Below are 72,089 nucleotides of genomic sequence, written 5' to 3'. Positions count from 1 at the left end.
TATTTAATATTTCTTGGTTACACTAAAGATCTGTCTATTTCAGTTGCTGAGAAATTATGAACTTATGCACACATTTCCATCCAAGGTTCCAAGGCTGTATGTATCTCACTGATACATCATTCCCCCAAAGTTTCACATGTTAGTGTTAACATTTTACATTAGTATAAACAAGGGCAGATAGGTGTTTTAAATTGTGAATGGGTGTGGAATTTAATTTTTTGATACATAATGATACATATGCAGTAAAGTTTTTAATGTAGAAATATTTCTGTGATAAAAAATTCTTTTTGGTAGTGAAATTTATTCTTTTAATATTTAATTTGTGATTTTTGCACCTATGTTTGTAAGATTGGCCTGTAATTTTTCTTCTGTTACTGTCCTTGTTGGATTTTAGCTTCAAGGGTATGGTAGGTAGTCTCATAAACTAGCACAATTTATCAACATGTTTTAGCAACTTTTTTTTTTCCACCATTGCTTCTTATATCCCCGTTTCCTTCTTGGTTCATTTTTATTTTGTTTTGTTTTTGTTTTTAAAAATTCATTCCCTATGTGTTTTTTTTAGATTTTTTTTAAACATAAATTTATTTATTTTAACTGGAGGTTAATTACTTTACAATACTGTATTGGTTTTGCCATACATCAACATGAATCCGCTACAGGTATACACGTGTTCCCCATCCTGAAACCCCCTCCCTCCTCCCTCCTCATACCATCCCTCTGGGTCGTCCCAGTGCACCAGCCCCAAGCATCCAGTATCATGCATCAAACCTGGATTGGCATTCGTTTCATATATGATATTATAAATGTTTCAATGCCATTCTCCAAATTATCCCACCCTCTCCCTCTCCCACAGAGTCCAAAAGACTGTTCTATACATCTGTGTCTCTTTTGCTGTCTCGCATACAGGGTTATCGTTACCATCTTTCTAAATTCCATATATATGCATTAGTATACTGCATTGGTGTTTTTCTTTCTGGCTTACTTCACTTTGTATAATAGGCTACAGTTTCATCCACCTCATTAGAACAACAAGGACAGTAACAGAAGAAGAAAAATTACAGACCAATCTTATTCACAAACATAGGTGCAAAAATCCCAAATAAATATAAAAATAATTAAATTTCACTAACAAAAAGAATTTTTATCACAGGAGTATTTTTACATTAAAAACTTTACTGCATATGTATCAATATGTATCAAAAAATTTAATTCCACACCCATTCACAATTTAAAACACCTGTCATTGTTCATATTAATGTAAAATGTTAACACTAACGTGTGAAACTTTGGGGGAATGATGTATCAGCGAGATACATACAGCCTTGGAACCTTGGATGGAAATGTGTGCATAAGTTCATAATTTCTCAGCAACTGAAATAGACAGGTCTTTAGTGTAACCAAGGATTATTAAGCGTGATAATGGTTTTGTATTGAAGTTTTCCATAGTAAAACATTTTTAAAATTACCTGAAACATTTGTAAAATATTTAGATTTCTGGCCCCATCCCAGAGATTCTAACTTAGCAGATCTGATGTGGGAATCCAAGAAAATGCAGCATTAATCTCTTCTATCCTCGCCTGTTCTCACCCCCTAAGATTCCCCTCTCCATGCAGTTGTTCTTCGGACCACACTCGGAGAAACACTCTAATAGAATATCTGTTTCATTTCAAATGATACTTTGAAATGGAGATGTTCTTCGTTAAGGACACTTAATTTGTTATTAGACATTTTGCTTTGATTTCAAAATAACATCCCTGGAGGGAACACTACTGCTCTCTAAAGATGACTGTTAGTTATAGCTCCCTCCCAATGCTCCAGAGCTAATTAAATTTCCAAGAAATTTGTCAATGGACACATTCAGAGTGCATCCTATCCACTGTCCACACTTAGGGTTTGAGGAAAACACAGGGGTTTTGGCTATATTAATTACATTCTGTGCATTCCTGAAATGTGTATAACTTCCTCTTGAGCACTCTTCACATTCTGTCCCCTGCCTTCACTCTTACATACTACTTTTTTCAATTCCCTTCCACAGGGAAAATCCCATGCCCCAAATCCAAAGCAGGGATCTACCTAGAGAGTCTGGGAACACATATTTTTATAAAAGAGGAGGACCCATTAGGATATACCTTCTCCTATTTTTCAACTCTGCTTTAAAGTCTTCAGCAGATAAAGTCTTCAGAAGATTCAGTTCAGTTCAGTTCAGTTCAGTTGCTCAGTCATGTCCAACTCTTTGCGACCCGATAAATTGCAGCATGCCAGGCCTCCCTGTCCATCACCAACTCCCGGAGTTCACCCAAACTCATGTCCATCGAGTCGGTGATGCCATCCAGCCATCTCATCCTCTGTCGTCCCCTTCTCCTCCTGCCCCCAATCCCTCCCAGCTCAGGGTCTTTTCCAGTAAGTCAACTCTTAGCATGAGGTGGCCAAAGTATTGGAGTTTCAGCTTTAGCATCAGTCCTTCCAAAGAACACCCAGGGCTGATCTCCTTCAGAACGGACTGGTTGGATCTCCTTCTAGTCCAAGGGACTCTGAAGAGTCTTCTACAACACCATAGTTCAAAAGCATCAATTCTTTGGCGCTCAGCTTTCTTCACAGTCCAACTCCCACAACCATACATGACCACAGGAAAAACCATAGCCTTGACTAGACGGACCTTTGTTGGCAAAGTAATGTCTCTGCTTTGGAATATGCTACCTAGGTTGGTCATAACTTTCCTTCCAAGGAGTAAGCGTCTTTTAATTTCATGGCTGCAATCACCATTTGCAGTGATTTTGGAGCCCCCCAAAATAAAGTCTGACACTCTTTCCCCATCTATTTGCCATGAAGTAATGGGATCAGATGCCATGATCTTAGTTTTCTGGATGTTGAACTTTAAGCCAACATTTTCACTCTCTTCTTTCACTTTCATCAAGAGGCTTTTTACTTCCGCTTCACTTTCTGCCATAAGGGTGGTGTCATCTGCATATCTGAGGTTATTGATATTTCTCCCGGCAATCTAGATTCCAGCTTGTGTTTCTTCCAGTCCAGCGTTTCTCATGATGTACTCTGCATATAAGTTAAATAAGCAGGGTGACAATATACAGCCTTGACGTACTCCTTTTCCTATTTGGAACCAGTCTGTTGTTCCATGTCCAGTTCTAACTGTTGCTTCCTGACCTGCATATAGGTTTCTCAAGAGGCAGGTCAGGTGGTCTGGTACTCCCATCTCTCAGAATTTTCCACAGTTTATTGTGATCCACACAGTCAAAGGCTTTGGTATAGTCAATAAAGCAGAAATAGATGTTTTTCTGGAACTCTCTTGCTTTTTCCATGATCCAGCGGATCCTGGCAATTTGAACTCTGGTTCCTCTGCCTTTTCTAAAACCAGCTTGAACATCAGGGAGTTCACAGTTCATGTACTGCTGAAGCCTGGCTTGGAGAATATTGAGCATTACTTTACTAGCGTGTGAGATGAGTGCAATTGTGCGGTAATTTGAGCATTCTTTGGCATTGCCTTTCTTTGGGATTGGAATGAAAACTGACCTTTTCCAGTCCTGTGGCCTCTGCTGAGTTTTCCAAATTTGCTGGCATATTGAGTGTAGCACTTTCACAGCATCATCTTTCAGGATTTGAAATAGCTCAACTGGATTCTATCACCTCCACTAGTTTTGTTCATAGGGATGCTTTCTAAGGCCCACTTGACTTCACAGTCCAGGATGTCTGGCTCTAGATGAGTGATCACACCATCGTGATTATCTGGGTCGTGAAGGTCTTTTTGGTACAGTTCTTCTGTGTATTCTTGCCACCTCTTCTTAATATCTTCTGCTTCTGTTAGGCCCATACCATTTCTGTCCTTTATCAAGCCCATCTCTGCATGAAATGTTCCTTGGTATCTCTAATTTTCTTGAAGAGATCTCTAGTCTTTCCCATTCTGTTGTTTTCCTCTATTTCTTTGCATTGATTGCTGAAGAAGGATTTCTTGTCTCTACTTGCTATTCTTTGGAACTCTGCATTCAGATGCTTTCCTTTTCTCCTTTGCGTTTCGCTTCTCTTCTTTTCACAGCTATTTGTAAGGCCTCCTCAGACAGCCATTTTGCTTTTTTGCATTTATTTTCCTTGGGGATGTTAGAGTTAGGTCTTCTTAAATATCTTCCATATCTCTACTAACATTATTTTCAGTCTTTCCTATAGCTTCTTGAACACATGGAATACAGTTATAGCAACTGTTTTAATATTTTTACCTACAATTATATCTTCTGTGTAATTCTTGATTTGTTCCTATTGACTGTTTTTTCTCCTCATTATGGGTCATGTTCCTCCTTCTTTGCATGATTTGTAAATAAATGGCTCCTCTGTTCTGTTTCCATACCCTGCTCACACTGACTGATGCTAACCTTGGTCTAGCCATAAAACACTTAACCTCTTAATCTAAACGTGATGCTCTTATTAATTCTAATCTTGTCTTTCAAAAGTGACCCATTTCATTCTCATGTCTCACTATTTGCATCAGAAGAAGAAAGATTTTTCTTGTGCCTCTGAAGAGTATTTGCAATTAAAATACTACTCTTAAATCTACATTTTTGGTAACTTGCCAGATATCATTTCATTAACAAATATGAGTGCATTGATTCCTTAATTTTGAACTTCTTACTAAAGGAAGAGAGTATGGAAAAATGTAAACTATTTCTAGAATATGATAAGTAAACCTTTCAAATCAACATACTCTTTCAGAGCCTTCTTTTTTTTTTTCCTAAAAGAGCAGTTAATCAACCCTAGAACATTTTTAAAAAGAGTTTAATAGTAGAAGCTCCAAGTTACCCTATATTTCATCCACTACATTTAACACCAGAGTGGTCAGATTCCAGCAAGCCTGAGGAGGAAAGATAAGCCATGACAGCTTAGCAGGTAAGAAAAACACAAACTTCATATTGAGACTTCTTTGGGTGGACTTCTTGGGGACTGTTTGTTCTTTAATGCCTGACTGACTCAGCTTCAGGAAGAAAAAGGGTTGTCAATAGTTCAGAGTTACCCCATAGGAAGCACAAGAACATCTGACAAATGTTCTTCCAACCTTGAAGACCAGCTGTTCTCTTCTTAGATGTTTTCCAGTCAAAGTGAATTTCTAAATCCCTTTAAAGAGCAGCAGCTTTTCTACAAGGGAGAAAACTGGTACCAGCTTCGAGAAAGGAAAAAGTTGAAATCTTATAGAATCTAATACATCAGGAGAAAGAATATGGTCTGCATTTTGAAGTGTTTTGTCTCCAGGCCTTCCCCTATTCACTTAGAAATTTTACTCCATCCGAATCTCCCCTCCAAAGCAGATGTCTGTGAAAAAGAAGAGGAAGAGCACAAAGACATTTTCCCAATGGTAATTCCCAGATGTAAGCTGCTCAGAGTGACAAAGTGCAGACCTGCTGTCAGCGCGGGCGGCTGCGACCAGCGCACTAAGCGCGGCCGAGAGGAGCTACGCTGCGTCAGAGGCCAGGGGCAGCGGCCGGGAGGAGCAACCCCACGGTCCAAGGAGTGGTGGCTGCACGGGGGCAGGAGTACCTAGAGGAGCTATCCCACGTTGAAGGTCAGGAAGGGCGGCTGTGAGGAGATACCCTTCGTCCAAGGTAAGGAGCAGCGGCTGCGCTTTGCTGGAGCAGCTGTGAAGAGATACCCCACGCCCAAGGTAAGAGAAACCCAAGTAAGATGGTAGGTGTTGCCAGAGGGCATCAGAGGGCAGACACATTGAAACCATACTCACAGAAAAGTAATCAATCTAATCACACTAGGACCACAGCCTTACCTAACTCAGTGAAACTAAGCCATGCCTGCGGGGCAACCCAAGATGGGCGGATGATGGTGGAGAGGTCTGACAGAATGTGGTCCACTGGAGAAGGGAATGGCAAACCACTTCAGTATTCTTGCCTTGAGAACCCCATGAACAGTATGAAAAGGCAAAATGATAGGATAATGAAAGAGGAACTCCCCAGGTCAGTAGGTGATCAACATGCTACTGGAGATCAGTGGAGAAATAACTCCAGAAGGAATGAAGGGATGGAGCCAAGCAAAAACAATACCCAGCTGTGGATGTGACTGGTGATAAAAGCAAGGTCCGATACTGTAAAGAGCAATATTGCATAGGAACCTGAAATGTCAGATCCATGAATCAAGGCAAATTGGAAGTGGTTAAACAAGAGATGACAAGAGTAAACGGCAACATTCTAGGAATCAGCAAACTAAAATGGACTGGAATGGGTGAATTTAACTCAGATGACCATTATATCTCCTACTGTTGGCAGGAATCCCTCAGAAGAAATGGAGTGGCCATCATGGTCAACAAGAGTCTGAAATGCAGTACTTGGATGCAATCTCAAAAACGACAGAATGATCTCTGTTCGTCTCCAAGGCAAACCATTCAATATCACAGTTATCCAAGTCTATGCCCTAACCAGTAATGCTGAAGAAGCTGAAGTTGAATGGTTCTATGAAGACCTACAAGACCTTTTAGAACTAACACCCAAAAAAGATGTCCTTTTCATTATAAGGGACTGGAATGCAAAAGTAGGGAGCCAAGAAACACCTGGAGTAACAGGCAAATTTGGCCTTGGAATGTGGAATGAAGCAGGGCAAAGACTAATAGAGTTTTGCCAAGAAAATGCACTGGTCATAGCAAACACCCTCTTCCAACAACACAAGAGAAGACTCTACACATGGACATCACCAGATGGTCAACACCAAAATCAGATTGATTATATTCTTTTCAGCCAAAGATGGAGAAGCTCTATACAGTCAACAAAAACAAGACCAGGAGCTGACTGTGGCTCAGATCATGAACTCCTTATTACCAAATTCAGACTCAAATTGAAGAAAGCAGGGAAAACCGCTATACCATTCAGGTATGACTGAAATCAAATCCCTTATGATTATACAGTGGAAGTGAGAAATAGATTTAAGGACCTAGATCTGATAGAGTGCCTGATGAACTGTGGAATGAGGTTCATGACATAGTACAGAAGACAGGGATCAAGACCATCCCCATGGAAAAGAAATGCAAAAAAGCAAAATGGCTGTCTGGGGAGGCCTTACAAATAGCTGTGAAAAGAAGATGTGAAAAACAAAGGAGAAAAGGAAATATATAAGCATCTGTATGCAGACTTCCAAAAAATAGCAAGAAGAGATAAGAAAGCCTTCTTCAGTGATCAATGCAAAGAAATAGAAGAAAAGAACAGAATAAGAAAGACTAGAGATCTCTTCAAGAAAATTAGAGATACCAAGGGAACATTTCATGCAAAGATGGGCTCGATAAAGGACAGAAATGGTATGGACCTAACAGAAGCAGAAGATATTAAGAAGAGGTGGCAAGAATACACAGAAGAACTGTACAAAAAAGACCTTCATGACCCAGATAATCACGATGATGTGATCACTCATGTAGAGCCAGACATCCTGGAATGTGAAGTCAGTGGGCCTTAGAAAGCATCCTTATGAACAAAGCTGGTGGAAGTGATGGAATCCAGTTGAGCTATTTCAAATCCTGAAAGATGATGCTGTGAAAGTGCTGCACTCAATATGCCAGCAAATTTGGAAAACTCAGCAGAGGCCACAGGACTGGCAAAGGTCAGTTTTCATTCCAATCTCAAAGAAAGGCAATGCCAAAGAATGCTCAAACTACTGCACAATTGCACTCATCTCACAAACTAATAAATTAATGCTCAAAATTCTCCAAGCCAGGCTTCAGCAACACGTGAACTGTGAACTTCCAGATGTTCAAGCTGGTTTTAGAAAAGGCAGAGGAACCAGATATCAAATTGCCAGCATCCGCTGGATCATGGAAAAAGCAAGAGAGTTCCAGAAAAACATCTATTTCTGCTTTATTGACTATGCCAAAGCCTTTGACTGTGTGGATCACAATAAACTGTGGAAAATTCTGAGAGATGGAAATACCAGACCACCTGACCTGCCTCTTGAGAAACCTATATGCAGGTCAGGAAGCAACAGTTAGAACTAGACATGGAACAACAGACTGGTTCCAAATAGGAAAAGGAGTACGTCAAGGCTGTATATTGTCACCCTGCTTATTTAACTTATATGCAGAGTACACCATGAGAAATGCTGGACTGGAAGAAACACAAGCTGGAATCAAGATTGCCGGGAGAAATATCAATAACCTCAGATACGCAGATGACACCACCCTTATGGCAGAAAGTGAAGAGGAACTAAAGAGCCTCTTGATGAAAGTGAAAGTGGAAAGTGAAAATGTTGGCTTAAAGCTCAACATTCAGAAAATGAAAATCATGGCACCTGGTCCCATCACTTCATGGGAAATAGATGGGGAAACAGTGGAAAAAGTGTCAGACTTTATTTTGGGGGGCTCCAAAATCACTGCAAATGGTGATTGCAGCCATGAAATTAAAAGACGCTTACTCCTTGGAAGAAATGTTATGACCAACCTAGACAGCATATTGAAAAGCAGAGACATTACTTTGCCGATTAAGGTCTGTCTAGTCAAGGCTATGGTTTTTCCTGTGGTCATGTATGGATGTGAGAGTTGGACTGTGAAGAAGGCTGAGCCCCGAAGAACTGATGCTTTTGAAATGTGATGTTGGAGAAGACTCTTAAGAGTGCCTTGGACTGCAAGGAGATCCAACCAGTTCATTCTGAAAGGGATCAGCCCTGGGATTTCTTTGGAAGGACTGATGCTAAATCTGAAACTCCAGTACTTTGGCCACCTCATGAGAAGAGTTGACTCATTGGAAAAGACTCTGATGCTGGGAGGGATTGGGGGTAGGAGTAGAAGGGGACGACAGAGGATGAGATGGTTGGATGGCATCACGGACTCGATGGCCGTGAGTCTGAGTGAACTCCGGGAGTTGGTGATGGACAGGGAGGCCTGGCGTGCTGCGATTCATGGGGTCGCAAAGAGTCGGACACGACTGAGCGACTGAACTGAACTGAACTGCTGTCGGTTCGAGAACAATCATGCTCTGAATACTCTTGACACATGTTTTTATGCAGTTTTAGCAAAAGAATCCTACATTAGGAACAGGTGACATAATTCCATTCTTTCTACTACTACCCTCTAGTAGTAGAACCACCTCATTCTCCCTGTCGTACATGATTTGTGTATGGGTTGTGGCTGATTCCAGTCTAAGGTTAAGATAATCAAAATACAACTGAGTTTTAGGTTACTGTCCTAACTTGTAGTTTATCCTAATATTTGAACAGAGTGACTATAAGAACAATAATATATATATAGCTCTGTGCTTCCTGTGATATGAAGGGGCCTTTCTAGAAATAGTTGTAAAGAAGAATTGAAAAGGGACTAAGTATGGTGAAAACCAACTGGAGAAGGAAATGGGAACCCACTCTGGTATTCCTGCCTGGAGAATTCCGTGGATAGAGGAGCCTGGCAGGTTGTGGTCCATGGGGTAGCAAAGAGTTGGACACCACTGAATGATTAATACGTGATAAGAACATATGTGACAAGTTGTATGACAGGGAAGCAAAAAGGCTAGTTTGGACATGTTTTCAGGCAGATTTTGAGGTGGCACCTTAGTATTTCAGGTTCAAGAGGATCTTAAAAGTTCATTTTAAACTCAGATGTTAGGTATACCAAAGGAACGTGGTTTGCGGAAGTACAACTTATACCATGACTAGAAGAGTTGTATGTGGGAGTCCTGGTATGGGCTGAAAGGAGACAGGAAGTTGTTTGGAAATAATCATACAAGCACGATGTGTTGTAAACCCATACCAAACTGAAATAATATGACTGTGTTCATAATTAATTGTCTATAGGTTCAACAATACAATGGAGCTTCCCTGGTGGCTCAGATGGTAAAGAATCTGCCTGTAATGCAACAGACCCAGGTTTGATTTCTGGGTAGGGAAGATCCCCTAGAGAAGGAAATGGCTACCCATTCCAGTATTCTTGCCTGGAGAATTCCATGGACAGGGGAGCCTGGTGGGCTAGAGTCCGTGGGGTCACAAAGAGTTGGACACAACTGAGTGAAAATTTCAATACCACTTCTTATAAAGAAAAAGGACTAATTTCAATATGGTTCTTTCAAAACTCTTCTTGCTATTGCCTAGGTAATTTAGGAGGCAAAGAGATACTGTCATAGATTGTCAGTTAAGAAGGATTATAGTTTGTACATGTCATTAAATGTTAATTAAAATAGCAGAGAGAGGAAAGGGCATGTGAAGACGGAGAAGGGAGAGCTTTTCCTGGGCTTTCTTCTCAGAGGAGTGACTGGAAGGGGCCTGAAGGAGGGATTCAATCTAGAGAAAGCAGAAAGGGCCAACAGATACAGAGAAGACTATGAGGACACATGGTCCTCTAACTTCAGTGGTTAGGTTCCAGTTTGGTCTGCCTGGGAAGAAGATGAATATGGAGCTTTATGGCTTGTCTTTATGATTTCTGACATTTCTTTTGCCTCTGATCTCACTATTAGGGGGAAAAAAACGTGTAAAGTTACAAAAACTGGCTAAAATGCAAATATTAGAAGAAACAGCCTCAAGTGTATGTCGTTAGTAAATTCATCAACCTTCTCCAGTTTTGTTAAGGAAGGCTGGGCATGAAGACAGTTGGCAGTTCTTTAGAATTTGAATTTTAAAAAGGGGATAGAAAAAGTGAATGCCTTCTCATTGTCTATAAACTGTTTAAAACTCATTAGCCTGGTATGCAAGGCCCTCCGTGAACTGGTTTTAACCTCTCCAACGTTATTTCTCTCTACTGCTGCTGCTGCTGCTGCTAAGTCGCTTCAGTCGTGTCCGACTCTGTGCGACCCCATAGACGGAAGCCCACCAGGCTTCCCCCGTCCCTGGGATTCTCCAGGCAAGAACACTGGAATGGGTTGCCATTTCCTTCTCCAATGCATGAAAGTGAAAAGTGAAAGGGAAGTTGCTCAGTCGTGTCCGACTCTTAGCGACCCCATGGACTGCAGCCTACCCGGCTCCTTCATCCATGGGATATTCTAGGCAAGAGTACTGGAGTGGGATGCCATTGCCTTCTCCGATTTCTCTCTACTACCTTACACTATACTGATGATGAGTAACTTTTGATCCACTAGCTTCCCAATCTAGTTTCAAATATAGTTTTTCAGCTTGAAGGGTCTGAGGAACTTATTTAAACTGCTGTAAGGAAAATGTGCCTGTTTTATTCTGGCTTATTATATTTCTTTGATTGAATCGTTACCATCCCTTTGTGAAAAAGTGGGCTCCACAAGGGCAGGGACCGTATCTATCTTGCTCACTGTGTATCTTGGGTGCCGAGCACAGTTCCTGACATATAATAAACATTCAATAAATATTTATTGAATGAATAAAAGAATGGCTTAACGGACTGGAAGACTGTTGGATTGGAATGGCCAAACAGTGAGTAGGAGACAGGAGCAGAAGTATTCTAGACTGAACAAGAACAAAGGTTGAGGTAATCTTAAAGATCACACTTTCTGACCCTTAAGGGTAAATGAGTTTTATGGGCTTTTTGTTTTTATTTTACAGAACAAATGGTCAGAGCTAAGAAAGGGGCAGAATTAGAACAGTGCTCAGAGGAAGATTAATATGGCAGTAACCTGAAGAATGGATTAAGTTGGATGAGGCTGGAGTCAAGGAACTGAGCAGAAGAGCCTGGGCATAGTCAGTGACCATGAGAATGGATCAGAGGCAACTCATTGGCTCATTGGAGAGACACTGCAGATGTGTAATCTACTGTTCCTGGCAAGTGACAGAAGAGTCAAAGGTGGCTCCAAGTTGCCTGGCCTGGGAAATTGTCATAGGGATAGTGAGGAAGAGGAGGAATAGCAATAACAGAAATAGGGAACATAGGAACCACACAGGTCACCAGATCACCAGGGAAATTCACATAATTTTAAAAAAAAAACTATGGTGGAATGTCAAGAAGAATCAACACCTAATTTTTAAGTAGTCCATCTATAATGATATAATAAATAAAGCTTACACTAGATCCCTAGGTTAGATTCTCCCCCATCCCCTGAATCGCTTGTCCTCACCAGGGACAGAATTAGCTATGATCTCATGAGTTTCAACTGTTAGCAGTTATTTTAGCCTTGACCATACCCAAGGCTTCCCTGGTGGCTCAGAGTTTAAAGCATCTGCCTCCAATGCGGGAGACCTGGGTTCGATCCCTGGGTCGGGAAGATCCCCTGGAGAAGGAAATGGTAACCCACTCCAGTATTCTTGCCTGGAGAATCCCATGGACGGAGGAGCCTGGTGGGCTACAGTCCATGGGGTCACAAAGAGTCGGACACGACTGAGCAACTTCACTTCATACCCAAGGCACAACTTAGTAAGTGTCTGTGGTCCCTATTAACTATAAGGACAGGAGAAATCAGTCAGTTCAGCTCAGTCATGTCCGACTCTTCTCCCACAAGCCAAGAAAAGAAGTCTCAGAAGAAATCAAACCTGTGGATCACTTAATCTTGGACCTTTAGCCTCCGGAATTTTGAGAAAATAAGTTTCTGTTGTTTAGCTCCCAAGTTATGGTACTTTTGTTTAGCAGGTCTGAAAAATTAATATAACTTCCCAATGCCTACAACATAAAATGTAACTTCTTAGTGTGGCATTTTAGGTCCTTCATGACCCAACTCCTGCTTCTGCAGTATTATTTCTGGCTATGCCCTATCTTTGACCATACACTCTAGAACATTAAATGTTTCTTATCTATATATCTTTGCCTAAAGTGGTCTAGTCTCTTTCTCATTTTATCCTCTAAAACTTAGTTCCTTAAGAGAGATAGGGAAACAGTTTTCTGAGTGATATCCTTTATCTACAGTGAGGAGTCAACTTACTCCTCTTTGTCAAAGCCTCAGGCTGACAGCTCCCTTGTTTAATTTCAAAGTTAAGAAAAGACTGGCATATGGATCTTAAGACACTGAAAACATGATTCATGAGTTTCAGCTGTCTCCACTGTGTCTTTCTCTTCTAGCCTCCATTTTCTCTTTATCAGGTTCTTTGGATTCCCATGCGTGTGTGCTAAGTTGCTTCAGTCGTGTCCGACTCTTAGCGACCCCATGGACTCTAGCCTACCAGGCTCCTCTGTCCATGGGATTTTCCAGACAAGAGTACTGGAGTGGGTTGCCATGCTCTCCTCTCTTTGGTTTCCCAGTTCTATCTAAATGTGGGTATTCCTGTCAGGCATAGGTAATTCCTAGAGGAGGTAGGAATTCTCTTTCTCTTTCACCCATCTCCATTTTCTTTAATGCATTGTTATTCTCTCCTGCCACAGAAAGCCTTCCTTTGTGCCACCAGGGAAGAAAGATGTGGCAGCTTCAAGCTTATATAGTCCCATTTTAGCAAGCCAAATGCAAAACAAAGAAACAAACAGACAACTTTCTTCTTGGAAAAGGCTCTAACTAATCTTCAGTCATATGCCTGATCCTTGGACCAATTATTATTGCAGGGGAACGAGGTACCGGGACTGCCCCAACCTGAAACAAATTCTCCAAGATGCTCTCCCTTCACTACCAGCAACATACACAGATACTTTGGCTAAAGGTGGTGGGGTGATAGGGTCTTTCTAGAAAATTTATTAGCTACAACACATGTCAAAGTGAGTACTGATAAAGACTTATACACAAATGTTTATAGCCCCTTTATAATAGCCAGAAGACCTTCCCTGTTAGCTCAGACAGTAAAAAAAACTGCCTGTAATGTGGAACACCTGGATTCGATCCTTGGAAGATTGCCTGGAGACAGGAAAGGCTACCCACTCCAGTATTCTGGCCTGGAGACTTCCATGGAAGAGTTGGTAGGCTACAGTCCCTGGGTTCGCAAAGAGTGGGACATGACCGAGAGAGTTTCACTTTCGATAGCCATAAACTGAAAATGACCCTATGTCCTCCAACAAATAATTAGACGAACAAAGTATATAAATCTAACACAATCTCAGCAATAAATAAATAAAAAAGAACTACTGCTAAACCCAACAACGTGGGTGGACTTCAAAAATATTCTGAGCAAAAAAAAGTATATATAGACACAAGAATATATATTATATAATTCTATTTAATTAAAACTTTGAAAAAGCTATATCTAATTTATGTTGACAGAAATCTATAGTGGTTGCCTAGGTGTGTGTATTGGGGATTTGGGGTAGTTGACTGAGAAAGGGCACAAGGGAATTTTCTAAGATAATGATAACATTCTATGGATTGAGTGATAGTAGTTATATAAATATATAAATCTGTTGAGTCACCAAGGTGTATGCTTAAAATAGGTGCATTTTATTCTATATAAATTATGCCTTGATAAAGGTGATATCAAAAATACATATAAAAATGAGTGAAGTGCTGTGATAATAATCAAAATACTGATTTTTCAGGATAAAACCAAAGATCCTTGGAGCCCAATTCTTCTTTAGTCAGATGTCTAACTACCCATGGGCTTTCCTGATAGCTCAGTTGGTAAAGAATCTACCTACAATGTGGGAGACCTGGGTTCTATTCCCGGGCTGGGAAGATCCCCTGGAGAAGGGAAAGGCTACCCATTCCAGTATTCCAGCCTGGAGAATTCCATGGACTGTAGTCCATGGAGTTGCAAAGAGTTGGACACAACTGAGTGACTTTCACTTTCACTTTTTCACTAACTACTCATGTAGGCCTGTCTTTCACTGGACCACTCTCAATTGTAGTACTCCCCAAATTCCAATCTGTTTTTCCCACTCTGTGTCTTAAGGTGTGCTATCCCTCAGCTGATGGTAGCATAGCAGGTAAATAAATGGCTCTTCTTTTAGGACTCAGGTCAAGCATCATGTGGGCTGACCTTCTATTGCACTTTAGGCTGCAAATACTAAGCCTTCCTTTTCTCAGTACTATTCCCTGCATATTCTATTGCTTTCATTTGTTAGCATATTGACTCTTCTACTGGACTGAGAGCAGTAGAGACTCCTCTACTAGACTGATGCAAGAAGTTTCTTCCATCAACATAAAGTTTAGGGATTTTCCAACACATGAAAAATAGAGTAGCTAAAATTGCTTAGATCCTTACTATTTGCCCCAAAACTACTAACTTGATCACTCACTGGTTGGGACTATCTGGTCTATGGCTGTAATACCAGTTTCAGAGAAAATCTATAAGCTGAGACAATACAATCAGCAACATTTTGCATTTCTCTAACATTTCAAACATTATCCGAAAACATTTTTTTAATTAGGAGGAGCTTTCTTGCTAATTATTAAATCCATATGTGTTTCAATGGAAATTTATTCCCTGTTTGATTCATTCATACTCAATACATCACAGTTTTAAGAGTTATTTGATGTTCAAGAAGCCATTAGAACCCCCATATAATGCCCATTTCCGAGAAAGAGGATGTGGGTAAAATTAAGCAAAACCAAATGTTAACAAATTCCTTAAGGATTAAGCAAAATTAATGAGGAAATTTAAGCGACACTGTTTTGACTTTTCAGACTCCAAGGAAGTCTGTTAAGTAGAGAGGCCCTCACATCTCTAGTACATATTTTCTTCCAAGGGATTGTGAGGAGATGAGAAGAGGAATGATTTAATGGGTACAGAAATGTTTGGCATTGTATTTCCACTAATATTTAAGTCTATATTTTCTAATACTCTCCTACCCTGCTACAAAACACCTAAACTTGCTGACTAAAATACCATAAACATTATTTTAAATACTACATTTGAGCGCCTAAGAAATATTTTTTTTTAAGTTGAGAGCCTAAAAATAAAGAGGGAATTAAAATTGTAGGAAAAATATGAACTGATGCTATAGATGGGGAAGTGAATGAGGTTGCTTGTCTTAGTAATAATCAAGGACTTGATGTTTTAAAAGATACATGGACAGAAAATGAAGCAGGATGCTAAGGAAAAATTGAGACCAGAGTTTTTCCACCATCAAAGAGAAATACCAAGGAAGTATGTCTGTTTTAGCTTGCTCTGCATGAAAAAAATCTCCCTCAAGAATTTATAACCATAGGCCCACCCTCAGGTGGGTTTGAGAATCATATCTGCACTACCTAGATGTCTTTAGGACCTTCAAGCCAAAACATTAAAGTAAAAAATTGGTCCTACTTTAAGACATATGACAAGAGCAAATACAAACCTTCTCGAGGGGAAATCTCAACTCAGATCATACAAAATTTTTAGAGATAAAGTCCTACCAAAGGCGGGTTATTAAAAATTACAAAATATAATTCAAAACTTAAAAATACACAATGTATCATGGAAATATCCCATGATAACCAAGACTTAGCCTATGAGCTCAACATGAATGTGTGTTAAGTGACTTTCGTCGTGTCAGACTCTTTGCGACCCCATGGACTGTAGCCTGCCAGGCTCTTCTGTCCGTGGGATTCTCCAGACAAGAATACTGGAGTGGGTTGCCTTGCCCTTCTCCTGGGGATCTCCCCAACCCAGGATTCGAACCTGTGTCCCCTACATCCCCTGCACTGGCAGGCAGGTTTTGTTTTTTTGTTTTTTTGTTTTTTTTTACCACTAGCGCCACCTGGGAAGTCCATGAGCTCATCAACAGATTAAGAAAGTGAAAAGGTAAGGCACAGACCAGGAGAAAACATTCTTAACACATCTATCTGTCAAAGAACTTTTATCCAGAATACAAAAGAACTCGTACTAATCTATAAAAGAGAGACCACAACCGAATTTAAAAACTGAACAAAAGGTTTGAACAAACACATCACAGAAGATATCCAACTGCCTAACAACTGATAAGCTGCTCAACATCATTAGTCATCTAGAGAATGCAAATAAGAATCAAAGTCAGATACCACTACATATGCACCAGATTGGTTATTAAAAGACTGACAATTAAAGTTATTGATGAATATGTGAGATAACTGGAATGCTCATATATTGTGGATGGTGCTTTTGTCACAGAGTCATGTCTGACTCTTTGCGCCCCATGAATCACAGCATGCCAGGCCTCCCTGTCCAACACCAACTCCCAGAGTTTACTCAAACTCATGTCCATCAAGTCGGTGGTGCCATCCAGCCATCTCATCCTCTGTCATCCCCTTCTCCTCCTGCCCCCAGTCCCTCCCAGCCATCAGAGTCTTTTCCAATGAGTCAACTCATCGCATGAGGTAGCCAAAGTATTGGAGTTTCAGCTTTAGCTTCGGTCCTTCCAAAGAACACCCAGGCCTAATCTCCTTTAGGGTGGACTGGTTGGATCTCCTTGCAGTCCATGGGACTCTCAAGAGTCTTCTCCAACACCACAGTTCAAAAACATCAATGCTTTGGCACTCAGCTTTCTTCACAGTCCAACTCTCACATACATGACCACTGGAAAAACCATAGCCTTGACTAGACAGACCTTTGTTGGCAAAGTAATGTCTCTGCTTTTCAATATGCTATCTAGGTTGATCATAACTTTTCTTCCAAGGAGTAAGCATCTTTTAATTTCATGGCTGCAATCACCATCTGCAGTGATTTTGGAGCCCAGAAAAATAAAGTCTGACACTGTTTCCACTGTTTCCCCATCTATTTCCCATGAAGTGATGGGACCAGATGCCATGATCTTCGTTTTCTGAATGTTGAGCTTTAAGTCAACTTTTTCACTCTCCTCTTTTACTTTCATCAACAGGCTTTTTAGCTCCTCTTCACTTTCTGCCATAAGGGTGGTGTCATCTGCATATCTGAGGTTATTGATATTTCTCCCGGCAATCTTGATTCCAGCTTGTTCTTCTTCCAGCCCAGCATTTCTCATGATATACTCTGCATATAAGTTAAATAAGCAGAGTGACAATATACAGCCTTGATGTACTCCTTTTCCTATTTGGAACCAGTCTGCTGTTCCATGTCCAGTTCTAACCGTTGCTTCCTGACCTGCATATAGGTTTCTCAAGAAGCAGGTCAGGTGGTCTGGTAGTCCCATCTCTTCCAGAATTTTCCACAGTTTATTGTGATCCACACAGTCAAAGGCTTTGGTATAGTCAATAAAGCAGAAATAGATGTTTTTCTGGAACTCTCTTGCTTTTTCGATGATCTGGTGGATGTTGGCAATTTGATCTCTGGTTCCTCTGCCTTTTCTAAAACCAGCTTGAACATCTGGAAGTTCACGGTTCACGTATTGCTGAAGCCTGGCTTGGAGAATTTTGAGCATTAATTTATTAGTGTGTGAGATGAGTGCAATTGTGCAGTAGTTTGAGCATTCTTTGGCATTGCCTTTCTTTGGGATTGGAATGAAAACTGTCCTGTTCCAGTCCTGTGGCCACTGCTGAGTTTTCCAAATTTGCTGGCATATTGAATGCAGCACTTTCACAGCATCATCTTTCAGGATTTGAAATGGATACTTAGCATAAAATAAACCCAAGCTCATACCTAGATACATTACAGTGAAATTGTCAAAAACTAAGGGAAAACTAACAACCAGACTACGTCTAAAAACAGTGACGTACCCAGTAGTATTAAGAACCTCTAATACTCTGATTGTGATCTTGAAATACCATTTCCCCTAAAAGAAACTAGGGTGTCTTAGAGAAATAGTTGATTCTAGACCTAGGCAGGAAAAGTACAAGATGAATCTGAAACATTTTGTCGTACTATCTAGCAAGGAAGCTGTTAAAGACATGTCAAAAGGACCCAGGAAACAAGTTGAAGAGCACTTACTGGGCAAAAATGGGACAACTGGACCATCAATATAAAATAATAAGTGCAGTGGATTAAAACTGATGAAATACGCTTAAGCCCTTGAGCTCATAATGATATTTTTAAAAGCTGATCATATTTGGGGTATGATAGTGAGTCAATTCATTATCTTGATAACTGGCAAATAAAGGGAAAGGATCAAGCATTTATCCTGCTTTCCCATGATGAATTCTACCATTGGGTAAGTAAGAAGTAAAATCAGAAGCACATCTTTTATAGATGTATTTCAGAAAATAAATAAAAAGGATTAGAAAATCACCAGTTTCTAACCCCCAGTTAATTAGTGGATCCAGGCAAAGAGCATCAGTGGCTGTTAACATCATGCAGAGTTGGACACGACTGAACAATAACAACGTCACACGAAAAGAGGAACAACCAGGCAAACACAAGTAATGTGTAGTCTTTTCAGAGGAATCAAATCTGGAGTCTGATAAAGTCTCTGCATCCAGCTGCTAATTTGTAGGCGAAACAAAGGACATACAACAATGGTGAACTGTCCTTGAATTGCAACTAGTAAAATCCAGACTGTGGGAACTCTACAAATCAAATGGACCAGGTTCTTCAACAAATGAATTTTAAGGAAAAGAAAGTGATGGAGAAAGAAACAATAAATTAAGAGTCTTAAAACACAGAGCAAAGAAAAAAGATATAATAATTTTTAAAAGGGCAAGACTAAACTGTAGTGTCATACTCATGAGAAGATTATAAAGAAATGCAAGGAGATTATTGCTATGTCAGAATAGTGGTTATTTTTGAGAGGAGGAAGGTGCTTATGTGACTGGGATAAGGTACAAGGAAGTCTTCTGAGAGAGTTAACAAGGTTTTATTGCTTGACCTGAGTACTAGTTTAAAAAGAGCTCACTTTGTAATAATTCACTAAGCTCTGTGTGTTTTTCTGCATCTGTCTTATTTTATAATAAAAACCACTGAAAACAAACAAAAACAACCAGAAATGTTGTAAAACATAATAAACATACAAGAACCATTGAACTATATACTCTCAACCTCACTGATTATTAAATAAAATTGAAGAAAAGTTTTTGGCCATGCCACATGGAGTCCTAACCACTGGACTGCTGGGAAATTTCCTAAATAAATTCAGATTAAAACAATAATAGGAATCATATAATCAAAGGTATCGTTTTTGCAATAGTCACGTATGAATGTGAGCTGGACCATAAGGAAGGCTGAGGGCTAAAGAACTGATATGTTTAAACTGTGGTGTTGGTTGGAGAAGACTCTTGAGAGTCCCTTGGACTGCAAGGAGATCAAACCAGTCCATCCTAAAGGAAATTAATCCTGAATATTCACTGGAAGGACTGATGCTGAAGCTGAAGCTCCAGAACTTTGGCTACCTGATGCAAAGAGCTGACACACTGGAAAAGATCCTGGTGCTGGGAAAGATTGAAGGCAGGAGGAGAAGGGAATGACAGAGGATGAGATGGTTGGATGGCATCACCAATTCAATGGACATGAGTTTGAGCAAACTCCAGGAGATAGTGAAGGACAGGGAACCCTGGTGTGCTGTAATCCATGGGGTTGCAAAGAATCAGACACAACTGAGCGACTGAACAACAGGGATTAGGAAGGGAGTATCAGAACCCAGACTTAAAACACCTTATTTGCTGATTATGGAACATGCTGGATAACAGGATAGGGAAGAGGGAGTAAATGCTGAGAGGTTGTATGATTTATTTCTTGCTTCAGTTATTTGTCTAGTGGAAAGGCAGAGGACTAGATTTAAATATTCTAGTTACTGTTGTAGATATTATGTTCACCAAATATTCCAGTTTCTCTGCTATACCTCTTTCTGCATGAGGACTGCATATTCTGCCCTGATGAACTCAGAGGTGGCCATCAGTTCAGTTCAGTCGCTCAGTCGTGTCCGACTCTTTGTGACCCCATGAATCACAGCATGTCAGGCCTCCCTGTCCATCACCAAATCCCAGAGTTCACTCAGACTCACGTCCATCGAGTCAGTGATGCCATCCTGCCATCTCATCCTCTGTCGTCCCCTTCTCCGCCTGCCCCCAATCCCTCCCAGCATCAGAGTCTTTTCCAATGAGTCAACTCTTTGCATGAGATGTCCAAAGTACTGGAGTTTCAGCTTCAGCATCATTCCCTCCAAAGAAATCCTGGGACTGATCTCCTTCAGAATGGACTGGTTGGATCTCCTTGCAGTCCAAGGGACTCTCAAGAGTCTTCTCCAACACCACAGTTCAAAAGCATCAATTCTTCGGCGCTCAGCTTTCTTCACAGTCCACTCTCACATCCATACATGACCATTGGAAAAACCATAGCCTTGACTAGACCATAAGTATTAGTTATTATGTGGCTCAGATGGGAAAGAATCGGCCTGCAATGCAGGAGACCAGGGTTTGATCTGAGTTGGGAAGATCCCTTGGAGAAGGGAATGGCAACCCACTCCAGTGTTCTTGTCTGGAGAATCCCATGGACAGAGGAGCCTGTCAGACTACAGTCCTTGGGTTCCCAAAGAGTTGGATACAACTGAGTAACATTTTTGGGCTTCCCAGGTGGCGCTAGTGGTAAAGAACTGGACTGCCAATGAAGGAGACATAAGAGACGAGAGGTCAATCCATGGGTCAGGAAGATCCCCTGGAGAAGGTCATGGCAATCCACTCCAGTAGTCTTGCCTGGAGAATCCCATGGACAGAAGAGCCTGGTGGGCTACAGTCCATAGGGTCACAAAGAGTTGAACATGACTGAAACAACTTAGTATGCAGGTGTACAACAAATTACTCCAAAACTTTACAGTTAAAAACAATAAATATTTATCATCTCATGGAGAAGGCAGTGGCACCCCACTCCAGCACTCTTGCCTGGCAAATCCCATGGATGGAGGAGCCTGGTGGGCCGTAGTCCATGGGGTCGCTAAGAGTCGGACACGACTAAGTGACTTCATTTTCACTTTTCACTTTCATGCATTGGAGAAGGAAATGGCAACCCACTCCAGTGTTCTTGCCTGAAGAATCCCAGGGATGTGGAAGCAGGGTGGGCTGCCATCTATGGGGTCACACAGAGTCAGACACGACTGAAGTGACTTAGCAGCAGCAGCATGGTTTCTGTATGTCAAGAAATTGGGAGTAGTTTGGCTAGGTAGTCCTGGCTCAGGGTCTCTCACAGTTTTGCTGAGGAGAGGAGCAGGCCAAGATGGCACACCCTGAGCTCACATCTCACAGGCACCCCAAAATTACAACTATTTATGGTAACTAAACCCACTCCAGTGTTCTTGCCTGGAGAATCCCAGGGATGGGAGAGCCTGGTGGGCTGCCGTCTATGGGGGTCTATGGGGTCGCACAGAGTTGGACACGACTGAAGTGACTTAGCAGCAGCAGCAGCAGTATATGGTAACTATCTATAAGTACAACTTGAGGACCAGCAGAAAAGATTTTCTACAACTAAAGATATAAAGAACGAATCATAACAAATCAGTAGGAGGGGCAGAGATGTAGTATACTTCAGACCATAATTCTAGGTAGGTAACCCACAGACAGGAGGATAATCACTATTGTGAAGGTTTGCCCCAAGGAGTGAGAGGTCTGAGACCCTCATCTGGCTCCCCAGGCTGGGGGGTCTTGCGTAGGAAGATGAACCCCCAGAACAGAGTCAGAAGGCTGTAGGATACAGAGGCTCTCCTCTTAAAGGAGGAGCATAAAACCTCACACTGTGAGTCTCAGTAGAGAGGCTACTCGTCTCAAGGAGCCTGGGTCAGACCCACTTGCTGATTTTGGAAGGCCTGTTGGAGAAGCAGAAGGCAACCAGGACTTCCCCTGGGGACTCAAACACTGGCAGCAGCCCGTTTATGGAAGCTTGTTCCATCGTAAGAACACTGGTGCTTAGAAGCATCATTTTGAAGTCCTTCCTCTAGCCTATTAGCACCCAGGGTTTATCCAACCACTAGCAGGCTGGCACCAGCCCTGGGAACCCCTAAGCAATGCAGCCAGCTGCTCTGGGACCCAGTCCTCCCCATTAATAGGCCAACAACCACTACACAAGGAAGGGACTGGCAGTCAACCAGGCCAGGGGCCAGTCCTGCCTACCAACATACCCTCAGCAGTTGGTCTCAGCACAGGCAGAAGGGCCCACAGAGGGAGCACTCCTAAAGTATACAGCTCTGGTGACTGGGGGAATGTGCTGCTAGGCCCATATGACATCTCCTATATAAGGACACTTCTCCAAGATTAGGAAACATAACTGACCTACGTAACACATAGGAAAAACATAGAAAACCTCAGAGAATTAATCAAAATGCAGAGACAGAGGAATATGTTCTAAACAAAGGAATAAGACAAACACCCAGAAAAATAACTAAGTGAGGTAGAGATAAGCAATCTATCTGATAAAAAGTTCAAGGTAATGATCATAAAAATGTTCAGTGAACTCAGAAGAATAGATGGACAGAAAGATTAAGTTCAACAGAGTTAAAGAAGAAACAAACAGAACTGAAGAATACAATGACTGAAATTAAAAAATACATTGAAGGAATCAACATTAGACTAGATGATACAAAGCAACAGATTAGTGAACTGGAAGACAGAGTAGTGGAAATCACCCAAGCTGAAGAGGATAAAGAGTTTTTTTAAAATGAGGATAGTTCAGGATTTCCCTAGCAGTCCAGTGGTTAAGACTCCATGCTTCCAATGCAGGGGGCATGGGTTTGATCCCTGGTCAGGTAACGAAGATTCCACATGCCATGTATACATTTAAAAAAAAAAAAAGATAGTTTAAAAGACTTCTGGATGAACATCAAGCATATTAACATTATATTATAGGAATACCAGAAGAATAAGAAAGAGGCAAAGAACTTATTTGAAGAAATAATAGCTAAAACCTTCACTAACCTGGGAAAGGACACAGACATCCAAGTTCAGGAAGCACAAAGAGCCTCAAATAAGGTAACTCTAAAGAGGTCACACCAAGATATATTATAATTAAAATGGCAAACATTAGGGCTTCCCTGGTGGCTTAGTGGTAAAGAATTTGCCTGCCAATGCAGGAGATATGGGTTTGATCCCAGGTCTAGGAAGATCCCACATGCCAAAGAGCAACTAAGCCCATGAGCCAACAACTATTTAGCCTGTGCTCTAAAGTCTAGGAGCCACAACTACTGAAGCCTACAAGCTCTAGAGCCCGTGGTCTGCAACAAGAGACTCCACCACAGAGAGAAGCCTGCATACCACAACTAGAGAGCAGCCCCTGCTTGCTGCTGCTAGAGAAAAGCCCACAGCAACGAAGACTCAGCATAGACAAAAAATAAATAAACAAAATTTTAAAGGGCAAAGGTTAGATAAAATGAGAGACGCAGAAGTGTCACGAGAAAAGCAACTATGGGAGTAACAAAGGAACTCCCATAAGACAATCAATCAGTTGACTTTTCAGCAGAATCTTTGTAGGTCAGAAGGAAGTGACATATTACACTCAAAATCTCAAAATGATCAAAGGAAAAAAAAACTTACCACCAAGAATACTCTACCCAGGGGAGTTCCCTAGTGGTCTAGTAATTAGGACTCTTCCACTGCAGAGGACATGGGTTCGAGCCCTGGTCAGGAACTAAGATTCCACAAGCTGCATGGCATAGATGGAAAAAAAAAACCAACAACAACTCTACCAGCAGAGTTTTAATTCATATTTGAAAGAGAAGTCAAAAAACAATTAACAAAATGGCAATAAGTACACATCAATCAAATAGTAACTTAAATGGACTAAATGTTTCAATAAGACACATAATGGTTAAATGGATAGAAAAACAAGACATATTACTATATATATATGTGTATATATAGTATACATATATATATGTGTGTGTGTGTATATATATAGTTGTTGTTCAGTTGCTCAGTTGTGTCTATTTGTGATCCCATGAACTAAGGCATATTATTATATATATATATATGTATGTATATATATAGTATACATATATGTGTGTGTGTGTGTCTATATATAGTTGTTGTTTGGTTGCTCAGTTGCATCTGACTATTTGTGATCCCATGAACTGTAGCATGCCAGGCATCCCTGTCCTTTACCATCTCCTGGAGTTTGCTCAAACTCATGTCCGTTGAGTCGGTGAGGCCATCCAACCATCTTATCCTCTGTCATCCCCTTCTCCTCCTGCCTTCAATCTTTCCCAGCATCAGGGTCTTTTCCAATGTGCTGACTCTTTGCATCAGGTGGCTAAAGTAGTGGAGCTTCAGCTTCAGCATCAGTCTTTCCAATGAATATTCAGGATTGATTTCCTTTAGGATTGACTGGTTTGATCTCCTTGCAGTCTAAGGGACTCTCAAGAGTCATCTCCAACACCACAGTTTGAATGGATCAATTCTTCGGTGCTCAGCCTTCTTTATGGTCCAACTCTCACATCTGTATGTGACTTCTGAAGAAACCATAGCTTTGACTATACAGAACTTTGTCAGCAACCACAAACAAGTTTCAATTAAGAAGACTGAAATTATATCAAGCATCTTTACTGACCACAACAGTATAAGACCAGATATCAGCTACAAGGAAAAAATTGGAAAAAAACACAAACACGTGGAGTGTAAACAACACAGTACTAAACAACCAATGGGTCACCGGAAAAATAAAGGAGAACATTTTAAAGTATCTGGAAACAAATGAAAATAAAAATCTGTTGTTGTTCAGTCGCTAAGTCGTGTCCTACTTTTGCAACCCTATGAACTGCAGCAGGCCAGGCTTCCCTGTCTTTCACTATCTCCCAGAGTTTGCTCAGACTCATGCCCATTGAGTTGGTGATGCTATTCAACCATCTCATCCTCTGTCGCCCCTTCTCCTCCTGCCTTCAATCTTTCCCAGCACCAGGATATTTTCCAATGAGTCAGTTCTTCGCATCAGGTGGCCAAAGTATTGGAGTTTCAGCTTCAGCATCAGTCCTTCCAATGAATATTCAGGACTGATTTCCTTTAGGATGGACTGGTTTGATCTCCTTGCAGTCCAAGGGACTCTCAAGAGTCTTCTCCTGCACCACAATTAGAAAATATTGATTCTTCGGTGCTCAGCTTTCGTTACGGTCCAACTCTCACATCCATACATGACTACTGGAAAAACCATAGCCTTGACTAGATGGACCTTTGTCAGCAAAGTGATGTCTCTGCTTTTTAATATGTTGCCTAGTTTTGTCACAGTTTTTCTCCCAAGGAGCAAGTGTCTTTCAATTTCATGACCACAGCCACCATCTGCAGTGATTTTGGAGCCTGGGAAAATAAAGTCTGTCACTGTTTCCACTTTTCCCCCTTCTATTTGCCATGAATTGATGGGACTGGATGCCATGATCTAATTTTTTTGAATGCTGAGTTTTAAAATGAAAATGCAATGAAATACAATGATTCAGAAATTTATATCTACTTACCAGGAGTACATCAAGATTGTATATTGTCACCCTGCTTATTTAACTTATATGCAGAGTACATCATGAGAAATGCTGGGCTAGAAGAAGCACAGGCTGGAATCAAGATTGCTGGAAGAATTATCAATAACCTCAGATATGCAGATGACACCACCCTTATGGCAGAAAGTGAAGAGGAACTAAAAAGCCTCTTGATGAAAGTGAATGAGGAGAGTGAAAAAGTTGACTTAAAGCTCAACATTCAGAAAACGAAGATCATGGTATCTGGTCCCATCACTTCATGGGAAATAGATGGGGAAACAGTGGAAACAGTGTCAGACTTTATTTTTCTGGGCTCCAAAATCACTGCAGACGGTAACTGCAGCCATGAAATTAAAAGACGCTTACTCCTTGGAAGAAAAGTTATGACCAACTTAGATAGCATATTGAAAAGCAGAGACATTACTTTGCCAACAAAGGTCCGTCTAGTCAAGGCTATGGTTTTTCCAGTGGTCATGTATGGATGTGAGAGTTGGACTGTGAAGAAAGCTGAGCACCAAAGCATTGATGTTTTTGAACTGCGGTGTTGGAGAAGACTCTTGAGAGTCCCATGGACTGCAAGGAGATCCAACCAGTCCATTCTAAAGGAGATCAGTCCTGGGTGTCTTTGGAAGGAACGATGCTAAAGCTGAAACTCCAGTACTTTGTGGCCACCTCATGTGAAGAGTTGACTCATTGGAAAAGACCCTGATGCTGGCAGGGATTGGGGGCAGGAGGAAAAGGGGATGGCAGAGGACGAGATGGCTGGATGGCATCACCAACTTGATAGACGTGGGTTTGGGTGAACTCTGGGAGTTGGTAATGGACAGGGTGGCCTGGCGGTCTGCAATTCATGGGGTCGCAAAGAGTCGGACATGACTGAGTGACTGAACTGAACTAATCTACCATATATCTACTCATCTTGCTTACTCTATATCTACTTATTTATTTATCTACCTACAATGGAATATTACTCAGCCATAAAAAAGAATAAAATCTTGCCATTTTTCAACAACATGGATGGGTCCAAAGAAATAAGTCAGACACAGAAAGGCACATACTGATTTCACTCACATGTGTAATCTAAAAAACAAAACAAATTAACGAATATAATGAAACAAAACCAGACACAGACACAGAGAACAAACTGGTGTTTGCCACAGGGGAGGTGGATAGGTGAACGAGTGTAATAGGTGAGGAGGATTAAAAAGTACAAACTTCCAGTTATAAAATAAATAAGTTTTAGGGGTGTAATGTACAGCATAGGGAATATAGTTAATAATATTGTAATAACTTTATTAGTGACATGTTCAGTTCAGTTCTGTTCAGTCGCTCAGTCATGTCCGACTCTTTGCGACCCCATGAATCACAGCACACCAGGCCTCCTTGTCCATCACCAACTCCCGGAGTTCACTCAAACTCACGTCCACTGAGTCAGTGATGCCATCCAGCCGTCTCATCCTCAGTCGTCCTCTTCTCCTCCTGCCCCCAATCCCTCCCAGCATCAAAGACTTTTCTAACGAGTCAACTCTTCGCATGAGGTGGCCAAAGTACTGGAGTTTCAGCTTTAGCATCATTCCTTCCAAAGAAATCCCAGGGTTGATCTCCTTCAGAATGGACTGGTTGGATCTCCTTGCAGTCCAAGGGACTCTCAAGAGTCTTCTCCAATGTGGAAATAATATTTATTATGGTGATCATTTTGTAATATATATTGAATCACTATGTTATACACCTTAAATTACTATAACATTGTAAATCAATTATATTAATACTTCAGTTTTAATAAAGGATGCTTCCTGGGGCTGTAGATATTTGAAAGCTTTAGTGAAGCAGGATGATCCTCTTCCTGGAAAGCGCTTTCACATGGCTATTGGCACGAGATCTCTGATCCTCACTGGTTATTAGTGAAGAGCCTAAGTTCCTTACCATCTGGGTCTAACCATTTGGGTAATTGAGTGTCCTCATGGCATGGTAGCTGGCTTCTTTCAGAGTGAGTAGACCAAGAGAGAAACTGTAATGCCTTTTATGACCTTGTCTTGGAAGTCACACATCATTACTTCTGTCATCATGTATTTGTCAGAAGCAAGAAACTAAGTTTATCTCACACACAAGGGCAGAGGAATTAGACTTCACTCTCTGAAGGGAGGAGTGTCAAAGAATTTGTGGACATATTTTGAAAACCATCACACCATGTGATATGGTCTAGTAAAATTGGTGACATTCATGGCTTCTGGGCAAAAGCTTTAAGAGCCAGTGAGTGGTTTGCCTGCTTCTCTTCCTTCATACATAAAACTGGCAATATTTGTTAGAAGACCTGGATCCTGGAGTAAAGATGATGTGAAGCAGAGCTTTTATTGTCCACTGTCAAGTATGTTAGGCATAGTACAAAGTACTTAACAAGCAGTATCACAATAATTATTTATAGCAATGGTAAATATTATTATCCACAATTTTAGAAGAAATAGAACTATCATATTTCAACTTTTCCTGATGTTCTTGAGATGATTCACTTTGCCATATCTATTTTTTTCTTTTACTGAAAGCACTTTTCACCTTCTAAGAAACTGTATTGTTTACAGTTTATATCATTTTGTTTATTGTCTGACTTGCTGTTGTTGTTCAGTCGCTTAGTCATGTCTGACTCTTTGTGATCCCATAAGACTCCAGGCTTCCCTATACTTCATTATCTCCCAGAATTTGCTCAAGCTCATATCCACTGAGTTGATGATGCTATCCAACCATCTCATCCTCTGTTGCCCTCTTCTGTTCCTCCTCTCAATCTTTCCCAGAATCGGGGTCTTTTCCAATAAGTCAGTTCTCCATGTTAGGTGGCCCAAGTATTGGAGCTTCAGCTTCAGCATCAGTCCTTCCAATGAGTATTCAGGGTTGATTTCCTTTAGGATTGACTGATCTGATCTTCATCTTCTCCAGCACCACAGTTCTATCTAGCCTTACAAAAATGTAAGTTCCACAAGGACAGGGAGGGGAATTCCCTGGTGGTCCAGTGGTTCGGACTCCACACTTCCACTGTAGGGGGCATCAGTTGGATCCCTGACTGGGGAACTAAGATCTCCTAAGACCAAAAAACAAAACAAAAGAAAGAAACAAGGTGAGGGGTCTTTGCTTTGTTCACTGATGTATCCCAATGTAAAGAACAGTGCCTGAATATAAATACTTACTGAAGGTTGGTTTTCAGTCCCAATTCTCTCCTGGACACTGTTCCAGTTTGTCTACATATTTTCTAATGGTGATACTCCAATTGAGGTCTGATAAGCATAGGCTGTTTCTTACTAGTTGTGCTCTCAGAAGTTAACCATATTTCCAGGATCTCACTGAAGTCTCCAATAAATCTATTGATTATGATCAATATTCTCTGTGATGGGTTTTAAGTTGACAAATGACCAAAAATAGGCTCATTCTACTGGAAATTTCTATATTATCTTGGGTGTCTCTTTATCACCCTTGTGTGTGTGTGTGTGTGTGTGTGTGTATGTGTGTGTCACCCTCAAAATCACAAAATATCTGTCCTATTTTTATTCCTCTAGGGTTCTAAAATGGCTTTTTATACATTTCTTCCTAGGTAACATTTGTGCATTTTAACAAATACCTTGATCCCAGATTGTTGAGCTAGTGGTCAGAAGTTTAGAAAACATGGCAAGTCAATGAGGAAGTTATTACTGGGCAACCAGGTCACTGTGGAAGAGACAAAATTGTTGCTGCCTGGCATTCACAATCATTCTCAGGGAATGTGCAGTAAAAGTTTACAAACATGTTTCTAAATGTCGTAAAACATACTTTTACGAAATTCAATCTCTGTCACTCAATTAAAAAATTTAACAGAGAAACATTAAAAGCAAAACTTTTTTTTCTTAGCTCGTAAAACTCAGGAACAGAATCTGTTCTTTCTCCAAAAACAAATGCAATAACTTAAATCTGTCTGCAAAAAGAACAAAAGGTAGAGAAACTGTGTTCTGTTCACTGACATTCCTTAATAATTATTATGTGTGGAACAATATTATGGTCTTACCTGAGGCTATACCAAGGAACAAAGCAACAGGAAAACAACATAGAAATGAAGTCAATGTGGCGGCATAAAGAGAAGAAGTGACCAGAAGATTGAAGAGCTTAAATCCTGTTTCTTCTTTGCTACTATCTAAATCTATGACATGTACAAACTGCTTCACTTCTCTGGATCTCAATTTATCGGTAAGATGTTAAGATTAGAAAAGATGGCTTAGAAAGTCTTCTGGCTTTTTAATACTAACAAAAGAGGTATATACAAATTTTCTACTATGGAAGAAATGGACCAGTGGTGTGCTGATAAATGCTGATAAAAATACAAACATTTAATAATAACTGGCTCTCTGGTGGACAAAAAAAACACAACACTTTGTTTTGTTATGCAACAGAACAGTGGCGGGAATACTTCTACCATGGTCAGTTTTCAAGTTACCAATGGTTTATTAGCCTATTAGCAAAATTCCTAAAAATTTAATAATTAGCATTTAGAATCTAGTAAGAGCAGCTCTAACACACCACTAATGTGAGAGTTGGACCATAAAGAAAGCTGAGCACCGAAGAATTGATGCTTTCAAATTGTGGTGCTGGGTAAGACTCAGCAAGGAGATCAAACCAATCAATCCTAAAGGAAATCACTTCTGAATATTCATTGGAAGAACTGAAGCTGAAGCTTCAATACTTTGGCCACCTAATGTGAAGAGCCACCTCATTGGAAAAGAGCTGATGCTGAGAAAGATTAAGGGCAGGAGGAGAAGGAGGCGACAGAGGATGAGATGGTTAGATGGCAACACCAATTTAACGGACATGAATTTGAGCAAACTCTGGGAGACAGAGAAGGAAAGGGAAGCCTGGAGTGCTGCATTTTACGGGGTTGCAAAGAGCTGGATACGACTTAGCAACTGAACAACAACACATGACTAAATAGGACTCAATTTATTCTTTTGCCTATTCATTCATTCAGCAACAATCACTGAGTATTTATTATGTGCAAGGCATTAAACTAACTGGAATACAAAGCTGTGTAAAATCTGGATCTCATCCCAAGAGGTTTACATTCTAGTAAACAGGAAATGAACACAGACAACTCTATTGCTACAGAGAACATGACAAAAACACAAAGAAAGCAGGAATAAGTAAAGCACTACTAAGGTTCAGCAGAAAAAGAGACTATTCATATTGAGGTTATTGAGTGGAAGAGACTTTGAGGAAGAAAAAGAGATTTCTCAAAAAGAAAAAGACTATTTAAAGGTATTTTTTTTTGTTTGTTCATTTAAAAGACTTTTCTAGGGAATTTTTGTGGTTTCGAGGTTCCTTCCACTGCAGGGAAGTGGAACTAAGATCCCACATGCCATGCAGTACAGCCTGGGGTAGGGAGGTCGGGGAAGAGTTATCTAATAGAAGAGAAGTAACACTATGTTGGGAAATCAAGAACCAGATAAATACTTAAAGGAAGCTAAAAATAAAAGAGTCTAAGAAGTGATTCTACTGGTGGGAGGACAATAAAAGCTACCAGGTCAGATGGCTCCACCAAGAACAATCTTACACTGGAATGAGTTTAACACCATCGAAAGGGAATTGGAGTAATATTTAGGAAGGGAGCTATTAAGAGAGCTTTGAATAATTTCAAAGGAACCCAACTTTTATAGTTTAAAGTTTTACAGTTTTATAAACTATGATTTTTCAGTTTAGAATTTCATTCTATAGTTCTTAAAAATGTACTGCCAGTAATCACCAGGAAATCAAGGATAGTAATGAGTCTAGAGATAACTAAAGGCGGCCCAAACTTTATATGTAGGGAAAAGCGATTACCAGAAATTATAGCCCAGTTAGTGACTTTAATTCTTTGCTGCATTCTAAAATTAAACAGATAATTTATGAACACTTGGAGAAAGGTAAAATAGAGTAATGAGCATGAGTTAACTAAAACAAGTCAGACCAAATGAGTTACATTTCTTTATATGGGTGGCAAACAATTAGATGAAGTACATCCTCCTATAGATATGATGCATCCTAATTTCAGGTTCATATTTGACAGATTATCTCATAGTAACAGTGGTGACACAAAGGAGAAATAATTGCTACTTAAGGATTAAAATTAGTTGAATTTGCAGTTGCCTGAATAGTTGTTGATGGAAGGATTGTGTGAACTTAAACAAAGGTCTATAGTAATGAACCACACTTGGCTTTGCCCCTTCAACATTTTTATCAACAAATTAGAGAAAGGCAAATAATCTATGCCTACAAAATTAATGTATAACATGAAGACAGGAGATGATACTAAAATGATGAATTAACAGAACCAGACTGGAAAAAAAATCCTCAAAGGCTGAAATAGCAGTATGATACAACTACTATCCAAAGGGAGGGTGAGTTGTATTTAAAGGAGGTATAATATCTGGGAACTGATCAGCTCATACCTGGAAGTGATATTTAGTTACTTAATCTCTTTGAGCTCATTATCTCACTTGTAAAATGGAGCTAAGTACCTATTTCACAAGATTAGGAAAATAATATACTAAGGAGCTTAGAAGTGTTCAAAAGGAAGCATTCAATATATAAGCTATAATATGTGTGCATCCTTAGATGCTCAGTAGTGTATGACTTTGTGACCCCACGGACTGTAGTCTGCCAGGCTCCTCTGTCCATGGGATTTTCTAGGCAAGAGTACTGAAGTGGGTTGCCATCTCTTCCTCCAGGGAAGGATCCCCTTTGATCCTCCAGGGATCAAACCCATGTTTCCTGCAGCTCCTGCATTGGCAGGTTGATTCTTTACCACTGAGACACCTAGGAAGCCAGTCAGCTATAATAATATAGCTTTAATTGAAAAATTATACTCAAAATTCTCCAAGCCAGGCTTCAGCAATACGTGAACCATGAACTTCCAGATGTTCAAGCTGGTTTTAGAAAAGGCAGAGGAACCAGAGATCAAACTGCCAACATCCACCAGATCATCGAAAAAGCAAGAGAGTTCCAGAAAACATCTATGTCTGCTTTATTGAATATGCCAAAGCCTTTGACTGTGTGGATCACAATAAACTGTGGAAAAAGTCTGAAAGAGATGGGAATACTAGACCACCTGACCTGCCTCTTGAGAAACCTATATGCAGGTCAGGAAGCAACAGTTAGAACTGGACATGGAACAACAGACTGGTTCCAAATAGGAAAAGGAGTACGTCAAGGCTGTATATTGTCACCCTGCTTATTTAACTTATATGCAGAGTACATCATGAGAAACGCTGGGCTGGAAGAAGCACAAGCTTCTCCCGGAATCAAGATTGCCAGGAGAAATAACCTGAGATATGCAGATGACACCACCCTTATGGCAGAAAGTGAAGAGGAGCTAAAAAGCCTCTTGATGAAAGTGAATGAGGAGAGTGAAAAAGTTGACTTAAAGCTCAACATTCAGAAAACGAAGATCATGGCATGTGGTCCCATCACTTCATGGCAAATAGATGGGGAAACAGTGGAAACAGTGTCAGACTTTATTTTTCTGGGCTCCAAAATCACTGCAGATGGTGACTGCAGCCATGAAATTAAAAGATGCTTACTCCTTGGAAGGAAAGTTATGACCAGCCTAGATAGCATATTGAAAAGCAGAGACATTACTTTGCCAACAAAGGCCGTCTAGTCAAGGCTATGGTTTTTCCAGTGGTCATGTATGGATGTGAGAGTTGGACTGTGAAGAAAGCTGAGCGCCGAAGAATTGATGCTTTTGAACTGTGGTGTTGGAGAAGACTCTTCAGAGTCCCTTGGACTGCAAGGAGATCCAACCAGTCCATTCTGAAGGAGACCAGTCCTGATTGTTCACTGGAAGGACTGATGCTGAGGCTGAAACTCCAATACTTTGGCCACCTCATGTGAAGAGTTGATTCATTGGAAAAGACCCTGATGCTGGGAAGAATTGGGGGCAGGAGGAGAAGGGGACGACAGAGGATGAGATGGCTAGATGGCATCACTCACTCGATGGACATGAGTTTGGGTGAACTCCGGGAGTTGGTGAGGGACAGGGAGGCCTGGCATGCTGCGATTCATGGGGTTGCAAAGAGTCAGACACGACTGAGCGACTGAACGGAACTGAAAACATACAAAATGGTTACTTTTATAAATTCAAAATCCATTATCTAGTGGGCATTTTAATTTAATTTTTATTTTCCTAAAGTGTATTTTAATTTACCACAGGTGAGCTAAAGTTCTAATATTCTAGGTATTATTGAACAGATTGAGTCTCACTATACTTTTCAAGATCATAAAAAGTCTCTTAGATCTCTCTCACTAGGCTTCATCTTTCTATGTTACAATTTTACTTGTTTAGATGAGCCAAAAATTCTTTTGTTAATACTCATAAGAACATGGATATGAGTAAGAACAGTAGTTAAGTTTGCCAAATCTTTGGGGGTACTCCAGTGTTTTAGTTAAAAACTTTCCTTTTTATAAAAATACAAACCATTATGGGAATTCCTGGTCGTCCAGTGGTTAAGACTCCATGCTTTCAACGCAGAAGGCACGGATTTGATCCCTGGTCAGGGAACTAAGATCCTACATGCCATCCCACATGATGTGCAGCATGGTCAAAAATTTAAAAAACAACAACAACAAAATACATATATATATCATTAAGGAACTCTTTCTTTGGAAGAAGAAAGAAGACAGACTGTTCTGTTTTTATTGTTTAGGTCCAACTTAAACTTAAATTTAACAATGAAAATAGAAATTTCCTGAAACATATGGGACTTTTTGTCTTTTCTAAACAGAGAATTACAAGACAAACATTTAATGACAAACTTTCTCCTCACAACAACAGTCAATAAATTTCTGACAACACTGATTTGGTGCCTATTAGAGGGAGAAAATAACAATAATAGGATGCGGGAAATTTCAGAAGCAAAAATGTAGTTGGTACTTTTAAAGTTCTTATAATTCAATAGAGGAGACTGAATAATCCTTAATAAATACACTGGGGCATACTTACTATTAGAGGGATTTAGCATGAAGTGATTCTTCTTGAACATTTTCCATTGCAATTTAGCTTTTGGAATAAACAGAAGAAATGGGAGGGCTAGAAACAAGATATTCCCAGGGTCACAGAGACAGCAAATCATAGAAAGGGGATTTAAACCTAGGTCTCCTAATTCCACACATGAGATAGTGTCACAGCATTAATCTTGAGGATACATCTTCTTGAAATGATATATGACATTCATTTTCACAATTAAAAAAAAAAAGCCAGGAAGACTGATTAGAACGCAGAGGACAGTAATGCTCCAGCATTCCACTCAATTTTTCTCATTTTGGGAGTAGGAAGCACCTGTGACGGAGAAGGCAATGGCAACCCACTCCAGTACTCTTGCCTAGAAAATCCCATGGACAGAGGAGCCTGGTAGGCTGTAGTCCATGGGGTCGCTAAGAGTCGGACACGACTGAGCGACTTCACTTTCAATTTTCACCTTCATGCATTGGAGAAGGAAATGGCAACCCACTCCAGTGTTCTTGCCTGAAGAATCCCAGGGACGGGGGAGCCTGGTGGGCTGCTGTCTATGGGGTCGCACAGAGTCGGACACGACTGAAGTGACTTAGCAGCAGCAGCAGCAGCACCTGTGACACCACAAACTAAAGGTGTGACACTTTTAAAAACTGGTCTAAATAATTAGAGTTTTATTCTTCTGAAATATCTGGGTGATTACTTTCTAGTATTCTTCCAGGACTTCTCTATAAAGAAAATTCAAAATGTCATTTCATATCATAGGTCTGGATAGACACTAAAGATTTTCTTTCTCTCTCTCCTTCTCTACCTTTGATATTTTCGATGTTTATCAAGGTAATACATGCAAATATTTTAAGTCTTTGGTTAAAAAAAAAAAGTCTTGTGGAACTACAAGCCTCATAACAAAGCACAACGGAGTATATTTTAACACACACACAGTCTTAAAAAAGTGGTGGCCTCACCAAAGCTTGAGATACCCTCCCAAACTTATTTGGTGGCTTTTTTTTTTTTCATGTTTACCAACATTTTCCCAAATTAAATATTTTTACTGCCAGTTCTTGATTTGTAAATTTTTAACAGTACCTAATAGAAAAGATAAAGATCTTAAAGATCCAACACTACGTTTTTCCTCCCTTCAGCCTCTCAATACTGTTATATCACAGTATTTCAAATTAAACCAGTGTTTCATGTTAACCTTATTATGACTCTTGTGTGTTTTCCTTCTGGATCAGTTAACTAGATTATGATTATATTTCCTTTCTTACGCAACTTTTTGTCTTACAATTAATAGTTGCCTCTGTTTTCTATTTGACAAAATTTCTGCATCATTATCACTGTCTCAGACCTTCCAACAGAAAAGTGAAAATGAATTATTTTGAACTCAACCATGGAAAAACTCCCATGCAGCACTCCTTCCTTCAGTCTGGACTATCCCTCACTAAGTCTGCTCTATACAAGTGTCATCTTAGAACTTCCTTTTGCCTTTCCTAGGGTGATTCCCTCTTTCCTAAAACCTGTTATCTTTGTCATTGTTTCAGTAGAGTACATCCTCCAGTAGTGCCCCAGGAAAAGTGGGGGTTAGTAAATTTTTTTTTGCATTCAAGAAAATATCTTTGTCCCTCACATTTGATTAATAACATGATTCAGTATAGAATTCTAGGTTGAAAATAATTTTCTCTCAGAATTTTGAAAGTGCTATTTCATTGTTTTCTAACTACTACTGTCAATATTAAGAAATACGCTATTCTCATTACCTATTCTTTTATGAATAATCCATTCCCCTTTCCCCACTCCCTCTTCATCTCTTCTCAACAAGATTTTTGGATCTTCTCTTTAACCCTTGTGTTAAGAAATTTCATGACAATGTGACATAGTACTTTTGATTTTTTCCCCTTCATTATGCTGGGCACTCAGCAGTCTCTGTCAATCTGGAAACTCATGTCCTTCAGTTATCAGAGATCTTGTAATTTCTTTGATAATTTCTATCCCTTCATTTCTCCTCCATTCCTAAAACTCCAGTTAGCCTAGTGTTGGACTTTATGGATTTATTCTCCAATTGTTTTCTTTAATTTCTTTTTGTTTTATTTTTCTGAGAGATTTCCTCAATTTTATATATTAATACTTCTATTAATCATTTTTGCTACTTAAAAACTTTCCCAGAGCTATTATTCTCTGCTCCTTTTTGGGGGAGGAGCATCCTGTCTTTGCTTGATAGATGCACTATTTTACACTATCAGAGGCAAAAGATGCTTATTGTTTTCAAAAAATATCCTTCTGCTTTCCATATTGCCTGTTTTCCATTTTGATTTGCTGTCTTTCTTGGTGAAGGTTTATCTCAGCTATCTGGTGATCCTTTGCTGTCCTTTCATATTTAAAAATGTGTCATTACAAAGGTATTGGGAAGGTCTATGTTAACTGGAAGAGTCTGTCAGTTGGTGGGTTTCATTGCAGGTTAATTAAGCAGGGATACATGTTTTGTTGGGAGACCCTCAAGTATCATTCTTCATATATATTTCTTCTGGGATTATTCAATTTTAGGTTTCCCTCAGAACTAATTCTCAGCTATCCTGCCTGGAGAATATAAGCCTTGGTGTCAGCATCCTTGGAGTGAAATAGAGCAAGAGGACTGGGCAAGTTTCATCATTCAGCATGTAGGTATCCCTCTGATCTCTGTTTTCAGTGTGGTATTCCTCCTGCCCCAGCCTCCTCAGCTGTGATCTTTAACCGCTATCCCAGTCTGGAGATTTTCAAACTCAGTTTTTCACAGAATAAACCAGGGAGATAGAGGAGTAATTGCCTAACTGAGCACGATGAGGAAGGGGCCTCGTAGTCCAACTTCTTAAATAGACTTCCAGCCAATCCCCCACTTTTAGACCACTGCATGTCTCTGATGCCACAGTATCTTTCATTCCTGGTGTCTCAGTGTTCTGCGATGAGAACCTGCTTGCCTCTTGTTAGTGCACCCCTCCTATATATTTGGAATTCTGTTTCCTCAGCTCAACCTTCCAGCTTCCAAAGTGCTGTCATCTTTCTTATTCCCTTTCTTTGCGGACTGATAACATTAAAAATATTAACTCATCATTTTAGTGAGTGGGGGAGAGAAAAGGGATGAAGACGTTTAATCTGTTCATGTACATTGAGAATTACAGGACCCACAAGACGCTCACTCTTTTGCTCCCATAAAAAAATGTCAGAACCAAAAAACTCAGAGATAAAGTTCTGCTCTCATGAAGGTGATAAGGAAAAAATATGGGTCTGAGAACTGTAGTATCTATTTTCAAGTCCTGGTATTATTATTTATTGATTGGTTGATGTTGGTGTTAGTTAAGTTACAAATGTTTCATCATCTATAAACTGGTGATAATCGTCCCTATCACAGCCTATCTTATTTGCAATGACTAAGATAAGATAACTGATATAAATGTATGAATATACATCAAATATATAACATTTATCATTAACTTGGCATAGTCAAATATATTTTGAGAGAGAGGCAGTGTAGCAGAGTAGAAAGAGTACGGACTTCAGAGTCAATACAGACCTAGATCTGACTTCATCTCTGTCATTCATTGTGTGATCTTGGGTAAGTAACTTAACCTCTCAGCTTTGTTTTCCCTGTTTATAAAATGAGTATGATATTACGAACCCGACAACACTGTAGTAAGGATTAAATGAGATAATGCATGTAACATGGGCTTCCCAGGTGGCACTAGTGGTAAAGAACTCGCCTGCCAGTGCAGGAGACGTAAGAGATGTGGGTTCAATCCCTGGGTCGGGAAGATCCCCTGGAGAAGGAAATAGCAACCCACTCCAGTATTCTTGCCTGGAGAATCCCATGGACAGAGGAGCCTGGCGGGCTACAGTCCATGGGGTCACAAAGAGTTGGACATGACTGAGACTGAGCGACTAACACACAGTGCTAAACCACATTAGTAATTAGTATCTGAAGTCATCAATAGTCCTCATAAAAGCTTTTTATTTGCTCTTTTCCCAGGACCAAATTATAAGGTGAGCAGCCCAAGTTGAAAGAACCCAGCATACATATTCTTTGAAGTGGCAATAGGTTATTACTGAGACCTCTTTAAGAATATTTTGTTACGAAGGAAGACAAAATTTGTAATGAATATTAAAGGAGATCAAGGACTTTGGAACAATGGAACTACTACTCAAAAAATTATCTCAAAGAGTTATAGTTTTTTTTTTTTCTATTTGATTCTTACATAAACCCAGAAGCTTGGAAGGCTTTATCATCCTGTTTAAAGATGAAAAAATCAAGGCATGAGTGAAAAAGCGACTTGCTCAAGGTGTCAAGGAACAATCAGGAATTTCAACCTTGGACTTTTGACTCCCTACTCAGGGCTTTTTTAAAAAAAGAAGTTTTAGTTAAATACACATAAAATTTACCATCTTAATAATCTTTTGTGTACAATTAAGTACATTTACCTCTTTGTGCAACTAATCTCCAGAACTCTTTTCAGCCTGCAAAACTGAAACTCTATACCCACTAAACAACAATTCCCATTCTCCCTCATTCCCCAGGCTCTGGCAACCACCTTTCTACTTTCTATGACTCTACCCTAGGTGCTACATATAAATTTTTATCTTTTTGTGACTGGCTTATTTCACTTATATAATGTCCTCAAGGTTCATCCATGGTACAGCATGTCAGAATTTCCTTCTTTTTAAGGCTGAATAATATTCCATTACACATATATACCACATTTTGTTTATTTATTCATGAACGGACATCTAGGTTGCCTGGCTCTTTGGCTATTGTGAATAATGCTGCTATTGATTCCAGGGTCGGGACGATTCCCTGGAGGAGGGCATGGCAACCCACTCCAGTATTCTTGCCTGGAGAATCCTATGAACAGAGGAGCCTGGCAGGCTACAGTCCATAAGTCACAAAGAATTGGACACAACTGAAGCAACTGAGCACAGCACAGCACACACTGGAATACAAATATCTCTTTGTGACTCTGATTTCAATTATTTTGGATATATACCCACAATTGTATTGCTGTACCATATCATAATACAATTTTCAATTTCTTGAGGAACCACCACATTGTTTTGAGGAACAGCTATACATAGTGGCTACACCATTTTACACTTTAACCGAAAGTACACAAGGGTTCCAATTTCTCCACATTCTTGTTAACACTCATCATTTTTCTTTTTTTTTTCCTAATAGCTATTCCAGGGGGTGCAAGGTGGTAACTCACTGTGGTTTTCATAAGAGTTTTGAAGTCTTCTGTAGAGATGCCAACACACTAAGTAACCCCGAGTTATGTTACAACACAATTTACAGCATTAACATCCTACTAGATTTAAAACACTGTAGGAGGCAACAGTACAGTCATTGCCCTCAAGGATTTTATAATCTAGCTGGAAAGTTTATATAGTTATTCATATGCAGTTAGTTAAAAATAAACAGCAGTGCAAACAGCATAGTCTACATGTGTGTGCTCAGTCGCTCTGTCATGTCTGCCTCTTTTGTGACCCCATGAACTGTAACCTGCCAGGTTCCTTCTGTCGATGGAATTTTCAAGGCAAGAATACTGGAATGGGCTGTCATTTCCTTTCTCCAGGGGACCTTTCCAACCCAGGGATTGAACCCACATCTCCTCTGTCTCCTCCACTGGCAGGCAGATTCTTTACCACTGTGCCACTTGGGAAGTCCATAGTCTATATGATGAGTATTATCATGAAAACAGAGAAGGGTAAAATTATAGTAGGTCGGGCTGATTAGAAAAGGCTTTAAAGAGCACCTCAAACATTTTAAAACAGAGGGTTTAAATTATTTGAGATATTTTATATTATTATTTAATTTTTTAATTTATGCATTCTTTCAACAAACATTTATTGTGCTGCACAATAAGGGCTAAACACTGTGCTGGGTGTTGGGATTACAAAGTCTCTCAAGAGCAAGGGAGAAATGAGACATGATAATCCAAGGTGCCCACTAAGTACATGGTACACGAAATCAGTCCTTTCTAAGGGCCTGCTGATGTACCAGAAATACTGTTATCACCTACTTTTACAATGATTCACAAAAGGAATATAAGAAGCATATATCTCTCCAGACTATGTTCATACCCAATTATTTCAAACAGAATACAGCTGGGAAGTTTCCTACTTTCTCTTGGGAAGAAGGCAACATTCAAGACTAAGACTTTGTAAATTAGTTATGAGTGCTCATACCTATCATCCCATCTGGGTTCTTGCATTCACAAACATGTGCTGGCATCACAAAAGCAAAGAAGGATGAATGAAACACAGATCCTGCCCTCAAGGATCTCAAAGATAGCTACAATATGATTTTATACAGGCTGTAGTAATGAGAGAACTTCCTTGCTCCCCCCACTCCAAGGAAATGTTTGTGCTTAGTTGTGTCCGACTCTGACTCCACAGACTGTAGCCTGCCAGGCTCCTCTGTCCATGGGATTTTCCCAGCAAGAATACTGGAGTGGGTTGCCATTTCCTCCTCCAGGGGATCTTTCCAGCCCAGGGATCAAACCTTTGTCTCCTGCATTGCAAGTGGTTTCTTTACCACTGAGCTACTGGGGAAGCTTGAGGAAATCATAGGCTTCCTTTAAAACACAACATCTAAGCTGAATCTTCGCTTCCCCAGTGGCTCAGTGGTAAGGAATTGCCTGCAATGCATGAGATGTGGGTTCAACCCCTAGGTCGGGAAGGTCCCCTATAGAAAGGAAATGGCAACCTACCCTAGTATTCTTGCTTGGGAAATCCTAATCCACGGGGTTGCAAGAGAGTCAGACATGATTGGGCAACTAAACAAGCTGAATCTTAAAGGATGGCAGGAGGAGTTAATCAGATGGGAAGAGAAGGGATGAACATTTCTAGTCAGGAGAACAGCATGTTCAAGAAACATTAAGGGATTTAGTGTAGCTGTATCTTAAAATACATGACTGCTATTGTTGTTCAGTTGCTAAGCCATGTCCCACTCTATGAAACACCATGGATTGCAGCATGCCAGACTTCCCTGTCCTTCACTATCTCCCTGAGTTTGCTCAAACTCATGTTCGTTGAGTTGGTGATGACATCCAACCATCTCATCTTCTGTCACTCACTCCTCCTCTTGCCCTCAATCTTTCCCAGCATCAGGGTCTCTTCCAATGAGTTGGCTCTTTGCATCAGGTGGCCAAAGTATTGAAACTTCACCATCAGTTCTTCCACTGAATATTCGGGGTTGATTTTCTTTAGGATTGACAGGTTTGATCTCTTTGTTGTCCGAGGGACTCAAGAATCTTCTCCAACACCACAGTTTGAAAGCCTCAATTCTTCGACACTCAGCCTTCTTAATGGTCCAACTCTCACAATTCATGATGAGGAATAGTAAGGACAGTGAGTAGAGAAATGAGGGGAGCTGGAGAGGTAGACTGTGAACAAATATTATACTGAAGGTAACAGATAATCAAGATAATCATGATGGTGTGATCACTCACCTAGAGCCAGACATCTTGGAATGTGAAGTCAAGTGGGCCTTAGAAAGCATCACTACGAACAAAGCTAGTGGAGGTAATGGAATTCCAGTTGAGCTATTTCAAATCCTGAAAGATGATGCTGTGAAAGTTCTGCACTCAATATGCCAGCAAATTTGGAAAACTCAGCAGTGGCCACAGGACTGGAAACGGTCAGTTTTCATTCCAATCCCAAAGAAAGGCAATGCCAAAGAATGCTCAAACTACCACACAATTGCACTCATCTCACATGCTAGTAAAGTAATGCTCAAAATTTTCCAAGCCAGGCTTCAGCAATACGTGAACCGTGAACTTCCAGATGTTCAAGCTGGTTTTAGAAAAGGCAGAGGAACCAGAGATCAAATTGCCAACATCTGCTGGATCGTGGAAAAAGCAAGAGAGTTCCAGAAAAACATCTATTTCTGCTTTATTGACTATGCCAAAGCCTTTGACTGTGTGGATCACAATAAACTGTGGAAAATTCTGAAAGAGATGGGACTACCAGACCACCTGACCTGCCTCTTGAGAAACCTATATGCAGGTCAGGAAGCAACAGTTAGAACTGGGCATGGAACAACAGACTGGTTCCAAATAGGAAAAGGAGTACATCAAGGCTGTATACTGTCACCCTGCTTATTTAACTTATATGCAGAGTACATCATGAGAAACGCTGGGCTGGAAGAAGCACAAGCTGGAGTCAAGATTGCCAGGAGAAATCTCAATAACCTGAGATATGCAGATAACACCACCCTTATGGCAGAAAGTGAAGAGGAACTAAAAAGCCTCTTGATGAAAGTAAAAGAGGAGAGTGAAAAAGTTGGCTTAAAGCTCAACATTCAGAAAACAAAGATCATGGCATGTGGTCCCATCACTTCATGGGAAATAGATGGGGAAACAGTGGAGACAGTGTCAGACTTCATTTTTCTGGGCTCCAAAATCACTGCAGATGGTGACTGCAGCCATGAAATTAAAAGATGCTACTCCTTGGAAGAAAAGTTATGATCAACCTAGATAGCATATTGAAAAGCAGAGACATTACTTTGCCAACAAAGGTCTGACTAGTAAAGGCTATGGTTTTTCCAGTGGTCGTGTATGGATGTGAGAGTTGGACTGTGAAGAAAGCTGAGCTCTGTAGAACTGATGCTTTTGAACTGTGGTGTTGGAGAAGACTCTTGAGAGTCCCTTGGACTGCAAGGAGATCCAGCCAGTCCATTCTGAAGGGGATCAGCCCTGGGATTTCTTTGGAGGGAATGATGCTGAAGCTGAAGCTCCAGTACTTTGGCCACCTCATGCTAAGAGTTGACTCACTGGAAAAGACTCTGATGCTGGGAGGGATTGGGGGTAGGAGGAGAAGGGGACGACAGAGGATGAGATGGCGGGATGGAATCACTGACTCGATGGATGTGAGTCTGAGTGAACTCTGGGAGTTGGTGATGGACAGGGAGGCCTGGCGTGCTGCTATTCATGGGGTTGCAAAGAGTCGGACATGACTGAGCGACTGAACTGAACTGAGGGAAGGGAGGAGCATGATTAGTTTTTTTTTTTTTTTTTTTTTAAAGGAAACTCTGAAAGCTTCCCTGGTGGGTCAGACCGTAAAGAACCTGCCTGCAATGCAGGACACTGGGGTTTGATTCCTGAGTTGGGAATATCCCTGGAGAAGGGAATGGCAACCCACTTCAGTGTCCTTGTTTGGAGAATCCCATGGACAGAGAAGCCTGTCAGACTACAATCCTTGGGTTTCCAAAGAGTTTGACACAACTGAGCAACTAATATTTTCACCTTCTGCAGGGTATTAGGTTGGTGCAAAAGTAATTGCGGTATTTGCATTGTTGAACTGTGCTGTTTGATATTGGAATACATTCTTAAATAAATGTGGATATGTTATATATCACTTTAATGCGTACATCTTGCTTTATGTTTTTTTTGCTAATGAAATTATTTGCTGTTTATTTTATATTTAGACTAAGGAAATGATGTTAGACAAAAAGCTAATTCAACTGATTTTCTTATTCCAGTTGAAAATGGGTCATAAAGCAGTAGAGACAACTTGCAACATCAACAACACGTTTGGCCAGGGAAGTACTAATGAAAGTACAGTGCAACAGTGGTTCAAGAAGTTTTGCAAAGGAGATGAGAGCCTTGAAGATGAGGAGTGTAGTAGCTAACCATCAGAAGTTGACAATGACAACTGAGAGCCATCACTGAAGCTAATCCTCTGACAACTACATGAGAAGTTGACGAAGAACTCAACATCAACCATTCTAATGTCATACAGCTTTTGAAGCAGATTGGAAAGGTGAAAAAGCTTCCTAAGTGTGAGCTTCAGTGAGCTGACCGAAAATCAAAAAAATCATCATTCTGAAGTGTCATTTCCCCTTATTTTATGCAACAACAAATCATTTCTTGATTGGACTGTAACAGATGATGAAAAGTGGATTTTATACAACTGGCAATGACCAGCTCAGTGCCTGGACAGAGAAGCAGCTCCAAAGCACTTCCCAAAGCCAAACTTACACCAAAAAAAGGTAATGGTCACTGTTTGGTGGTCTGCTGCCTGTCTGATCCACTACAGCTTTCTGAATCCTGGCAAAACCATTACATCAGAAGTATGCTCAGCAAATTGAAGAGATGCACCAAAAACTGCAAGGCCTGCAGGTGGCCTTGATCAACAGAATGGGCCCAATTCTTCTCCATGACAACACCCGACCACACGTTCTACAACCAATGCTTCAAAAGTTGAACAAATTCGGCTACAACGTTTTGCCTCATCCACCATATTGACCTAACCTCTAGCCAACCAACTACTACTTCTTCAAGCATCTCAACTACTTTTTGCAGGGAAAATGCTTTCCAAGAGTTTGTCAAATCCTGAAGCATGGATTTTTATGCTACAGGAGTAGACAAACTTATTTCTCACTGGCAAAAATGTGTTTCAGACCATGAATTTTAAATCATTATAACTAGGCTCAAACACATCTTTATTAAACAAAATAGGAACCATTATAATCAACACATTTTATCCAACGAGAAATAAGTTTGTTTACTCATGTAGTGTAAAAATCCATGCTTTGGGATTCAACAAACACTTGGAAAGCATCTTACCTGCAAAAAGTTGTCGAGATGCTTGAAGTGGTAGTCAGTTACTGGCTAGAGGTCAGATGAATATGGAGGATGAGGAAAAACTTTGTGTTAAGCACTGTTGTAGGTTCTGGGGACACAGCTTTGATGAACAATCTCCTGCCTCCACAGAGTTACATTCTGGCATGGAATATATTTTTTCAGGGACTAAAATATTTGTGTTTGCTGCCCAGAGCATTCCCTTCCCCATGTAAATGTTTTAGGGAATCAAAACATTGTGCATTCAATGATCAGAAAAAAAGAAGTGGATGGTTTTAAGGTCCATTTCATTCAGGTCCCAGGTAAACCCTAAGAAGTTATCCATGCTCCAGAACAAGTGTACTTTAGAAAAGTACATTGACTAGCTTAACAATGTTCTTTGCACTTATAATTTCTCTATCCTGAACTTTGCTAGATGGAAAAACATGGCCAAATCCTGGGAGATTTCTCTTTCTGGATTCCAAGAGAATCATTTCAATTCTTATACATTCTTTCAGACTTATTATATTATTGATTTTAATTATATAAGGTTCAGTCATTTTTACCATATGTTATTAAATAAAGGCTCTAATTTCAACTATCTCACTGTAAAAATTGTGTTAAAATTTTGGATACTATTGGATTTTCATCCATAAATTCAATAAATATTCACCAAATATTTAAGTGCCCATAATGAACCTGGCACCCTGCTAAGTGCTGGGGATTTCAGAGTGAATTAGATTTTTTACCTACCTCAAGCACTACAATACACATCTTTCACTACATTCTGGTAGCGAAGTGAGATTATTAAATCACAAGTAAAAAACCAACCAATAAATCAAACAAATTGTGGTAAGTGTTATGAAGGAAAAACGCAAGTTGCAATATCCAAGAAAGAGATGACAATTACCTGCACCAGGCTAGTGGCAGTGGAGACAGAACTGGTTGACTCAGATTTTGGACACTGACTCAATAAGACTTGATAACGAATTGGATGAAGTGATGAAAAGGAAGCAACTGAGTTAACTCCTGGATTTCTAACTTAAGCAACTGGGTAGAGAGCAGTGCCTTGTTAATTGAGATGAGGAAGATTTGCAGTGGGAAATACTCAAGTTGTTATAAACACAGTGACTCTGAGACCTCTGTGAGACAAGCAAATGTAAAGAAATATGCACTTGGACCATGAGGCTAGAATTGAGAGGTTTGGGTTGGAAATAATGGATTTGAGAATCACTGACATAATGATGATATTTGGAGCCAGTATTTTCATTAGACTGGACTTCTAAATCTGTGATACAGTATTTCATAAGTCATTTCTATGCATGATTAAATAATCAAGAATTCATTTCTGTTAGTGTATTTCTTAAAGGATAAACTATGTAAGATTTCTTTGGGTGAGGGCATGGTGCTCACAATACCTTCTGTCTAATACATCAACCCCAAAATAAATTTGAGTTACCAAATGCTTTTCATTACTATCTCAGTGACTTTCTCTTTACTCATCAAAGCTAACTTGTAAAAGTCCCATGTAATGAATGAAAAGAACTGAATAGGTCTAGATTTCTCTATGGACTAGACTTTCTATCTTAATTATGTTTTCTGTAATTTAAACATCACCTACAAGGATATATGGGCTTACTTAAGAAGACAGAGTACTGAACTAAAGATCATGAGATCTGGGTTCTGTTCGAGTACTGTCATGATTTAATTTTAAGTCATAGCCTCTATAGGCCTGCTATTTTATGGGTCAAGACAAGAGACTAAGGAATATTTTAAAGCCTATGAAAACATAAATTTAGTATACAATTGAAGCATTATCATCAGTAGCTTACTACTGGGAAGTTGGAGATTTGGGGTGGTGCTGAGCATCAAGAATGGCTCAGAATGAAGATTCCAGTAGGCTGTTCTGGATTTCTCACTACTTTTTTGTAGACTTCATAATTTAGCTTCTGTATCTATAAAATGAAGAATCACATGATTTCCCTCACCATTATGATAGAAAAATTAATAAATGTCTATGTTTCACAATAAACTGTGGAAAATTCTGAAAGAGATGGGAATACCAGACCACCTGACCTGCCTCTTGAGAAATCTGTATGCAGGTCAGGAAGCAACAGTTAGAACTGGGCATGGACCAACAGACTGGTTCCAAATAGGAAAAGGAGTTCGTCAAGGCTGTATATTGTCACCCTGCTTATTTAACTTATATGCAGAGTACATCATGAGAAACGCTGGGCTGGAAGAAGCACAAGCTGGAATCAAGATTGCCGGGAGAAATATCAATAACCTCAGATATGCAGATGACACCACCCTTATGGCAGAAAGTGAAGAGGAACTAAAAAGCCTCTTGATGAAAGTGAAAGAGGAGAGTGAAAAAGTTGGCTTAAAGCTCAACATTCAGAAAACGAAGATCATGGCATCTGGTCCAGTCACTTCATGGGAAATAGATGGGGAAACAGTGGAAACAGTAGCTGACTTTATTTTGGGGGGCTCCAAAATCACTGCAGATGGTGATTGCAGCCATGAAATTAAAAGATGCTTACTCCTTGGAAGGAAAGTTATGACCAACCTAGATAGCATATTGAAAAGCAGACATTACTTTGCCAACAAAGGCCGTCTAGTCAAGGCTATGGCTTTTCCAGTAGTCATGTACGGATGTGAGAGTTGGACTATAAAGAAAGCTGAATGCCGAAGAACTGATGCTTTTGAACTGTGGTGTTGGAGAGGACTCTTGAGAGTCCCTTGGACTGCAAGGAGATCCAACCAGTCCATCCTAAAAGAGATCAGTCCTGAGTATTCATTGGAAAGACTGATGCTGAGGCTGAAACTCCAATACTTTGGCCACCTGACGCAAAGAGCTGACTCCTTTGAAAAGACTCTGATGCTGGGATAGATTGAGGGCAGGAGGAGAAGGGGACGACAGAGGATGAGATGGTTGGATGTTATCACTGACTCGATGGACATGGGTTTGGGTAGACTCTGAGAGTTGGTGATGGACAGGGAGGCCTGGAGTGCTGCAGTTCATGGGGTTGCAGAGTCATACATGACTGAGCCACTGAACTGAACTGAACTGATGTTTTACAGATTCCTGGATGAAAGAGGTTAGGAAAATACAAATTACTGTTGTGTTGATGTACTTATTAGCTTAATCTAAGCAGGATCTATCTCTTGGAAAACCTGGAAACACTTAGCTACCACTGCTTTCTGACTTCTGTCCACTTCCCAGGGATTCTTGGCTTTCCCTAGAAAACAAACTATTACCTTAAGGGTAGCCTGAAATCTCTGAAGAAAGTCTCTTGCAAGCAGCCAGTTCAGAGAGGTCATATCTGGTACCAGGCTGTAACAGAAAAATCTTTTCACAAAAATGGTCAACACTATTTGCTAAGCAGACCAGCATTTTCCAAACAGGGAATGGCAGTAGAGTAAGGCCTCATTAAAACTTTGAGTGCCTTTGTTAATGTGACCCAACTTCGTTGGCCAAACTAAGTAACTTAAGAGTGATTGCCTATGAGCTTCTCTCTACCTCTACCTAATTTCTCTTATGTTTTCCCACTTGTCTTTTCTTTGTCTCAGATCTTCATTCTCCTACTTGAATGGACTTTTCAGAAACTTCAGTCTTCTCTATTGTTTCCTTCTCTCCTCTTCAAGGTCTGCTCGCTCAAAATGATTTGGGGACTGTCATGCCCCAAATATCTTTTACCTCTCAGAGACCAAGAGAATATAAATGGTACTCAACAATGGCTTTCAACCAGAGGTGATTTGGTAAGGTCTAGAGACATTGTTGGAGAAGGCAATGGCACCCCACTCCAGTACTCTTGCCTGGAAAATCCCATGAACAGAGGAGCCTGGTAGGCTGCAGTCCATGGGGTCGCTAAGAGTCGGACTCGACTGAGTGACTTCACTTTCACTTTTCACTTTCATGCTTTGGAGAAGGAAATGGCAACCCTCTCCAGTGTTCTTGCCTGGAGAATCCCAGAGACGGGGGAGCCTGGCGGGCTGCTGTCTATGGGGTAAGCGACTTAGCAGCAGCAGCAGCAGAGACATTGTTGGTTTTTACAATCATGGGAAGGGTGCCACTGGCATCTAGTAGACACGGGTCAGGGATACTGCTAAACATCCTATACTGCACAAAAAACAGCACACAACAAAGAATGGCCTAAAACACTGATGGTGTTGCTACTGAGAAATCCTGATATGCAGATTATCAGTAGCTGAAAATTACTGAAGAGGCAGTGCAGCCTCCTTAGGATACAGATTCTCAAGGTGGTAAAGCAACAGCCACTGACATCAGGTTGCCTAGACTTGGATCATTCTCACTGAGTTATAGGCTCCTTGGAGGCAAGAGCCTTATTTTACCTACCATGCTTAATTACAGACTAGCATGCAATGGAGAGTGCTAACCAGTTGTGGATTGTCTCACACAGTTGTTTTGAGGCCTCAAGAAGGGACCATATACTAAGTGATATGAAGCACAGTGAGAGGGACAAAAGCAGCTCCTGAATAGGGGGAGCTAGGCTAGTGTTATCAACTAGGATATGCTGCCCTATTGAATACAATTTCAGAAAACACCGACATCAGACAAAGCCACTCTGTGACCATGATGGATCAAGACAAAAACAAAACCACCTCCATAAACTAACGCATTCGAAGCCTTTACAAACAAGGATTTTGAGGTTTCCGGACAGAATGCCTCTTGCCAAGCCGTTTCTCCTCATGAGATGTCTCCTTTCCCGTCTACAGGGAGGAGGCTTTTGGTTTCCGACCTCCCAGACTGAAATCCAGGCTGTTGGGTTAGATTTCTGAAGTAAAACCCCTCAGTGAGTTGAGCGCCTCCGCTTCCAACTTCGAGTTACTCAAACACTAGCATACCCCATGGGACACGGTGGAGGTGGTAGCAGAGAAATTAAAGCCCCAAAGAGTTCATATTACTGAATGCCTCACCCACCTCCCTAACTCAGGAGAAACCGCCCCGAATTCACTCCACAAGAAACGCTGAACAGCTTGGATTCCCTGCTCCTCCAAAAGCGGAGATAAGAACAGCCACCGGCAAAGTCGAAACTTCCGGGCCGGCTTCCTCAGCGTCGCGCACGCGCAGGGGTCGCTGGGCAGTCGCCGCGCTAGCGCCTGCCTCTTCCGGGCGGACTACAAGTCCCAGTTTGCCGGCGCACGGCGTCGCCTGGTAACTCGCGCCAGTCGGAGCGCGCTAGGTCGGCTTCTCCGCGCGCCTGCGCATTGGCGGTCTCTGCGCAGGCGCATTTATAACGCTTGGGAGGAGAGGGCGGGGTGTCGTTCCCTTTCGCTGATGCAAGAGCCTAGTGCGGTGGTGGGAGAAGTGTCGGCAGGAGCAGCGCTGAAGCCGGGGCCTGGGGCTGACCCGTCAGACTTTCCGTCCGTGCCGAGCCCACTCGAGCCGCAGCCATGTCCGGGGACGAGGTGAGGGCCTGAGACTGGCACTATGTCTAGGGACCAAGGCAGTGAGCCAGACCCACCCCAGTATGGGAGACTGGGCCTGCGGCCTAGCGGCCGGCCGCCGCCATGTGGGGCAGCCGGGCCTAGGCAACCCGGAGCGGTAGAGCCGGCGAGGGCTCCGGAGCCCTGGCTTGGCGGTTGCCGGCTCTCCTCAGGGCGGCCGCGCTGATGCCGGCGTCCTCCCGTGGCCGGCGTTTCCGGAATGGAGAGCACGTAGAGTTGCCCTCCAGAAGAGGGCTTGAATACTCGGTTCATGCCCCAACTAAACGAGACTGGGGCTGGCGACTCCTGCATTCCTTTCGATTTGACTCTGCAGCTTCAACTCTCCCTCGCTGGGCTCTGGTGGTACTGAGAGGAGCGTCTCTCGGCTCTGGTAGAGCGACCGCGTTGCAAACTTTCCAGGCTGGTTTGTCCTGCCCGGCATCCACTTTTGTTCTTATTTAGAGCTTTTTTTTTTTTTTTTTTTTTTCTTTTAAGACGGGAGAGGGGGAGAACGCAAGAGGAAAACATCCTTCAGCCTGAAAAAGTGATTAACCTGGGAAAGTTTTAGGGCGGGAGTCCCTGAGCCTGCCTGAGCATAGCTCTCAGCAACGTCAGCGGGAAGTCCGGGGTGCAAAGCTCCCTCTGTCTTTTCCCACTGTCTTGCTTGTACCTCAGCAAATTTCCTCAAGTCCCTTTTTGGTCAGGTTTATCGCAGTTTATTTAAATCCACACGGCCTAAAATGACATTTGACTTTTAAGTACGAGCCATAGCTATTGATTAACACTCTGAGGAGAACTACCGCTGGAAAACCCCCTAAAGTTTTTGACTAATTTCTGTAAACATTCTAGTGATTAGCCAGTAGGGCCTTGGAGAGCAGAGAAAAATTCGAAGCTATTTTGAGCTTTGTCATTTGAGGTGGGTCCTGAAAATGCTTTGAATTTCTTCAAGTAGTGGAAAGGATTCAGGGCAAGGAAGTAGAATATTATCCAACTTGGTTAGAGTTAATTCCTTAAAATATAGGTAGTGGCTAGTTCATGGAGGAGTTTGAAGACAAATTAAGGGATTTGGGGTTTTACTCTGGAGGCGATTCCAAGCTCTCAGTTCTCAGAAATGAGAATACTGAGGCGTCTAGAGAGTTGTGTGATGCCCGTGATCAAATAGTGACCGAGCCAGTAGTATTTAGAATTCCAAATCTCTGTTTGGTGCCTAGGAGACTCTCAGGAAGGAAACTGAGTCTGAGGGAAGTATGTGATACCTGTTTTGTAGGTCATGGTTAGACGTTGCTGTCCACCATTGTCTTTCAAAAGTTCTGAGAGGCGTTGTGTCATGTTTGGTTTTTTTTTTTACTCATTTTCTAAGCCTTCCATTACCTTTAACAAGTAATCATCGATATAGCACAGAGTTCTCTGGGGTGCTATTCTGTGTTTTATATGGTGAAGTGCTCACAAGTGGTGTAAGAGATCTACTGCTAGTTGGTACAGGAGGTAGAAATAGAGCATTAACAGCAGTTTGGAGGGCTGGAGGGTTCAGTTTTAGCGATGGGATTAGATGTTGAAAGAAGTGGAATATTACTGAAGGGTGAAAAGGATTTTGTCAAGCAGAGATGGCAGAACCAGCATTCCAGCAGAGGACTTTGAAAGCCAATAAAGTATTAAAAAGCTTTGCATTTCTCAGATCTACCAGTCCATTTTGTAAACTGGAAATTACTGCCCAGGGAAGTTAAGTTGCCCAACATCACAGAGCAACTTAGTGAAACTAGAATCCCACCTTTGCCTTCCAATCTGAAGGTATGTGCAGGTTCTGGTTCCTCTAATCCTGTTGTATAGAGAAGTTTTCTTAGGCCAATCCTTAACTTCTGGCTACTTTACAGGCTTGTAAGGATCAAGTGAAAAATCAGTAGGTGGAAATGATAAACTGTTAGGGATGTCCTACAGCAGAAGTAGTCCTGCCTGGTAGCCAGGATAGAGGATTAAAAAATCTACTAATAAAAAGTAATTTATGTCTTTTTCACATTTCCTGTTTTTCTTTTAGTTTTTTAATGTATAGTTGCCATAAACTGCACACTTCCTTTCAAACCTGGCAAGTAAGCCCAAAACTCACATAGCATAATCTCTTTTAAACCAACCTCTGAAAAGCAGTATCCTAGAAATAGGAGTGCTGCCATGTGAGGAAAAGTTCCCTGATCTGCAGGCATCAAAGTGCTGTCAGTAGCTAAGATTATTGCTTATTACTGGGCCCCATTCACAAAGTATCTGAATACTGGGTTTTCACACGACACGGTAAGGTGTTTTACAAAAGAAACAGAATGAAAAATGGAATGTGTATTGTATGAAGTATACAAAACACAGAAGAACAAAATACAAATAAAAATCTCCCAGAATCCTGTCACCCAGAGATGACCATACAGCATTTGTTCTGCTCACCTTGCCTCTCTGGGTTCTTTTGCAACTCACTCCTGCCTTCTTGGGGTGGTGCCTTCTAGGCCTTAAAGTTATCTTGAATAAGGTATGATAGATGTGAGTAGGCTTCCAGTTTGCTGAAGCACTTTAGTCTGTTGGTAATTTTTGCTGGTATCCCTTTTCCTCACCTTCAACCCAACCCAGTGTGGGAAGTTAAAAAGAGAAAACATTTGAAGACTTTATTGTATACTTAAAAAGATAGCTGAAAAGAGTCTGATTTTTCCGTAAGCACACTGTGAACAACTGTTTGCTTCTCAGATCCCAACTAGTCTCATAAAACATCTGGACAGTGATACTTTGTTAAATCAGATATAAAAGTCTAAAAAAAAAAAAACACATACAAGTCAAGACTGACCTTGTGGTTTGAGGGAGGTCTACTTTGGGTACTGTTTAGGAATCCCTGGTTTCCATATTTTTAAACTCTAGTTTTGCTGAGTGGTGTGAATAAAATGAAGGGATGAGTATATGTCTTCAGCATCCAGAGACGGTAATTGGGAGAGATGTTAATTACGTCCGTGTATAATTCTTGCATATTTATAACCCTTTTCAAGGCTACAACCATAATGTTTCCCTGTGGACCTATTTGAATGTTTTTCAGAGGATAACAGGGCAGTGGATATCCCTCTCATCTTTGGTCTGTTTTGCTGAATAATAGTTAAAAGATAATTAATATTCTAGGCAAACTTGATACTGAAAAAAAAAATGCAATAAATGGCATGTAAGCCCTGCCAGACAACCAGATTTATAGTGGTTGGAGTGTTACCTGTCCTTTTGCCAAATCTGCATATTTCAGGAATGAGGATGAATTACAGCTTCTTCCTTGGAATGATTACAACACTGTATTTAGGGTGACCCAAGACCCAGTAGGTCAGCAGTGGGGAACTCCTTCCTCCTGACTCTTCTGTTTACTACTCCTAAGTGTGCCAAACTATGCTCCTCAGACTGACTGCTTTCCAGAATTAATCATATATACAGTTAGAGCATTCTTATGGTAGGATGGGATAACTTTGAAATGAGGCTGTATCAATTTCCAAAACATCTTGCAGATCCTTCTTTATTGGGTGAGGGTGATACTATACCACTCTCCCTTATTACAGACCGTAGTTTGGTTTCAGTGTAGCTCAGTTTCCTTAATGTACTTGGGACATAAAGGAATTTAAGTTAATTACAATCAATTTGGGAATTTTTTTGAGTTTCATGATATATCATTAGATCACCCTGAGTTGATGGATTTTGGTGATAGGAATCAAGACATACTATGCTTTGTCAACTCTCAACATTATATATAAATTGTATAACAATTGCTAACATTTATTGAGTACTTTTGTACCAGGTGCTGTGCCAAGTGTTTTATGTATATTTACCTTTTTGTGTCATGCTTAGTCGCTCAGTCATGTCTGACTCTTTGCCACCCCATGGACCTGAAGTGGCCTCTGTCCAAGGGATTCTCCAGGCAAAAATACTGGAGGGTGTTGCCATGCCCTCCTCCAGGGGATCTTCCCAACCCAGGGATTCAACTCAGGTCTCCCACATTACAGGTGGATTCTTTACTGTCTGAGCCCCCAGGGAAGCCTATTTACCTTTTTAGGTTTGGTTTTGGTTCTACTACTGATCTCCACTTTACAGTTGAGGTGTGGAGAGGGCAAGAACTTATCTGGGGTAACAAAAGTAAAAAACAGAATTAGGATTTGAATTCAGTCAGCTAGGTTCTGGAGTTACGCTTTTAAACATTTTATCTTTTAATGTTCTAGAAGAACAAAGCAGAGTAAAAGTTTGTATAGAAGTTTCTTTTACTCAGAGATTTGTTATATGAAGGGTTGATGATGGATTTCTTTAAAAGTTTGAATTTCAGGATAAAAAAAACATTTTTAAGTTTTTTTAAAATCAGGTCAAGTCTCCTGGTGTAGCAACCCAGGTTACCAAACTTAAGACATGTATGACTTGTATGGGCTTTGGTTTTCTCATTCATAAAGCAAGGGACGAAACTTGGGTTATTATAACACTAAGCTCCCTTTCCTAAATTCTATTATCTTGTGATAATTTATAAATTAAAAAACAGTACATGTGTTTTTTAAGAGTATGCCTTTTGAGATTGCAGCACGCTTGTTATGTGAGCATCATTAAAAATAATCACATGGTCCTGGTTTCTTTTCTTCTATCTTTTAAACAGATGATTTTTGATCCTACTATGAGCAAGAAGAAAAAGAAGAAGAAGAAGCCTTTCATGTTAGATGAGGAAGGGGATGCCCAGACAGAAGAAACCCAGCCCTCAGAAACAAAAGAAGTGGAGCCAGAGCCAACTGAGGACAAAGATGTAGAAGCTGATGAAGAAGACAGTAGGAAAAAAGGTAAGTGGTAAACCTGAGAGAGTCAATACTGTTCTGGAAGACCTCGTTCTCGTCCATTGGTGTTTTGAATTTTGTGCACACAATGACCCTTGCAGCCTAAGAGGCTGTTGCAGTGAAGCTGAGGCCATGAACACGTGGGGCACGTGGGACCTTGCCAGATTTCTTCTAGACTTGTTTCAGGGAAGATTCCACCAAATCCACAGGACAGAGATGATAAAACTTTGTCAATCCAAGGCTGGTTTTCCAATCTAACCTGTCCAGAAGTCTCTTCCAGTTTTTTTTTTCCTGTCTCTTTTCCAATTTTAACGGTGGTTGTATTTGCATGTAGGCAGAAAGAAATAGGACCAAGATAGTTTCATGTCTTAACAAGTTTGAAAATATATAGAAGACATTAAAATTACAGCCAGCATTAGTTACTCACTCTTGTGCTCTAACATAAACACCATTTAAATGATTTAGTAAACATGTTTGTGTCTTTTGAGTAGAAGACACTGTACTAGGGGTAGAGAAAACTGACATTCATTGAGCATCTGCCATGTGCTAAGCATCTTGTAAACGTTTAAAACAAAGTTGGAAAATAAATCATTCTTTTAATAAGAATTAATTATGAATTCATAAATAGCTCCTTGAAAAACTTTGTAATAGAGGCATTTAGAAATATTCCTAGTGTACAGTAGGGCAGAACAAATGGAAAACTTACTGAACCAAACCTATTTTTACTCATTAATGGTGGATAAAATTTCATTTTGTTCATATTCTCTCATTTTAATGAACGTGAAATACTTTACAAGGCCTTTTGTTGGTTAATTGATTGAATAACTTATTGGACTAGGCACGGTAATTTAGGTGAGAAAGGCATAATCCCTTGGTATCTCATTGGGAGATAGACCAGCAGCAAGTAAACACCTCTATTGGAGTGACAGAAGGTACTGTTATCAAAGCACCTACAGGATACCTAACCCAGTTAGGGGATAGGAAAGATAGGCTTAGAGAAGACTTTTTGGTGGAAGTAACTTCTAACAAAGATCCTGTGAGATGAAGGTAAGAGCTATGGGAGAGGGTCCATAGGAAGGCTTGAGGGTGAGAGACCACACACACCGCACTAAGAAGTGGAGGTAGTTCAGTTGAGCTGGAACTAGGGATTAAGGTGGAATATGAGAGACTAGGCAGAAGTAGATAAAGCTGGAGAGCCTTGGAAAATTATGTTAGAACCCTGACTTTGTTTGGGGAACAATGAGGCATCATATGGTCAGCTACTACATAAATAATCCCTACATGGTCCCGGATTCGATCCCTGGATCTGGAAGATCCCCTGGAGTAGGAAATGACACCCTACTGTAGTATTCTTGCTTGGAAAATTCCATGGGCAGAGGAGCCTGGCGGGCTGCAGTCCACAGCGTCACAGAGCTGGATGAGACTAAGTGACTGAGCACAGCATATGGTCCCCTAGCCAGGTAATTTCCTACAAAGCTTTGAGTTGACCTGCCATTGCATTTTTAGAACCATAGCCTTTGTAGTTGTAGAGGAATTACTGTGCTAAATAATACCAGTCTCTCTCATTCTGGTGACTTGATTACTAGCTAAAACATTGGTTTAACTCAATGCTCTGCCTCTGCTATTTGCTAATAATTGATAATCTCAATTATCTTTTAGATGCTTCTGATGATCTAGATGATTTGAATTTCTTTAATCAGAAGAAAAAGAAGAAAAAATCAAAAAAGATATTTGATATTGATGAAGCTGAAGAAGGTATAAAGGTAGTATTGCTTTCTTATTGAAGGTAAAATTTGACCTCTTGAAAGGTTGCTAATGGCTGATGTTTCTCCCTCTTTGTTTGCTTTTTTAATTAAGGATTTAGTCACTACTGTTAAGGTTGTTTTCTTGGCCTTGTGTCTGACTAGATATTTTAAAGGAATGTAAATTTAGTTTTTACACATTGTTTTGTGTGCCATTAAGATGATTACAAAATGCCACTTGTCATTAATCATACTGAGATTGGCTGAGGAGAGATATTTCTGTGAGAAATCCCGTAGAGCAAATATCCCTATGATTTCTTCTGTTAAACTTTTGGTAGCATGTTGAGGATACACAGATTTATGTGTATACCTCTGAGCAGCAAAGAATGAACCCCGGCCTGTGGTGGTTGGTGGCTGATTTTATGGCCTGTTCTCCTACAGGAGATCCAGAGCAGTCAGGTTGGTTTTATGGAATCCTCTGATGTTGTGGGGACTTGGGGCTCTGTAGTTGTCTTATTACTGGATTGATTTCTAATATAAATATCTCAGAATTACTTTGAATAAGGAATAGAAAGATGGGTGGCTAAGTAGGTGAATAGGAGGATGGGTAGAGGAAGGAGCTGAAAGTCTGTTCTTTAATGATTTGTTAATTTAGCAGATACGTATTAGTGAAGACAAATGAGTCAGGCATTGTGTGCTAATTGTTAGGGTACTAAAACGAGTAAGATACTTTCCGTTTTCAGAGGTTCGGGGATAATTTGGAGTTCTTTAGAATAAGATGATTTTACCTGGATTTATCCTGTTCTCTCCTTGTTTGGAGATGCTCTTCTTTTCCTACTATTGTAGGGAAATTGATAAAGAGAAATGTTGAGATTATACTGAATAAATGAAGTATAAATATCCTGGGTAACCAGGTGACACGTTAGAGATGTGCCACAGAAAGTCTTGGTTAACAAAGTTCGCTAGTAACTTTTGTCCTGAAGAGTCACTTATAAGCTCTACTTTTAGTGCTTGGATACTTTTTTCTGTGCTCTTAAGTCATAACAGAAGTTGCAAGTACCCTTATCAGGCAAGACATGGACATTAACTTGAGGCTGAAGTGTTTTTAAGATTTGAATTTTCAGACCACCACAGGGCTTTTGAAAAATCTTGAAAACTACTTTGTGCTATTCTCTACCTTTCACTGGGTCTTAGCTTCCAGGTTAGAAATAGAGCTTACTGGGATAAAATTATTAATATAGGACTAAAAGCTGACTGGTGTGTGCTAACTTAGATTTAGCCTGTCTGAGTTTCTCATTTACTGATTGTCGTCTTAGAGACTAGGTTAATATCTGGTTTCTTGTCTGATGTATCCAGCTGATACACATGGGCTGATTGGTCTTTGATGGTCAGATGTGGCACTGAGACCACACAGCTGCATTTGACATTTTAAGGCTGCACTTTATTTATTCCTGGCTATTTGAGCTTTTTTGCTCATTAGATTTCTAAAATTGCTATAGCAAGGTTTACAGAGTAGCACAAAAGTAGATATTGATAAGTAATGTTGACAGCACACTTCAGGTTGGATACACTGATGTAAGTAAGTGAGATTAGAAGGCTGGAACTAAAACTGGCCCTTTCTGCTCTTCTAGGGTTTTTGTGTCTCATTTCAAGGTTGTGCCTGGTTTATATCCATGACTGTAGCAGCTAATCTTGGGATCAAGCTTTACCTTCTTTCTGTCCATTCATCCTGTGACCCTAATTCTCCATGGGTTCTGCCTTTTCCCTCTTTCATGATTTCATCTGTTGAAGTGTTGCCCAAAGACCTCCTTATAGCCTAGTGCCAGGCTGGCAATGATATAAGAAAAAAAAATATCTGGTCTTTTCCACTGGTCCTGGCATACAGTTCCTAAGACTCTTGGAATCTCTGGATCTGAGTTTGATCACCAGGAGCTAATGATTTCATCAGTGATGCCTACAGAATGAAGCCTCCGTAAAAGTCTCATGGGTGGGCTCAGTAAAAAACCCTTGGGGAACAGGTTTGGAGAGCTTCAGTGCTGGTGACCACATTGGGATGTTGAGAGTGGTATACCTGGAGAGAGCATGGAAGCACTACACTTCTGCCTCCTTGTTCTTGCTCTATGCATGTTCTCCATTTGGCTGTTTCCAGGTGTATCCTTTATATATTGTGTATATATGTATCAAGTGTAATAAGGTAAGTGTTTTCCTGAGTTCTTTGAGCCCTTCTAGCAAATGATTGCATTAGGGGTATCTGGGAACCCCTGAACTTTAAGTAGGACATATGTGTGAGAAACCTGGGGACTCTGTACTTGAAATTTGCCTCTGAAATGAAAACAGTCTTATGGGACTGAGCCCTTAAATCCGTGGAGTTTGTCACTAACTGGATAGTGTCAGAACTACATTGATTAGTATGTTATCTAGTTAGTGTCAGAGTTGGAAAAGTTGTGTGGAAAAACATCACATACTTGGTTTCAGGAGGAAAAAGCGCTCTTACTGACTGCATCAGAATACTTAGAAACTTAGTTAAAATATTCCTGAAGCCCATGCCTGCTGAAGATTGTCAGTGAGATATAAGAATCCTTGTTAAGTGTCTTAAAATTTTTCCAGTTTAACTGACACTCTGAACCAGTTTGGTTCACCTGTGAAAGAGATTTCTGATCTATAACTTCAGTTTTGAATATGTAATACTTTTTTCCCCCAAGGCCATGTCAGCCCGTATCATTTAAAAATAAAAAAAAATAATAATTCTAGCAGCAAAATGTTGACTCTTATCTCACTTTCTTAGGACCTTAAGATTGAAAGTGATGTTCAGGAACCAGCTGAACCAGAGGAAGATCTTGACATTATGCTTGGCAATAAAAAGAAGAAAAAGAAGGTTGTCAAGTTCCCTGATGAGGATGAAATACTAGAGAAAGATGAAGGTAATATTGATGGGCTTAACAGCTCATTTCTAGGTTCACGCAAACCTTTGGCCTAGTCTCTTTCATGAATGGGTTCGTTATTTATTTTTTCTTGGCCCCTTATTTCCACTACCAAGTAATGGAAGCTACAAGGAAACAGAATCTAACTTGATAATGAAAGTTTAAAAGATTTCACGGGGGAAGAACTTGACAGGTGTGATTACATTATAACATACTGATTTAGACTATCGGGACAATTACTGTAACTGAATTTTTTTTCCTTTTACTATTTTGTTAAAAGTGCTGTTTATTAGTTTCGAAGTACTATAACTACTTAAGAGAATTTAGTACAGTCAGCAGACAGGTTTTTATGGATGTGTTAAGTGCTTCAAAACAGACATTTTTTCCTTTAATTATCCTAGTGCATTAGTTGGTTTGTTAAATCAAGAAACAGTTCAGTGTGTCTGTATTACCACAGATTCCTAATTAGAGGGGTCTTTATTAAGGATGATTTATGAAAGTTGTCATATCTCCCTATAAGAATATGGGGTTGAGAGCCTTGATGCCTTTATGATTGAGACTGTTATGAATGCAGTTGTGGGAGGGAAGACAAATGTCCTAAAGCTTTCAGTTCTCTAGATCTGCGTCTCCCTTCCCCTTTTTGTTCTTGTATCAGGCTCTACCCCTCATTCTTACAGTCTTTGTTATCTGTAGCTTTAGAAGATGAAGACAGCAAAAAAGATGATGGTATCTCATTCAGTAACCAGACAGGCCCTGCTTGGGCAGGCTCAGAAAGAGACTACACATATGAAGAGGTAAGAAAAATTCTGTTGTGAAAGGGGCTAAACTGTTCACTAGAACTCAAAGCAGGATAAATGTCCCCTGAATTGAAAGGGCATTGACGTACAGGTTGATAATGAAACAGACCCAGAGAGGTCACACAGCCAATGCACAGCACTGCCTGATGCCCACGTATGGGGCAGGCAGTCATTATAGTATCATCAGAATCCATGAACTTCTAAGATCGTTGGAGCCCCCCTCGAGGGGGACAATAGAGAAAGGAAGTGTTAATATGGGGCCAAGCTAGTCTGGAGTTTGTTCTAGGTAGTCTGAATTTTACTTTTCCAGGTACCACATATTTTCCCACAGTAACAGTAGAATTAGTAGGATCTTGTTCATTCCTTTAACTTTGAATATGGAACTGTTCTACTTTCATAATGGACCAGTTGCTGTTCAGGGTTGAGAATTATTTTCAGGGAGCTCCCAGAACATGTGATGAATGTGTACATTTGATAAGAAGTAAAGTTTGTTCTTAAAGGAAATGCACAAGTTACTCAAGTGGGAACTGTATACTCCTGCTGTTAATAAGACTGTACATGAATACCACTTTATCTCTATAGCTACTGAATCGAGTGTTCAACATCATGAGGGAAAAGAATCCAGATATGGTAGCTGGAGAGAAAAGGAAATTTGTCATGAAACCACCACAGGTCGTCCGAGTAGGAACCAAGAAAACTTCTTTTGTCAACTTTACAGATATCTGTAAACTGTAAGTTGGTTAATGTGGAGTCTCCATCCCAAATGCCAGGTTCTCAGTGGAGTAGATATTAAATATCCTTAATGTGGACGTTATTGCCGGTGGAAGGAGACAGTATACGGGTGTCAGGGTTGGGCTGAGGGAGGTCACAGTTCAAGTCCGTCAGTTCTTTTGATTCATAGGTCTTAAGGCTTGATTTATTAGGCATCTAAAAGTAAGGGAAGGGAACTCATGCTGACTTATGAGAGGATTCTAACCAGATGGAGTAAAGAGTCAGGAGACTGAGTATAGTCCTTAGAAAGAAGCCAGGGAAGCCCAGGCAGATGGAAAAGCTCATCAGGCTGGAGTGGGCCTGCCAAGCAAGTATAAGCAGTGAGCTTTGGGAAGGCAGCTACATTTAATGTTCTGCTTCCTTGGTTATTGCCAAGACACAGTTGATGAGATTTCCACTTCATTAATTACCATCACATTCCATGCCTGTCTTACCCCCATGTCACTGTCTGGGCTTGGCTCTTCTCAGACTTCCTCAGCTACACCTTTTTTGGTAGGTTCCTTAGGGCAACTCACCTTATCTCCTGTTTGTTCTTTAATTTCATAAGTAATATAGGCTTGTTATCCGTAAAAGGGAAAGAAAGAAAAGAAAGTGAATTGCTCAGTCGTGTCCGACTCTTTGCGACCGCGTGGACTGTAGCCCACCAGGTTCCTCCGTCCTTGCCTCTTTCCAGGCAAGAGTACTGGAGTGGGTTGCCATTTCCTTTTCCAGGAGATCTTCTCGACCCAAGGATCAAACCCAGGTCTCCCACATTATAGGCAGACGCTTTACTATCTGAGCCACCAGGGAAGTGAAAATAAAGAAAATGTAATCACTAAAAATTCACTGACCAGAGTAACCACTTGTTTTCATTGCTTATAGGCATGACTTAAAAAGTTTTAGACTATTTTTTTTGCTGGTGGTGATAATAGTATTTCTATCTATAGAAATTAGATAGAAAATCAGAAAATACAGACCTGCTAAAGAAAATGAGAACTCATCTGTTTTAAGTCCATCCTTAAGAGATAGGCAATCATAGTTTAGTATTTCCATGTTTAGCTACTTTTTTTGTTTTGATGTTTATTTGGCTGCTCCGGCTCTTAGTTGCAGCACTTGGGATCTTTAGTTGCCGTGTGTGAACTCCTAGGTGTGGCATGTGGAATCTAGGGCCCTGCCTAGGGACTGGATGTGGGCCCCCTGCATTGTGAGTGCAGAATCTTACCCACTGGATCACCAGGGAAGCCCCCTCTTTAGCTACTTTTAAGCATCTAAATATTTTTTAATAAATTGGTATTATTACTGTTTTTTAACATATTTTTCTCCATATATAGTGAACTTTTTACCCATATCATTAAATAATCTTTACAAATGTTTTTAAGAGTTAAGCAACATATTCTGACAGTTCCTTGGTTGAACATGGTTGCTCCCAATTTTTCAATATCAGGCAGAGCTTCACGGAACAATCCTGATACGTGTATCTTGGCCAGAACTCAGAATAGAGCCTTAGGGCAAAAATTCCCAAAAGGGAATTGCCTAGTCAAAAGGAATGGACATTGTTTATAGCAAATATCGGCAAGTTGCTTTCCAGCAAGTTTATACCAGTTTGTACTCCCACTAGCAATATAAGTACCTACCAGTTTTATTATATTTCACCAACCCTTACTCATTACATTTGGGGAAAAAAGCTTTTTAAAATTATAATAGTATCTAGTTATTGAAACAAACTCAAACAGTGCCAAGTGAATAGAATTAAAAAGTGTACTGAGTGGCATTACTCTGTATTTGCTTTTTTCGTTTTATGTGCTTTTTCATTTTATACTTTTTTGTTCTTATTTAGAGGCCTGTATTTTAAAAGCAGGATAGAATGGATGTACCATAATTTAACCACTTCCCAGTTGGTGAATATTTTAGCTGTTTTAAATTTCTGTTGTTGGGCTGCCATGAAATACTTCCCTTTTTAAAAATAAATGCCAAACATAGGAATTTGCATAACAAACACCCAAGTATTCATTGCCTTAATTTGGTGTGTTTTGATGTCTTGATACTTTAACTTCAGATCCTTTTACTTCTTTAAAAAGGGGACTTTACAGTTACAATTTAAGGCCATCTTTATATATCTTTCTGATCTCTTTTACTTTCCTTCCTAGAAAAAGATCTTATCCTTTAAAGTTGGTATTTACCTTTCCTGTCCATGTCTATAGACATTTACCAGTGTGTATATACTTGTAAATAAAATGTAATATTGTTTTATGGGCTTTAAAATGTAAACCAATGGTATCATATGTATCTTCATTTCAGAGTTTGATGAACTGTGCTAAAATTCACCAAACAGCTGAGTAATTACAAAACAGTGAAGAGAGTGAGGTTTTTAGAAGTTTTGTTAGATTTCCATGAAAGATACGGTTTATATTATTCCACTTTCTTTTTAGATTACATCGTCAGCCTAAACATCTCCTTGCATTTTTATTGGCTGAATTGGGTACAAGGTAAGAAACTATATTCAGGTTTGTATACAGTTACTTACAGTATTAATGGACACTTTATAAGAACTTCTTTTAACTTGAAAAGATATGTAATACACTTAGAAAAAAAAAATCCACGTGATTGTCAGAAGAACTTTTAGGGCAATGAAGGAGGGAAACTTGTTCATTTCTATGGGAGAGGTTGGCTACTTGGGAATAGGAAAGTGGTCCACAGTGGCTCATATGTGAACAGGCCTGTTAAGTATACCAAGGTAAGCTGAATGTCCCTTTAAAAATAAGTAATGTTGTAATGAATATGACTAACATGTTGAGTTTCCATTGTGTGCCAGACTCTTTTGGATACCATCTCAATCTTTACAACAGTTCTGTGGACTGTTAGAAAGTAGTGTTACTCCATCTTAACACATTTGGAAACAGGTTTGGTGAAGTGAGGTTGTATAGGTGGTCACATAGAGAAAGAAAAAAGAACAAGTGTTAGTCATTCAGTTGTGTCCAACTCTTTGCAACCACGAAGCCTGTCAGGCTCCTCTGTCCATGGGATATTCCAGGCAAGAATACTGGAGTGGATTGCCATTTCCTTCTCCAGGGAATCTCCCTGACTCAGGGATTGAACCTGGGTCTTCTGCATTGCAGGCAGATTCTTTACCATCTGAGCCACTAGGTCACATAGCTAGTTAATTGCAGTCAAGATGTAAACTCAGGTCTACATTTCTTGGGAGCTTTAAACTCTTAAAGCCTTAATCTTGTGCCTTGTTGGTAGTACAGAGGTAATTAAGGTGTTCTCGTCTCTTCCTATCTAGAAACTCATTTTGTGGGAACTGGCTGTATTTGTTGTGGGGTTAAGGAGTAATTTTCTTGACCAGTGGTAGATATGTGGGCTGTGTTGTGGGAGAATTGAATTTTAAATGTAAATTTGTTACAAACTTACATAAACTGATGGAGCAAAAGGTAGCAGTATTTTTCCTACCTCTCAAAATCATTACAGTTTTTGTGGAGGTAAGATAAATTATAACAAGTTGTAACCAGTGAATTTATAGTCATTGAGCTAAATATTATAGGGCTATCAAGAAAACTGAATTTGACAGTGAATGAAAAAGATTTCTGTGTCAAGCACTGGAATCACCGTTGCCTGGAAGTTCAGGGTTGTTGTTCATGGAGGATGATAATAAACTCTTAGAGTTAGAGGAGAATCATAGGAGAGGTTCTTAGAAAACGAATAGATTTAATACTGCTTGGCTGGATTTTTGTTTACTTCCTGATTTGTAATTTCTTTTTTTCTTTTCACATTTTTGTATGACTGAAATTCCAAATTGCAGCCATACAAAATCAAATTCTTAATTTTGATGAAACCCAATGTATCAGTGTGTTTATTTGGTCACTTGTGCTTTTAAGTGTCATATTTAAGAAAATATTGACTAACAGATGGTCATGAAGATTTACATCTGTGTTTTCTTCTAAGATGACTACAATTTTAGCTCTTATGTATGTTTAGGTCAACAATTTATTTTGCAGCTATTTTTTGGTATGTTAAAAGTGTCAGAGTTGTTTCTTTTGTGTATAAGTAGATAACCTAGTTGATCTTGCACCATTTGTTGAGAAAACTATTCTCTGCTCCAGTGAATTATCTTGACACTACTTCAGGAATTAATTGACAATAAAATAAGGGTTTATTTTTGGACTCTCAATTTTTTTCATTGATGTACATGAGCACTGTGGCTTTGCAATATATTTCAATCTCAGAAAACATGAGTCCTCCAACTTTCTCCTCCTTTTTCATCATTATTTTGGCTATTCTCAGTCCTGTGCATTTCCATATAAATTATTTATTTATTTATTTTTACATCAACTTTTTTAAACAATGATGTCTAGCCCAGAGCCTTGCTTTCTCAAAAGTATTACTTGTCAGCAACTACTTTAAAAAAAGTTTGTCTTTACGCATCATTGACAATATGAGCCCTGTGATTTCAACTGTACTTTTGGGGGAGGGGTTGAAATTGCTTTATAAATAGAGTTCACACATTTAAAAATGTATAATCCAGTAGTTTCTAATTTGTTCACATAGTTAACCATCGCCACAATTTTAGAACATCTTCATTAACTATATGCAACTGATCAAAAGATTTGGTCTTAGAATTTTTAAAGATATCTGTAGTCCTTTTCATAGATTATAGTGCACCTCACTGCTTTGCATGTGGTTTGCAGTCAGTGAAAGTGTGATTGTCTTTTGTTGGCATGAATGGGTCATCACAGAGTTAAGGAATCAGTTGGTTTTTTTTTTTTCCCTTCAATGGATGAGTCCAGCTCTTTGTGACCCCATGGACTGCAGCATGCCGGGCTTCCCTGTCCATCACTGTCTGCCAGAACTCAGTGTCCATTGAGTCAGTGATATTATCCAACCAATCTTATCCTCTGTCACTCCCTTCTCCTCCTCCCCTCACTCTTTCCCAGCATCAGGGTCTTTTCCATTGCGTCAGCTCTGCACTTCAGGTAGCCAAAGAATTGGAGCTTTAGCATTAGTCCTTCTAATGAATATTTGGGGTTGATTTCCTTTACGATTGACTGGTTTGATCTCCTTGCAGTCCAAGGGACTCTCAAGAGTCTTCTCCAGCACCACAATTTGAAAGCATCAATTCTTTAGCACTCAGCCTTCTTTATGGTATAACTGTCACATCCGTACAAGACTACTGGAAAAATCATAGTTTTTAACTAGTCAGACCTTTGTCAGCAAAGTGATGTGTTTGCTTTTTAATACACTATCTAGGGTTGGTCATAGCTTTCCTTCCAAGGAGCAAGCATCTTTTAATTTCATGGCTGCAGTCACTGCAGTAATTTTGGAGCCCAAAAAGATAAAATCTGTCACTGTTTCCACTTTTCCCCCATCTGTCTGCATGAAGTGATGGGGCCAGAGGCCATATCATCTTAGTTTTTTTCATGTTGAGTTCCAAGCCAGCTTTTTCACTCTCCTTTTTCACCCTCATCAAGAGGCTCTTTAGTTCCTCTTCACTTTCTGCCATATGGGTGGTGTCATCTGCCTATTAGGCTATTGATATTTCTCCTGGCAGTCTTGATTCCAGCTTGTGATTCATCCAGCCCGGCATTTCATATGATGGACTCTGCATGTAAATTAAATAAGCAGAGTGACAATATATAGCCTTGACAATACTCCTTTCCCGATTTTCAACCAGTCTGGTTTTAGACTTAATTATAAATCATTTGTTGCTGAAGATGTAATTAAAAATTGAATTTAATGTTAGGAAATAAGGGTAAGTTATTAGGCACCAACTACTTAAATTTTAGAAACCAGGTAGTATTGCCTCTATAACTTACCTGTGTCATTGAATATATTTTAGTATTAAAATATTTGAATATTTAATATTTATATATTACAAAAATAAATATTAGTATTTAAAATGTTTGATTGGTATTTGATTCCTTATAGGAAAAAACAATAATAGAGATTTTTTGTTTTCTTTCATAGTGGTTCTATAGATGGTAATAATCAACTTGTAATTAAAGGAAGATTCCAACAGAAACAGATAGAAAATGTTTTGAGAAGATATATCAGTAAGTGTGTAATTTTTAACGCATCTCTCTGAAATGTTCCCATTGGGCTGAAATATTCTGGGTGACAGCCATTGGTTTTTAATGAAGCTAGACAGGCTGGCCTTAGAAGATGAGCGAAAATGATAGTGGTGGGGAACTGGGGTGGGAGGTGGCTCTTGGTAGCCAGTTGGGGGTCAGGGGGTGGGATTTGGATTTCCTAAGAAGACCCAGCTGATCAAGGCTGCTGGTTGGTTCTAGGCTGAAGGCCAAGTCAAAGAAATCTATCTGCATTCAGACCTGATCTGACCTAGTTTTCTTACCTTCCTAATCACTTAAAATTGGCAGATCTGTTCCCACCTAAGAAAGCTATTATGTTCTCTCTTGAGTGGGTCTCCTATAGATAAAGCCAGGAGTAGGCATCTGGCACGTGTCACTGCTGCTTTGGACATTTGGAGCCTTTTTTTAACCCATGGTTAAGTTTGTGAACTATCACATCAGATAGCTTGTGTTTTCTTACGTCTAGAATAGCTGGGTGTAGCGAAGATAAGCTTTCAGCTTGGGTTCCAGTGTGGGATTGCAGAGTTCAGTAGAAGCATTTTAGAAGACAGAAAATCTCTGGGTCAGGTAAAAAAAAAACCTGTGGCTACCAGGTAATTCTGTGTGTTGTTTCTCCTCAGAGGAATACGTCACCTGTCACACGTGCCGATCACCAGACACAATCCTGCAAAAGGACACCCGACTCTATTTCTTACAGTGCGAAACTTGTCATTCTCGATGCTCTGTTGCCAGCATCAAAACTGGCTTCCAGGCTGTCACGGGCAAGCGAGCACAGCTCCGTGCCAAAGCTAACTAATTTGCTAATCACCACTGATTTTGCAAAGTGTGTTGTGGAGATTTGGCTGGACAGGTTTACCATCAGAGTGGATATACCACTGTATTAAAAACAAGATAGAAAAGCTGCCAAGTTCTTTGGCGTGTGGCTGGTTGGTCTGAAATTCTTGCAAGATGCCGTTGCTGAAGCTGTTGACATACTCATTGCCTACTTTAACAACTGTCAGAGAAACATGATGGGGTAAGGCGGTGCTTTTTTAAAATCGTTCATAGACTTCTGTAAAATGCAAGATAAATTAAAGTTATTATAACAGTGATTCTTTCAATTTGGTTTGTCCTTCAGTTTTCTTTTCTATTAAAAAAATTATGCTTAATGAATTCAGCACAACAGTTTGTGCCTGGGCAGCTCTGGTGAGGTCTCTTTATGCTTCTCCTGAGAACCTTAAGCTGAGTAGTCATTTTCCTTCTCAGTTTCTTGGGATGCCTGAAGTAGACAGCTTCACATGATGGTTGGAACATGAGATCTGGGAGGACAGCCTGGTTTTGGTGTCCAGAGAACAATTCTATAGACTTGAATTCTTTTTCATTATGTGGGGATTGTTGCCACTACCTCACAGCTGAGTCCTCCATCTGTTACCATATGAGGAAATATAAGGTGCTAAGTACCTTCCTTAGAATTTTCCTCCTTGTTGGCCACCAAGAGAATCTTAGAGATACAGCCGTTGAGTATGTCTTATAACTTGCTGGCACACCAAGAAGAACTGTAGTTGGGCATCTGTTGGTGAGAAAGTGGTGTGGCTTATGCAGTAGAGAGAACTCTTCACACTCCAAACCATGATGCTAGAGGACACTTTTCTTTTTCCTCAACTTGAGTTCTGGATTTGAAAAATGGCCCACCACAAATGTTCTTTTCTATTTTCTGTATTAAAGTAGATTTTGAATGTGATCATGAGAAACCAAGAGGTGATTCTGATTGTGTTCCACTTCTGGGGCCTCCTTCTGGTTCTGCCTTCTGTGGTTTTGGCCAAAAAGGTATTTCCCCCCTGAGCACAAGAGAAAAGATCCTCTTAAATGCCTGCTGTGATCTGCCTTGCACACACTTGCTGAGGGTAAGGGCATAATGCTGCTCCTTCCTCTTTCTTGTTGCCAGACTATTCCAGGAGCAGTCACTCAGCCTTGAGTGTCTTGACCATGTTGTGTTTAATCACTGTGACCCAAAGTATAGGCCAAGTGTTGTAAGGTGCCTTGGTCAAGAAGTGGTAGAGGAGGCAGAGCCCTCCCTCAACCCAGTAGGTCCTGAGGGGACTACACACTGGCTGAGCTGCCAACACTGCCCTGATGAACTCAACTGCTGTTTATTTCATCTTCCTTCTTTTGTATCTATATCCACACAGTTCCCAATTGTCAGCTGTTATTGCGTGAATAAACCAAGGATCAGTGCCTCTCGTGTAATTAGTGCTTTTGTGCCTATGTATGTGTATTTTGTTCTTTAGTCGGGAGACATGGGATTTTAGAATTTGGTGTTGGTGACAGATTGGCAGTTTTATTGGCAGTTTCAACCCCAGTTCTTAAGTCCATTCTCCGAAACAGATTGTCCAGATGGATCAAGACTTCAAGATAGTCCTGCTGAGGTACTATTTGGTCAAAATTGGACCGACTGTAGCAGACCCATTCAAAATGACGAGTTACCCTAGGTTAGCATTCCCAGTAGCATCAGCCTCTGTTCTGTCTACCGTACTATCTCAGACCAGCCATAGCCCAGCTGGAAGGGATCTTCTATAGAGGAACAAAGCAAAGGCCATTGAGGGTTTCTGATCAAGAGCAATGTTCTAGTTATAAGGGAATCAGACCATTTCCAAAGTGTCTTCAGAAACTTAAAGGGTGTTCCTAATTATGCTGGGGGTTGTGGGGGGAGTTTTTTGAGACCAGATAAACATGTTCCATGACAGAAGTGAAAGTCTTTTGTATGTGGATGTGCATGTTCTCAAGCATATAAATATGCAATTATATCTCTTGACTTCATACCTGCCCGCAGCCTCATCTATGGAAAAGTTTAAACTTTTCCTAAGATCTCCTGGCTCTTCTGAAGTCTCTGCCCACTTTATGTAAACAACTGTTTTACCCTCAGGTCACCATAAGTGCTGAGAGCAGAGTTTACGAGTTCCTTGATGTATCCCTATACCTGGAGCAAGCAGAACTTAGCTTGTGGGTAGGAAGTCAGGTTTTTTTAGCTCTCTCTCCCCACAAACATGTTGCAGACTAAGTGTTCCAAAAAAAATGCGGGGCTGGACAGCCTGAAGTGTGAGGCCCCAGCTCTGACCTGGTCTCCGAAGTGCATATTTGAACAGAACATCAGACTTAACAAAACAGTATGTTTTTAGATGTCAGTCTTTATAGCATGTGGTAGTGTTTATCTAATTAAGATGAATTTATAATTTCAAAGTTTTAATTCCCATAATCCTATCACCATAGAATCTTTTCATATCAAGAACATTTTCCAAGTTAGTACAGTGTTTTTTAAAACTGCATTAATTATTCATGGTATACCATAGTTTATTGTCAGTACCCTAAATGGTGGATATGAGTATAGGCCTTGAACAGTCTAGACTGGCAGCCTCCTAATCATTGATTATATCCTGTATTCTCGTCTATAAAATGAGAAAATGCCTATCTCAGAGATGATGAAATATTCTATTTAAAGTGCTTAACCCAGGCCTGCCTGCCTTGCACTGTGCAAGATCTTCCTTCTGTACTCCCCTCAGGCTGAATTAACCTGGTCAGAGGAGAGGAGACGCAATGGCTGATAGTACTTGTGAGCGTATCCCCTTTCCCTAAGAGATGCTCTGCCTTTGCCCTGCCAAGTGTGCAAATCCTGAGGACTATAGTTATTACTTATCTATTTTTATGGTGACGGTAGCTTTAGACCTTGTGAAGAACTGCTCTGCTTTCAGACACGGTGGCTACCTGTCTCCAGGAGCATCAGTTCAGTGCAGTCGCTCAGTCGTGTCCGACTCCTTGCGACCCCATGAATCGCAGCACGTCAGGCCTCCCTGTCCATCACCATCTCCCGGAGTTCACTCAGACTCACGGCCATCGAGTCCGTGATGCCATCCAGCCATCTCATCCTCGGTCGTCCCTTTGCCCTCAATCTCTCCCAGCATCAGAGTCTTTTCCAACGAG

The 72,089-nt window shown here is 40.3% G+C and overlaps 1 protein-coding gene across 1 annotated transcript; it reads left to right on the top strand.

Moving 5' to 3' along the window:
• Nucleotides 50,761-70,349, top strand: EIF2S2 (eukaryotic translation initiation factor 2 subunit beta). Its single transcript, XM_013968949.2, has 9 exons — nt 50,761-51,022; nt 55,671-55,848; nt 57,502-57,605; nt 60,370-60,505; nt 61,199-61,299; nt 61,885-62,033; nt 64,482-64,538; nt 68,014-68,099; nt 68,756-70,349. The coding sequence occupies exons 1-9, from the start codon at nt 51,008-51,010 to the stop codon at nt 68,929-68,931; spliced, it is 1,002 nt and encodes a 333-aa protein (XP_013824403.2). The 5' UTR covers nt 50,761-51,007; the 3' UTR covers nt 68,932-70,349.

This window comes from Capra hircus, chromosome 13 (genome assembly GCF_001704415.2).
Source record: "Capra hircus breed San Clemente chromosome 13, ASM170441v1, whole genome shotgun sequence".
Classification (NCBI taxonomy): domain Eukaryota; kingdom Metazoa; phylum Chordata; class Mammalia; order Artiodactyla; family Bovidae; genus Capra; species Capra hircus.
This window is presented reverse-complemented; position numbering and strand designations above follow the sequence as displayed.

Coding starts and splice junctions, on each gene's coding strand:
- EIF2S2 (XM_013968949.2), top strand. Junction 57,606..60,369: donor AAGCTGAAGAAGGTATAAAG/GTAGTATTGCTT, acceptor TCACTTTCTTAG/GACCTTAAGATTGAAAGTGA. Junction 62,034..64,481: donor TTTACAGATATCTGTAAACT/GTAAGTTGGTTA, acceptor CTTTCTTTTTAG/ATTACATCGTCAGCCTAAAC.